Source organism: Panthera uncia, chromosome B4 (assembly GCF_023721935.1).
Source record: "Panthera uncia isolate 11264 chromosome B4, Puncia_PCG_1.0, whole genome shotgun sequence".
Lineage (NCBI taxonomy): Eukaryota > Metazoa > Chordata > Mammalia > Carnivora > Felidae > Panthera > Panthera uncia.
In genome coordinates, this window is record NC_064809.1 from 46,921,187 (window position 1) to 46,992,860 (window position 71,674).

General features: G+C 38.7%; 4 protein-coding genes across 21 annotated transcripts; 1 reads left to right on the top strand and 3 right to left on the bottom strand.

Moving 5' to 3' along the window:
* Nucleotides 1-4,411: 4,411 nt before the first annotated feature.
* WBP11 (WW domain binding protein 11) lies at nt 4,412-21,216 on the bottom strand. 5 transcript variants are annotated; one of them, XM_049625105.1, is made up of 14 exons: nt 21,126-21,216; nt 20,531-20,565; nt 20,271-20,427; nt 19,103-19,222; nt 18,586-18,617; nt 17,653-17,746; nt 14,526-14,722; nt 13,116-13,249; nt 12,705-12,904; nt 11,855-12,046; nt 8,931-9,032; nt 8,224-8,517; nt 7,078-7,260; nt 4,412-5,428 (listed from the first exon to the last, which is right to left on the bottom strand). In XM_049625105.1, exons 4-14 carry the CDS (start codon nt 19,164-19,166, stop codon nt 4,995-4,997), a joined length of 1,926 nt encoding a protein of 641 aa, XP_049481062.1. In that variant the 5' UTR covers nt 19,167-19,222; nt 20,271-20,427; nt 20,531-20,565; nt 21,126-21,216; the 3' UTR covers nt 4,412-4,994. The 5 variants fall into 5 exon arrangements, with proteins under 5 accessions (XP_049481062.1, XP_049481059.1, XP_049481060.1 ...); XM_049625102.1 differs by having other exon boundaries at nt 21,064-21,155; XM_049625103.1 differs by lacking the exon at nt 20,531-20,565 and having other exon boundaries at nt 21,064-21,139.
* A 32-nt stretch (nt 21,217-21,248) lies between these two features.
* Nucleotides 21,249-36,683, top strand: CB4H12orf60 (chromosome B4 C12orf60 homolog). 14 transcript variants are annotated; one of them, XM_049625118.1, is made up of 4 exons: nt 21,249-21,337; nt 22,245-22,302; nt 26,634-26,720; nt 35,753-36,683. In XM_049625118.1, exon 4 carries the CDS (start codon nt 35,777-35,779, stop codon nt 36,509-36,511), a length of 735 nt encoding a protein of 244 aa, XP_049481075.1. In that variant the 5' UTR covers nt 21,249-21,337; nt 22,245-22,302; nt 26,634-26,720; nt 35,753-35,776; the 3' UTR covers nt 36,512-36,683. The 14 variants fall into 14 exon arrangements, with proteins under 14 accessions (XP_049481075.1, XP_049481078.1, XP_049481079.1 ...); XM_049625121.1 differs by having other exon boundaries at nt 26,641-26,720; XM_049625111.1 differs by lacking the exon at nt 21,249-21,337 and adding an exon at nt 21,469-22,024.
* On the bottom strand, nt 23,611-24,288 carry SMCO3 (single-pass membrane protein with coiled-coil domains 3). The gene has a single exon (XM_049625124.1). The coding sequence runs from the start codon at nt 24,286-24,288 to the stop codon at nt 23,611-23,613; it is 678 nt and encodes a 225-aa protein (XP_049481081.1).
* A 2,916-nt stretch (nt 36,684-39,599) lies between the features above and the next one.
* On the bottom strand, nt 39,600-53,909 carry ART4 (ADP-ribosyltransferase 4 (inactive) (Dombrock blood group)). The gene is made up of 3 exons (XM_049625107.1): nt 53,116-53,909; nt 50,625-51,333; nt 39,600-42,792 (listed from the first exon to the last, which is right to left on the bottom strand). Exons 1-3 carry the CDS (start codon nt 53,299-53,301, stop codon nt 42,701-42,703), a joined length of 987 nt encoding a protein of 328 aa, XP_049481064.1. The 5' UTR covers nt 53,302-53,909; the 3' UTR covers nt 39,600-42,700.
* Between the last annotated feature and the right edge of the window lie 17,765 nt (nt 53,910-71,674).

Sequence of the window (71,674 nt, forward strand, 5' to 3'; positions counted from 1 at the left end):
CTAGTCTAATAGTGGAAACGAACAAATAAAAATACAAAATAAAAAAACCAAATAAACGCAAAGCATCTATTTAAATAACTGGGTTGCTCTAATAAATGTGGTATGTTATTCTTTGCTTTTTTTATGTTAACCATAAGGTTTTTCATGAACATGTATTTTATGAATAAACTCTCAGTACAAATTATGGATTTTAAAATAGCTCCTCCTATGATCTGTGTTACGAAGCAATAAGAATGGCCGTAGATGTTGGGTTTGTACTCTGTCTGCATTTTGATTCCCTTATCACTCAAAAAAGCCAACAAGTATTATTTGAAGGTATGGAGTTTTTTGTCTGTACGTTTTATTTTTTGTTTTGCAGTTAAGTCCCTAACTATGGCAACCTTTATCAACTCCCAGAAAAAAGTCCAGCTTTCATAAAGATAGAATGACCTTTTCGTTTGTGGGTAGTGTATTTTATAAAATCAGACAGGATTTCAGAGCTATTTTAGTATCTGTTTTTCCCTTCTCCCTGCCTGAACTTTGGTTGTTACCTTCTTTCTTTACTCTCATTCCCCATTTTATTGGAGTCAAGGTTGCTGGGTGAAGTGATAATAATGGAGTTAATTCTGTTTTTCCCTGGACTCTAATTTTTCTTGAGATTCTATGGATATAAACACTATCGCATTCTAAGTTTCCTCCCAAAACATTGGTATACAAATCTCCAAAACAAAATTTTTTTTAACGTTTATTTTTGAGAGAGAGAGAGAGACAGAGAGCGAGCGGTGGAGGGGCAGAGAGAGAGGGAGATACAGAATCCAAAGCAGGCTCCAGGTTCTGAGCACAGAGCCCGACGCAGGGCTGGAACCCACTAACTGTGAGATCATGACCTGAGCCCAAATCGGATGGAACCACCCAGGTGCCCCGACACATTTTTTTTTTTTTTTTTTTTTTTTGCATCTCACAGCATTATTCAAATGTTAATTCTCCTAGTTATCAGTTATTTATCTCTTGTAAATGTGGTACAATTCTTACTAAATAGGGATTCATTATGGTAAATTGCAATACAAGACAACTTTTAGGCTTCAGAAGCCTAATGAGGGGAAATAGCCTGTTTGAATATGGTAACAGATCAAGGAAAAACATGTATGTGGGAATCCATGGTCTTTTCTTTGCAAACTTATTATTTTTTTTTAAACAAAATGTTTTTCCTATTAGGGTCGCAGCACTATTAAGGTAATCAGTTGATATTTAGTATTTTTAACCTTTCAGAGAAAACATTTCCATTTTTAAAAAACTCATTTAAAAGATTTTTAAGATTTTTAAAAAGATTATAAAGATGATGAAAAGGTCTTTCACCGCTACATGGCATGCAATAGCCGTCAGATTATTTTTTTCCAAATTGTTTATTAGCACAGGTTAAATAAAATTCTTTTAAAAATTAGTATTGGTAAGTACCGTATTCAAGGTATGGGACAGAAGTGATATAGACACATGTTTATTTCTTGAAATTTCCCTAAGGACCTTGAAGGTAGGAACCTCATCTGATTTTGCTTTACACTGTTTTCCTAGCACCTAGCTCACAGCAGGCGCTCAGTAACTATCTACAGAATGAGTAGTTTATTTCTCATGTCTCCTTAAGCCAGGAGATACCTCATTCCATCAACTACCCTTTCATTCTCCAACCTCTCCCTCTCTACTGTCTATTGACCCTCACCAAAATTGAGCATGCTGATCAAGCAAAACCCTTCTGCTCAGCCAGTCTTCAGCCACCTGCCCTCTGTCCTACCTACTTCTCTTCACAGCCAAACTATAAGGCATTCTTAGAAATAAGAGGGGCACCTGGGTGGCTCAGTCGCTTAAACGGCCGACTTTGGCTTGGGTCATGATCTCGTGGTCTGTGAGTTTGAGCCCCGCGTCGGGCTCTGTGTTGACGGCTCGGAGCCTGGAGCCTGCTTTGGATTCTGTGTCTCCCTCTCTCTCTGCCCCTCCCCTGCTCACGCTCTTGTCTCTCTCAAAAATAAATAAACATTAACAACAACAAAAAAAATAATAAAGAAAGAAAAGAAATAAGAGAACTGTGGTAGGGAGACTTATTTTGGTCTCATAGAGGTCCCAGCTCTGACCTTTGCTAAAAGTCCTTCATCCCAGGGATGGAAAGAAAGATTTCCCCGCAGCTCATTTATACCTTCCTGAACCCAGGACTGGGTGTGTAGAAATTATCCATACCTCTGCTCCGTGACAGCTTGAACTCTAGAAGTGCTGCCGTAAAGGCCTGTCCTCCAAACGGATTCTGACTGACGACATTTTCATATAGTAGATGTGCTGCAGTCAGAATTGAGGACACAACCTGAGTGTGCAGTTGTATATGAGGTGGTGATTGTGGCATCTTCTGTGACCTGAAGAATTACTGGATGAAGTAAAAGGAAGTTTAAGAAATATTAAAAAAAAAGTCTCCCAACTCTATATAAAGTGGTATTTTATGAAGAGCACAAACTGGAATACACAAAATGAGAATTGAAACTAAACGGAACTTTGGGTGTCGTCTAGGACTTGACGCTGATTCTACGCCATATTGTTGCGGTGATCCTTCACATCTTAAGCCCAGGAAAAAGAGTGAAAGGAATTTCAAAATGACTTTAAGGGGCAATTAACGTATAACAAAGTGACACTTTGAGAAGGAGACAGTAATATCTATCCATATTATCTGCTTAGAGATTTGTATCAAGCTTAGCAGTGATCGAACCAGTTTTTTGAAAACATGACATAAATTATGATCCTGATGGTTAAGTGTCGACTCAGAACCGACCCAAGTTTTGAACTGCTGATTCCCTTCTCCTGCAGATATGGCTAATATATAAAATGTGTCAGATTGTGCAACTGACTAGTTGCACATACAATTAAACTAGTGATATTAGGAAATGACTTTAAGATAAACTGTCAACAGCTCCCTTAATAAATGTGAAAACACAAATCTCTTGGACAAAAATACAAATTTTAAGCAAGAACATTAAAAATTTGCAGACCAAATACCGAAGAACGATTGTTTACACTTAGATTATAATATTGACTTGATGATGATGTAACTGTGTTTCAATCTTGTATCTAAATGATAAAAGATTCAATTCACTTACTGGCCTGCACTGATTATACCAAAAACAAAAACCTCCAAATGGTCCATAGACTGCTTTGACAGGATTTGCTTTAACCCAAAGAGTAACTTCCAAGAAAAAGTCACATACACAGATCTCAGAACAGAAATGTAAAAATCCATCAAAGAAATCACCCTCAAGAGAATAACAGCCTTATTGTGTTATTGTACTATCTTTTTAGGGTATCACCAATTTTTGATGACTCACATGACAGGTTTTTAAGATCTAGTGGAAAGAATAGGTACACTTAGCCTAAACTCAGTGTATATATGGTCTCCTTGGGCTTATACATGTGTCTTTGTTCATAGAATATTCACACTTTGGGCCACTGGGTAAGTCACACAAACCTTTTGGCTTCAATATTCTCATTTGTAAAATGGGGACAGTATCTACGAACATCATTTCCCAGGATTACTGGCTAGATGAATTAGTTAGAAAATGGTATTGATGCAAATTAATAAAATTAAGCATTCTTATTCATTTTATGTGCTTTTATTTTTTTTAATGCTTAGTAAGTTTTGAGAGTATGCACACACATGAGCAAGGGAGAGGGAGACGGAGGATCTGAAGCGGGCTCTGCATGGACAGTAGAGAGCCCGATGTGGGGCTCGAACTCATGAACCCCAAGATCATGCATGACCTGAGCCAAAGTCAGATACCTGGGCGTCCCTCATTTCATGTGCCTTTTTTAGTATTATTTTTGAGAGGGAGACAGTGCAAGCAGGGGAGGGGCAGAGAGAGAGGGACACAATCTGAAACGGGCTCCGGGCTCCAAGCTGGAGGCGCAGAGCCTGATGTGGGACTCAAACTCACCAACTGTGAGATCATGACTTGAGTCGGCCATATGCTTAACTGACTGAGCCACCCGGCAACCCTTATGTGCTTTTACTAATAAAAGCTTATATAACTGACAATGCAATAAAGTAAAAGAAGTAACCATATCTGGCTATCTAATGATTTAGAAATGGTTTCAAAGCTTTTTATCATCAATTAGTGTCAGCTCACAAAGCTCTGGGAAAGCAAATCATCTTTGAGAAGACTCATCTTCCACACAATTAATAACCTCTCAATTTCTCCAAAGCCAATAAGATAATTCTGAAAGAAAGTAATCCTCTTTTCTTGATCCCTTAAAATTTAAAATGTAGTTTTAACCATATCTTCAATCAGAGTTTCATTGTGTACCAGCTACGGTAGTTCCTTAAAACCCAAGTTTTAAATACTGGTTTCTTTTCTGCCCATAACACAGATATCATATTTATATATTACCAGTAACACAGAGGATGTCTTGGTGTAGAACATTTATTTATTTATTCCATGAAACACTCAAAGTTTAGGTCAGTGGGAAATAGTTTTAATCAAAGAATTGTACAATTTCTTCCCACATATCTTGCTTTGTATTAGGAAATGACATTGCGATCCATTTCACTAAAATATTACAAAATATTTACAAGAAAATATTAAAATAACTCAAACACAAAAGGCCAAGATGGGGTAAAATAAACTGTTTTTCAGAAATCTCTACTCCAGTGCCCACAGCACACAAGAAGAGAATCATAACAAATAAGTAACAAAGATCCCCCGATCACGTTTCCAAAGAACTGGAGAAGGGGAACAAACGGGATGAAAATGGTGGTATGAAGGGAATGGATGTTAGCAGCACGGCTTCAATAACCAATCTATTCTGAATGAAATAACTCTGTCTTATATGCAACAAATTCTGAACAAGGCTAAATTTTAGGATATTCCTTGAACTGAAATTTAAAAATACCCTGACAGTGAAAGCAGCTCTTTCACTAAGTTTAGTAAGAGCCTCTTTCCCCACGAACCACTCATGTGAACAGAAACCTGTTCTGGCATTAAAAGCTGTCACAGTAGCCCTTCCATTTCTTTCATGAAAGCTTCATAAACATCATCCTTAGTTTGCACTGAGACCGGGACAGATGGACCAGATTTGGGGGCTGCTTTGGCAAGAGGCACAGCAGAATCATCCTCTGACTTTCTTTGGGGAGCAGCAGCGGCCCCTTTATTCTCCCGACGTACCCTCAACGCAGTGGGCACGAATCGAGTAATCTCTGCCTTGGGATTGGTGATCTGTGGCTTGGCACTGATGGTTGCGGTGGCTTTCTTCTCAATGGTGGCTGCGCTTGTATCATCCGCCTTGGGTCGCTGAATCAAGTTGGGTGGAGCACTTAGAACCCCCGGGTTCGGCAAGGGAGCTGGTGGGAAAAGCCCAGGTGGGGCAGGTCCAAGTGGAGGCACCAAAGGTGGGCGCATCATGCCAGGACGGGGTGGAGGGATACCTAAACGAAGGCGAAAACGGGCTGATGAATACTACGTGAGGCCATTTTAACCATTAAAGATGTTAAAAACACAGGTTGACAGTTTTTTAAAAATGGGCAATTTAGAAAAAATAAGCTAAAATCATGCTGCTTGCTATTTGAAACTCAGGAATACTTTTTGATAGGAAGGAATATTTTATCATGAAATTGTATTCACTTTCTTTTTTTTTTTTTAACGTTTATTTATTTTTGAGACAGAGAGAGACACAGAGCATGAACGGGGGAGGGTCAGAGAGAGAGGGAGACACAGAATCTGAAACAGGCTCCAGGCTCTGAGACGTCAGCACAGAGCCTGACGCGGGGCTCGAACTCACGGACCGCGAGATCATGACCTGAGCCGAAGTCAGCCGCTTAACCGACTGAGCCACCCAGGCGCCCCAGGAAATTGTATTCACTTTCAGTCTGTGTCCCTGTACTTATGTTTTCTTCCTCTCAGAGTAATGTACTATTTTAATCTATAAAGTTGACAACACCAACTGGTTTCAAGTAGGATGTCACCTTTGTCAAATTTCAAATCTGACAGCCCAAGACACTATACTAGCTGTGTAATGCAGATACTATCAAGGCCAAGGTTGGGGGTTTCATTCTCATGCGTTATTTACTGATTTTCATACCATTCCTCCCCTGAAAAAAGTAGCCCAATGGGCAGGAAATGTAATTCTAACCTTGGAATGAGAGAACGTAACTAATCACAGTATGTCACCACCACTGGAAAAGAATTCGTGTCCTTTTGATGGTTCAGACATACCATTGTCATTTACTCAGAACCTCCAGATTATTTTTCTTCAAACACCACTTTTAAGATTGAATACAAAGTACCAAGTTTCACAGAACCTAAGATACTATTACTTATACAGACTCATAATATTCCGGATACCACTGAGAATCCGGGGAGCTTAAAAGGCGGCTTTCACATTAAACCGGGAGTCAATGTAATAAACTAGAAATACACATACCACACAAACTAAGAGTGCAAGGAAATCTGCATATTTCACACTGATACCGGTTAAGAGAGGAGGGGGAATCTGCCTTATAATTTTAAACTTTAAATTCATACTCATGTAAATAAATGGAATGACTTCAGAATTAGAAGCGTTGCCTGTCCCTGTCTGTGCAAAACACCTTACTCAAATGGAGAATTTAATCCAAGGTGGTCTTTGGCTGGGAAAAATCCTTCATACGATAGACAGAATCCAATGCAAATACCCTTTGGAAAAACTCAACTTCAACCTACGCCAAAAGCGATTTAAAAACATTTTAGAGGGGCGCCTGGGTGGCTCAGTCGGTTAAGCACCCTACTTCGGCTCAGGTCATGATCTCACGGTCCGTGAGTTCGAGCCCCGCGTCAGGCTCTGGGCTGATGGCTCAGAGCCTGGAGCCTGCTTCCGATTCTGTGTCTCCCTCTCTCTCTGCCCCTCCCCAGTTCATGCTCTGTCTCTCTCTGTCCCAAAAATAAATAAACGTTAAAAAAAAAAAAATTAAAAAACAAAAAACAAAAAAACATTTTAGAATACCTCTTGACTTCAGGATATCGAAATGTGACAATATGCCTTAGAGCAGGATGAAGTATGTGGTAGTCAAATTTTTGTAGTATAAATCAAAAGCTTTACCTGGAGGCGCAGGGGGAGGTAGCCTTGGTGGGGGTCCCCGAGGAGGAGGGCCAGGAGGCAGACCTGGAGGTGGACCTGGGGGAGGACCAGGGGGCCGGCCTGGGGGTGGGCCTGGAGGTAAAAGTCGGGGTAAAGGCCCTCGGAGCCCTGGCATTCCAGGTGGTCTCAGGAATGGAGGAGCTCCTGTAAAGAGAAAAACGGCAAATTAGCATAAGACAAATAACATGAAGTAGGTAACTGTGGTATAAAGGTAACTCTGATGTGGTCTGACTTATCATTTTAACTTGAAATCAGGTAACTTCAAAAACTGACCAAAACATTATGGAAACTGAATTCATTCAACAAATATCTGAGCACCAGATAGGGTAGTAATTTTGTTATGGATCATTTCTCTTTATATCCCAGCACTGAAAAAAAACATACTCAATCACAGCTCTGCTGGGCTAGACATTGTACAAAGATGAGAAGAATTCTTAAATGTCCAAAATAAAGCTGAAAATGGAATACAGAGCAGGGTGCTTTAAGAATTCCCCTGAAACACAATAAGATATTGACAAGGACCACTGAAAAGGGCGTAAGATAGGTAATTTGCTTTTGCACCACCAATTGGAAAAGGATAAACTCAAGTGAAAAAACTTAACTGGCCAACTGCAGGATGAACAACTATAAAATCATAAATGGCCAAGAAGTTTGCATTTTAAATAAACTTCTTATACTGGTATGCCAAACTACATTAATACTGATCACTTTTATCTCTGAAGACTGACATCCAACAATTCCCAACCAAAGAAGGATATGTGATAGTATTTACTGTGCCCTAGTCTCACTAGCTATCAATTTAGAATTCGGCCAACCTGTCATATTAAAAAGCAGTACTAAAGAAACCCCCAGTTTCGTATTCAGTTTCTGCCTGCGAACGTCAGAAGTAAAGAACCCTGAAAAAAGAAGACCTTTGGAGAAAAAGACGGCTGTCGTAAGTACTATGAATTGCAAACAGTGCTGTAGGAATAAATCGCACTTATCCTTTCTCTCTTAGGGTATCAGGAGAAAACATCAGCACTAATGATGTATATTTTTGAAATGACTTCATCATTCTAATCACAGAGAGATGTAATTATTTTTCACAATACCGAAGTGCTAATTTACCTGGAGGTGGTCCAGGAGGAAGGCCAGTAGGTGGTCCAGGTGGCCGTAAAGGTGGAGCAGGGGGTGGTCCAAGAGGAGGTGGTCCTGGCATGGGAGGTGCTTGTATCTGAGAAGGAGGAACAGACTGTGGGGGAGCTTGCTGCTGTGAAGAGGCAGCAGATGTGCCATCAGAAAGAGATTCCTCTTTATGCTGTTTCTGTGATTGCTTTTCCGCTTCAGAATCATCAGAATCATCTTCATCATCATCCTCTGAAAATTCTTCTACTTCTCGTCCCTCCTCTGGGATTTCCTGACCTAAAGGAAATTTTAAACCAGGTAAATGGGACTGATTCATTTTTTACAGTCTGCAAAAAAGTGATGCCTGAAGACACATGCTCAATTCAGTGCTTTCTTACAATTATCTCAATAGTCTTCTTCAGTAAAATACTTAGATGTGGAAGAATCAAACAGTATTCCACTCATCTATGTTAGTGGAGCAGAGGGAAATAAGCCCAGGCTTTTGAACAAGACCGACCTGGATCTAAATGCCAGTGTAACAACTTACTAGCTGGGTAACTCTGGACAGCTTACCTTAATGTCTCCAAACCTAAAACAGGATTTATTATTTACTTTAGGGTTGCTGAGACACTAAATGGGAAACCATATGTAAAGGAACTAGCAGGAGGAAATATCCAAAAGGTGATTTCACGCCTCTTTCCCAGTTTTACCTGCCATTCGAAGCATCATGGCTTGAAGAGGAGTCAGCTCCTTCATGTTCTTCTTTTTCTTCCTTGATTTTCCAGGCATATCTGCAAATCTTACACTCAGACCTTAGGGGCCAGGGGAGGGAGAGAATGGGGTAGATCAGGAACAACAAAATTCAGTAAATGCTTACTATATAATGCTATAAAGCACCAGATATGATGGCTGCCCACTATTTGGCAGAAGTTAAGTGCTGAAAGAGCCATATAAAAGGTAATAGAAGAAGTGCCCACTGGTGGTAAACATATGCAATTGTGATTTCAAATCCATCAATTTTAAAAACTTGAAGAATACCATCAATATCTTTATGCCTGTAAAACTGAAAACCCTGATAAGAGACAGTTCTCTCTCAAAATATAAATTACAAAAATTGGCCAGAGATAAGACCAGAATTTATAGAATTGAAGTGGTAGTTAAAAATCTTTTTTTAACCTGGCCCAAATAATTTTTACAAGGAACTTCAGGCAAATGTGGGAGTTACAGAAATTTCCTGTAAAAGGGCACAGGAAAAGATAGAATGCAATCCAGAACTCATGAAGCCAGCACAACCCTGATACCAAAACTAACCTACTATAAAATACAGTTGACCCTCGAACAACATGGGTTTGAATTGAGTGGGTCCACTTATGCATGGATTTTTTTTGTGATACAGTACAGTACTGTAACTGTACTTTCCTTATGGATTATTCACACTATTTTCTTTCCTCTAGCCTACTTTATTGCATGACTGTAGTATATAATACACGCAACAGACAAAATGTGTGTTCATCAATGGTTTGTGTTATCGGTAAAACTTCTGGTCAGCACTAGGCTATTAAGTTTTGGGGGAACTAGAAGTTATGCACGGATGTTCTGATTGCACACAGGGTCGGAGCTCCTAACCCCGGTGCTGTTATACCCACCTGTATAACCAAACAGAATCTAACAGTGTTTTAAAAGAAAAATACATCATAAACATGTAGGGTTGGCCCCAGAAACACAAGGTGAGGTTTAACATTAGAAAAGCCATGAATTTCTCTCCTTCTCTCTCTCTCCCCCCACCTCCCCCATCTCTCTTCCCCTCTAGTGCACACACACACACACGCTCTTTCTCTCAAAATAAATAATCTTAAAAATATAAAAAATAAATGAAGTAAAAAAATATACCTGGATTTTAATTATAGTAAGAGAAATATAGTTGATAAACTCTATATAGATGTATTTCTTCTGGACTGAATTTACATACTATTCAAGTTCTAATTGCTTTTTTAAAGCCAATTGTATGCAAATATATATTTACAGCAATTGTATAAATGTTTAAATACATTTTTCAGAATATTTGGAAAGTGCCTAAGCCACAATCACTAATTAATAATTAGAAAGCAAAATCAAAATTGTTTGATATTTTCATATTACATCTTAAGAGAAAGAACTCTTTAAAATGATATTGTCTTATTTTTCAGTTCTTATAATAAATTCAAAATCATTAGACCAATATAAAATGTGTTATCCTATTCTCTGTATTTCCTGCATACCTTAATAGTTTGTAATTATCATTAAAACATCTTTGAGTTGGATGAGTAAAAAAAAAAAAAGAAAAGCCATGAATATAGTTCATTACATTAAACAACTTAAAAACCATAACAACATCCCAACAGATGCTTAAAAATATTTATTACAAAAACTCTTAGCAAAGTAGGACTAGAAGGGACCTTTTTAACCTGATAAATCAAGCTATCTACTAGACGCTATTAAACATGTTGCCAAAGGGTACAACATTGGAAGCAATCTTTGTTGGTAAACATTTACAAAGTTCCATGTGGGCAGGGCTTTAGTTGTGTTCACTTTGTATCCTTTGTCTAGGAAAATTCCTTGCATACAGTACAAAATGAACAAATATTAGGTGAATGTCAAATCATAGTTAGGATAGCCACTTTCAGCACATGTACACTGATGAGTATGTATGAGTAACAAAAGGTGGCAGGAAAAGGGAAAAATGAGGCAAAGGATCACACAATGCCAGAGAAAAATGGAGCTGCTGTGGCTCTAAGGACTTGCTGTTTTTGAGTGCTAGCTCCTATGTAAGTCCTCCATAACTTTTCGTTACCAGCTCTATACACCCCTTTAACCAAGTTTTTTGGTTTGCAACCATGATTTTTAAGAAATATCAGAGGAAAGATCTGTCATCATTATAAATACATCAGTAGTATTACTAACACATAAATATGGTATTGTAGGTTACAAAAACAATTTTAAAAGAAACTGCAAGACTACAGAGGTGTGAGAGATTATTATACATTTTGCACTGCTCAGTTTCTATCGTGATGCTTAACATTTTCTTGATGAATATCATAACTACTTTTTAAAAGTACACGTAACTCAGTCCGATTTTGTAATAATCAAATGGACACATAACCTACATTTTGGATGTTTACATTACATCATGACTCACTTGCAAGTGTACCTGAATTATAATTGTGGTCTGGTTCATGTGAAGACACAATGAACACAGAAAATTTAAGTTATTTAAACAGACTTATTAACAAACAAACAAACCAACAATGTGAATACGGCTTTCTCAGTATGGTTGTGTGCTTATTCTCCTTTTTTCCTACACATCCCCATAAAAGTACATCCTCATGCTGTTGAAATAGTTATTTTTCTCCCCAAGTGGACTTTATTACATAGGCTTCTTTATTACATACACTGCTTAATTTATTTTTCCATCACAAACATCCACCGAGTACTTAGTATGTGTCAAGAACTTTTAAGATTGAGATATAAAGATGAATGGAGCTATGATCCTTCCTTTCAAGATATTCACAATTATTTTTACAGATGTATTAATAAATCAAGACCTTTGCCTTGTGTATTTATTGATCAATACCATGGACCTTTCATCAGCACATACCTGACTTTTTTTCTTCATTGTTGTCTCTTTCATTATCATCACGGTGCACAAATTCGTCCCCTTCACTTTCTCCATCTGATCTGTCAGTGTCGCTGTCATCAGTACTGTCATCATGCTTATCTTGATCCATGTCCTCAGGATACCCATCATCTTCACTGGTGCTGGAAACATCGTCGTCATGACCCCGTTGAGCTGACAAAGTAGGAGGGAGCAGGAAACAAGTATTACTATTGGATCCTCCACATACACACGGGGTCTCAGAGCACAGAAAACTATTATTTAACTCAGAATGACCTACCTGTTTCTGTAGGTTCTGTATATGAACCTAGATTCTGGTTCTGTATATGAACCAGAAAGATTCTGTATATGATATGAGCTGTTCATACCGTCTAACAACATTTCCATATGGTAACAGTTTTAAAATCTTTTTGATAACGTTAAGGTATTTTTTAAAAGGTTTAAATTTGAAAACAAATTCTATATGTGGAAACTTGGATGCACACACATATACAAGATATTTGTTTATATAGAGAACATATAAAACTATGTTCTAGTCTGATGGCAATAAAACTGAAAAGGAAACAAGTATCTGAATCTTAAGGGATTGTTAGTAAGAAGGTGACATCTCTTAATAGAGCCTATTTTAAAACACAATAAACATTTCTATACTTCCTTATGTACGATGCTTTTACTTAAGTAAATTCTATGACTTATCCATCTGTTAGTATGTACATGTAATCCCCATTCACTTTCCAAGTTCTGAGGATGGTAAACAAGATGTTAAACAGGGCCAGCTTAAAAAATGACGGTAGAAAGGTTGTTAAAAGCAAAAGAAACAGTCACTCCTTACCAAGTTCCGGACTATATAACATGTCTTCATCCCGCCTACGAGGGGGAAGATCTAGAGCAAAGCCCACTTTACGGCCATACATTTGCAAGACTTGAGGAGGTGGTGGGCCAGGGGGAGGACCAGGAGGTTTTCTGCCAGGGGGCAAACGTGGAACACCATGACCGAGAAGAGGAAGTATAGAAACTGCCCGCGTTGGAGGTCTATGAAGAAAATTTTACAGTTACCACGTTAATAATGAGAAGATATTTATTTCCTCTTTTCAAACATTTTTAAGGGACTTCTTCATATTTAATCAGGCGGGGCACCACTTACATTCACATTGTCTTTCATTTCCACTACAATAATTTTGGCACTGGATAGTCAAAAGGTACTTTTAATAAATGCTATCTGATTATGCTACCGCTTCCTTACCCATAGGCTGAGGTCTTTTTAAGGATGGAGGGTGGCTGGGCACCAGGAAGTGGAATGTCCTGGATCAGAATGTTGGAAGGAGCATGCGGCATATCTGGCAAGGGAATACTCTCCACTTCCACGTGCTGAGCATTCTGAAACAAAATTTTTCAATGGTATGATAAGAGCAAGCCACAAACTCAACACTAAAAATTCACCACCTGCTGCTTCATAAACTGGATTTGCTTTCCACTTAACATAAGTATCAGGAAAAAATATCAATACCAATATTTGTCAATATTTCCAAAACCTGTCAATGAATGGAAAAAAAATCCTTATCACCTCTAAAAGAGACAAACTCTGCTGCTCTTCTCCCTCCTATCATCAGCTTATCCTTTTGGGTTATGGTTTGAAATAGCTGTTTATGGAAATCCAACTATTAAAAGTATCTAGCACCAAAGCCACCCTTTTAAATGTTCTGGATGATAAACAGCACTTACCAATTAACTTAGAAATAGCATATAACCCGTGGAAGAGCTTGGGTTTCTACAGTTAGTCTGCCTTCGTTGAATTTCTGCCACACACTAGCTGTGTGACTAAGCAAAGTTACTTTAGTTTCCTTATCTATAAAGCGGGACCGATACTACCTACTTTATAACAACTATATCACTTTTTTTTTTTTTTACATTTTTGAAACAAAATTCACAGTGAAATGTATAAATTCTGTTTTGACAAATGCATATAGTTCATATTCCTGTCGATCCCTAACAATATCCCATAGCAACCACTGTTATAAATTTTTTCATCCAGATTGGTTTTTCCTATTCTAGAATGTCATACAAATGGAATAACTATGAAAGAAGTTCAACATGTTTTGACACATATCCATGGAAAAATTTTTTTATCCCATGTGGTTTTGAGTATCAGTAGGTCATTCTTTATTGCTGAGTACATTCAATTTTATAAATATACTAGTTTGTTTATCCATTCTCCTATTAATGGACATGTGGGCTATTTCCAGTTTTTGGCTATTACTGTGTTGGCAGATGGATTAATTTCTCTTGTGTAAATATGTAGCATTAGATTTGCTGGCTCATGGAGAAGGTGTATGTTTAGTTTGACAAGAAATTGCCAAGGGGCACCTGGGCGATTCAGTCGGTTAAGTGCCTGACTTCAGCTCAGGTCATGATCTCATGGTTCGTGAGTTCGAGTCCCACACCCGGCTCCGTGCTGACAGCTCAGAACCTGGAGCCTGCTTTGGATTGTTTGTCTCCCTCTCTCTCTCTGCCCCTCCCTGGCTTGTGCTCTCTCTCCCAAGAATAAATAAACATTAAAAAAAAAATTGTCAAGAGGAGGAATATGACCAATTCTCACACTGTCAATTTTAAGAGCAAATCTAAAAACATTTTAGTTTCTCTAAAACTTGATTACCTTGACAGCATCAAAATATTGGCTAAGTTGAGCCCTCTTCTGTTCGTATTCTACTTCTAGCTTTCTCAATTCTTTGTAAATATCCGGATTCTCTTTTTCATAGAGTCGTAGAATACGTTCAAAGGTTTCACGCAGCTTTTTACGCTTGTCTTTCAGCACCTTCTCATTTAACTGTGGTTGCTGCACTGGGTTAAACTCTGAGAGAAAAGAGTAGATACTCAAATTAAACACAAAAACTTGTTTCATTTAGGTTATCAACTAACTATATAATTTAATATAATCTCCCTATATGCTAAAACTTTTAAAAGGGACCTAGACCAGGTATATACTTCTAAAATTTATTATAAAGTACAACAGACATTTGTTGAAATTCCACCCTTTTAAGATAGCCATTAATTTTACTTTCTTTTATAAAAACAGCATCTAATTGATTTCATCATCACTGTAATAAAAATCGATTTTCATTCCCTTACGCTAACAACTTGCTATATAGTGAGGCTTCAGTCAGACCTGACTCTGTCCTTTAATTCGGAGATCCTGGGCACTTTACTTGAATTCTATGATCTTTAACTTCTTCATCTGGAAAATGGGGACATCAACTACTTTACAACAAAGTCTGATGACTTAATGGGATCACAAATAAAATATCCAGTGGTGTCTACCTCACCACTTAATTATTTTTATAGTGGACTGGTGTCTAGTTACCATACAATCCTTTCTCTTTCCATGTATTCAACATAGGGCTTCATTTCAAGTCTTCTGCCCCAAGAGGGATTATCAGCACAAGACTCCCAGGCTTGCCTGGTCAATTATACCTGCCTCCCTCCACTCCCCCTGCCAGTGACTGACTCAGAGATCAAATGGCACATGATCCAAACTGAAACTAGATACTTCTCTGAGATTTTAAATGTGGATGTGGAGATTTTAAGTGTGGATCCCTCACGGGAGGGATAAAATAAACCTAAAGCTGAGACCTTGTGTCCCACTAATTCCACACACACATATTTCACCTTCCATCCCAAGAAGTTCATTAGCAATATACTGAATGAGGCTAACAAGAGAGTAGACCAGACAGATACATGAGAGCTTCCCTCTGGGATTTACCAACTATGGGAGTCAATGTACATATTTTTTCTGCCTAAACTAGTTTATACTGAGTTTTATAAACTGTGTTAAGTTTTATAAATTGTAATTAGAGCCCTGATCAACAGTGTTCCCTTCTTTTTTTACAGATAGCAAGTTTAATTATCTTCTTCCCTAAATCCTATTAACCTTGGTGATTTATTTGGAAGATACAGTCTTACATCACACACTATTCTTAGTGTGATTAATACAAGTGTTGAATGCCTGAGTTTTAATCCCAGCTTGCTGCTTCCTAACAGCACAACCTTGAGTAAAGTATGTGCCTGAGTTTCCTCACTCATAAAACAGGTGGAACACACCTACCCAAAAGCTGTTGCAAGGGTTAAATAACATCTGGAAAAAAATTGGTAAATAGCAAGATAAGAGCTCAATAAACCTCAATTGTGACTATTATCTCCTTTAAAACCACAAAAATCATTGAAGTCATGTTAATAGGTAATGTCTTGACATCTCAGGGACAGCAACTGTCCATAGTAATATTTAACGCAGAGGCAACAAGTGGGATCAGTTACACATGAACTGGGAAACATCTGGGATCACGCAATCTGACCCAGAACTCTTGCCCCAGCTAAATGCACAAGATTTGCCACATTATTTAACAAAACTTCTAATACCATAATCCCACATAACTGGATTTTAAAAATTCATTTAATGTATTGTTGAGACCCACTGTACCTCTTTTGCTTACTATCTGATTTTTGGCAAACCACTAAAACTGGGAACCTTTGCTAACAAAACTTGGAAAAATCATTTCATTATGCAATTAAAAAAAAAAGGTAGAAGCAAATGTCCATGAACAAATAAATGGATAAAGATGTGGTATATACATACAATGGAGTATTACTCGGCAATCAAAAAGAATGAAACCTTGCCATTTGCAATAACATGGATGGAAGCAGAGTGTATTATGCTATGTGAAATCAGAGAAAGACAAATATCCTATGACTTCACTCACATGTGGAATTTATGATACAAAACAGATGAAGGGAAGCAAAAATAATACAAAAATAGGGAGGGGGACAAAACATAAGAGACTCTTAAATACTGAGAACAAACGGAGGGTTGCTGGATGGGGTGTAGGTGGGGGGATGGGCTAAATGGGCAAGGGGCATAAAGGAGGACACTTGTTGGGATGAGCACTGGGTGTTATACAGAGGGATGAATCACTGGCTTCTATTCCTAAACTCACTATATGCTAACTTGGATGTAAATTTAAAAAAAAAAAAATTAAAAAAAATAAAAATTAGATTAAAAAAAGGTAAAGGAGGCAGAAAAATAAAAAATCCCATGTTCTGAATGGATCTTTGTGGGTTGGGATAAAATTTCCAGTGGTAGCATCACAGAGACAATTCTCAAGCAACTTTGATTCAAGGAAAGATAATAAGTTATTTGTATGATTCCAGTTATAAAAAAACTTGTGACACTGAAGATGCATATGAAGAAACTGGGTAAAATTACTCAAAGAAATGTGAAAAAAGGGAGAAATCCTAACACGATATTCTATAAAATTAGATTTTAAGTATTTGATGACTTCTACCACCTTACTAAGTGGGTCAAGTGTCTGATCTTCTCATTGGGAAAAATGGGAAACTGATAAATTCATGGTGGGGTAATACTTAGATGTACGTTGTAGTTGCCAAAATTAAAAACCAAAACAAACAAAAACCTCCAGAATTCATTCTTGTCTGGAAAAAACAGGCTTTCATTTTTGAACTGGTCAAAACAGGCTTTCATTACTTCAATAACAATTAGTTCCAGCTAAATAAATGGGATTCATCTTACACTAGGTAAGATCTTCATGTGCAAATCGCTCCCTACCCCTCCATTTTATTCCTCCTGATACTAAAACTAAGCCTAACTGTCAAATGTCATCATGCTTTTGTTTTACTCATGCCTGTGCTGCTCTCCTCATTACCTGCTTGCCTGCCTCCATGTATAAGACTGTTATACCTGCTATGAAATCTAGCCTTTTATAAATTCTTACCCATTTCATCCAATTTCTCCATGTCTCGGATAATCTGTTTGGGATCCTTCATCTTTAAAACTGCAGCTCGTACCATCATGCGCTGTTTTTTGTTCTTAGAGAAACAAAAGAGCACTATGTCAAGAAACTGGACACCCATATGAGTTTTTATTTCCATTTGCATCAAGAATCTGAATCTATGTGAAATGAAGCCAAACTTCTCCTCGGTTTCTAATCTCGTTTCAACCACCACAACCAAAGCTATGTAATTTTTTGCTCTCAAATATTTCAACTTTAGACAAAAAGATAAATGACCATTACTATGTGTGCTTTCTTAGGCAAGTATTTCCTTCAATTTTGTGAGGTCTTTAGCAATTACTTAAAAAAATCTTAGTATTTTTAAGCTTAATTCTAAAACTATATATTAGAGAAAAGTTTTGCAGATATGATACTGAACAATGAACTAAGAAAACCCCATTAAAAGCTATTAAAAATCTGCATTCTCTCAATGTGTTAAGGCATGATACTAAAAAGTAAATACTTTTTTATTCTGGGAAAACACTTTGCCACAAACTCGACAGCTACAAAATGAAAAAAAGGAACCCACAAAACTATTTAGAACCATATTTATTTCCATTCACTAATTCAGTAGCTTTTAACAGAGCAATATGCCTTAATAGCAAAAAGAAATTCCTTTCAAAGATATTTAACTCACTGGGAAAGATAATCAAACAGACAATGTTACAATAGCTCCTCATGAGCTTAACTGCAAAGTTTTTTCAGTTCTGTTTCCAAATATGGTATTTTGGCTTAGTAATTTTATGGTTTGTTAGAAGCAGTATGAAGTATCTTTCCTGACAAATAATTGTAAATATTGTTTTGAAATCCACTAATCCCAAACAGTAAGATGTGCCAAACACCACTACGGCTCATAGGATGCTTCTGAAATCGTACCTTCTTTAATTCTCTCTTCCGGGCTTCTTTTCCTTTAGAGACAGAGAAAACATAAAACTTTCAAATCTTGAACACTAACATTTTCTCCAACTTAATACAGATTAATTCTTATTGTGGGAGGTTGTCCTATGCACTCCAGAATATTTAGGAGCATTTGTGGGCTCTACCCATCAGATGCCAACAGCACCCTTTAATTATGTCAACCAAAGATATCCTGAGAAGTTTTTAAGCTTCTTAAAAAGTAACTATGAATCTGAAAGAAAAAGATGTCACTCTCTCTGCCCTTTCCCCCGATCATGCACACACTCTCTCAAAATAAATAAATAAACTTAAAAAAAATGGGTACTATTTTTTTTGCATGTTTAAAGTTTTCATCATGTACTCCCAAGAACACTGGATAACTTCCTACAACTGACTCCTAGCACAGCTGGTTTTATAATTAAGGCATAATAGATTCTCTAATGTTTGCAATTTTATCACTCCTCTTCTTTATCATTCCATACTAATGGACACTTACGGGCTTGGTCTGTAGGGTTCATAAATTTTCCACTCTTGGTGGATGATGTAGATCTCCGTCCCATGTTGACAACTTGTATGATTTACTTGTTCATAAAAACAAAAAACAAAAAACAAAAACCTGCAAAGACAAAGAAATAGCTTATTTTTCCTCTATTTACAACGTGCCTTCCATTTTATGTTACAAAATTTCTACCAATCTCTTGAAAAGAAACACTCCTTTGATTATTAACTTTTTAAAATGGATCACAACAGACCGACTCTGTCAACTGAAAAGAATCAGAATATGCTTTGACAATATGGGGACAAATCATGCCTATGAAAAACCATTAGATCTTTTCCTACACCCTTGGTTTCTATTTAGGGTGAAAGGGGAATCAAAAGAGAATGGTGGTAATAACGTGAGTTCAAAAAAACAGACAGCTCACTCTTGTCTCTCTCCATGGTTTTTCTTGTCATGTATTCCCAACATCTTTAAGATAGTAAAAACTCATTAATTTAAGGCTATTTAATTCAGATTTCATTCTAATTCAGATAGAATTCTTGACTCTCAAGAGCTTAAAACATAACTAAAGGTGCAAATATTAAAAATGAAAAGTATTATATGCAGGAGTGTCCAAGAATGTCAAGACACACATTTTTACTAGTACCCACTTGATTCCTGATTTGTGCTTTTTAAGATAACTGAAAGGGATGATCGTGCTTGAGAGAAAATATTTTGCAAGTCAAGATTTTTACTAATCTGAGACATTATTATATTACTTCTTTCTCTTGTTCCAATTAAGGTTTAACTTTTTAATGCTTACCCTTCCCAATAATAAAGTTGACAAATTTACTTTCTTTTGAAAGTAGACTTTTATTTATCTTTTTAAATTTTTTTTTACACATTTCTTTCTTTTTGAGAGAGAGAGAGAGCAAGAAGGGGAGGGGCAGAGAGAGGGAGACACAGAACCTGAAGCAGGCTCCAGGCTCCGAGCTGTCAGCACAGAGCCCGACGCGGGGTTCGTACCCCGGGGTTCGTACCCTCAAACCGTGAGATGGTGACCTGAGCCGAAGTCGGACTCTTAACCGACTGAGCCACCCAGGCACCCCTGAAAGTAGACTTTTAAAGGGTGGGAAAGGGAAGATCATGAGATAAAATTTTTAGTAGCCTATATAAGTAATTATACCTCCCCTTCTTCCTCGTATGAAGATTGTGTCAAGAAAAGTTCACTAGTTAATGCCTCTTTCAGCAAGTGTTCAAATGCCTTGATTTCTGCTAAATGCTTCAAAGCTTTTCCAGTGGCAACTAATTCACCCTGCGCAGGATTTCCTTCACGGAAAAAACTGGGAGTCGGGGAGAAAGGAGGTGGGAACAAGCAACATTAGTAGAAATATAGGCTCCCGTAATCTTTGATGACTTGTATCTTTTTGCTGTTTTCTCAATTACCCTCAGGCTCCTGTTTTGACCTTCCTCTCCCGCAACTGTAACAAAGAACAGATACTAATTAAAGAGGATTTCTACAGAAGACCATGGAGCCTTAGTCTGCACGAACTACTTTTGGTTTAAAAGCAGAAACGACAGGGAAACAGGGCCACAAAACCGTGGGGAAACTAAATTTAACCGAAGAGGCAGCAGTGGGACGGAGCCCAGTTTACCAAAGGAAGCAACAGCAGCAGCAACTGCCGAAACCATAGCGACGGTTGACCCTGACTCGAGGTACAAGAAGACGTCAAATCTAAAGCAGCCGGTCAACGAGCACAGGCAGGAGGTGGCGCTAACTGACTCGGGTGAACAGCTGCTGAAACGCTGGAAGCCGCACCGCCTTTGGCTCGAAGATCCCCCGGTCCGCGACCCGGGAGACCCAACCGCGGAGAGGAAGAGCGGAGCTGACGGGCCTGGTGTCCCCGAGGCAAACGCGCGGGCCCGGAGAAGGGTCGGGAGAGATGATGGAACGGAGTGGAACAATCCTGCACACTCACACTTCTGCTGGGTTCCTGGGACTGCAGGAAGCGGGGATGGGACGATTCTTGGCTTCTTTTACCTCGTAGGGGCCTTCACCTCTGCCTCCCGGTCAGCAACCCTGCCACCGCCATCTTGAAACCTCGCGCCCCTCCGCCATCCTTACGTCACTTCCTATCCCTATTGCCGGAGATCTTAGCGTTTCTCCGCCCTGGTACCATAGAGAGGAACCAAGAACTCCCGGACCAGAGTCTTCTTCCGCTCCGAATTAACACCGAATTGGTTGACTGTCTGGTAAGAGCCCGCCCCCGTTGCGCAGAACCACGTTAATTGACACTTCTTTAGACCAATAGAAATAAGGAAAGCGAAGCCAGTGGGCTAGGTGATTGGCTGATGAGAAGACTACTTTCCCTCTAGGACCGAGACATTCTGACTTAATTTCCGGGGTCTCCGTCACGTTGGGTTGAACGGGACGATTCCAGTTAGCTGTTTTGCGGTGTTTCTTTTGGCCAGAATTGTATTAGTTTTTGGATTTTGGATTTTTTCGTGATGTAAGCGCGTGCTGTCTCTTTTGGTTGTGTCTGTTTGAGAGCGGGCCCCCAAATTGCACTTGGTACTGTGTTTGTTGCTCTTTGCTAGCGTCATGTCGGTCTGGAAATTTTATAGGCACACAGAGCATTTTGTAGATTTGAGCAAGTTAGTGCCCGTTTTAGAGTTCCAGATTGTTCACCTACGATAAATTAATCTACAGTAATCTACAATAAGTTTCTGAGGAGGAAATGTGGAGATACGTCTGCAATTTTAAATCTAGAAGTGGCGAGGTTGATTTATGTTGGCTCCTTTCCCTTTTGGTCTTTTCACCAGCTAGAAGTCCTTTATGATGTCACTATACCTATATACGGATTTTCACTTAGGTCTAGTCTTTCATCCTTCCCTGCTGTCTGCGGTTTGTCTGAGACTCCTCCCCCTTTCCCCTTAAAGGTAAGCTCAAATATTTAAAAATTTTACTTTTAAAAGACTCCCTTGGTTATTTCTGATTTTAATATCCCTTAATAGGAAAATATTTTAGATACAGTTCTTACTGTCAATTATTGTAAATACTCCAACATTGAAGGAGATACATACTAATTTTAGCAGAATATTTAAATGTGCACTTAAGCATTTAAGATCGGTTCCTTACCTAAACTACCCTTTGTTTTAGAAAATTTCCCGATTTGGTTTTGGACCGAATTTTGAGTCCCAGAAAGAGCATTAATAAGGTATTGTAGTTTAGAACTTGTAAGTTAGGTAATAAAAAAATAAGCTTTAATTTTGAATGTGAACAAATTTAGTTTGCAACTAAGTTTAAGAAGCAGTGACAGAAGAGAAAATGAGTACATTTTGAAACATAAAATTATTTCATCTAGCTTTTTAATTTTGGGGACATGATGAGATTTTAAAATCTCAAGACATTTCTTGTACTTTTATGCAAAAAATAAACTGTAACAAACACATTCTTGCATCAACAACTTATTAATAATTTTGTGAATAGAACCTAAGAGTCTCGATGGGTAGTTATTGGTGAAAAAACACTTGTGTCTGTAGAAATTAACTGAACCATTAGGCCTCATTAACCTCTGGATTTTTCTGAAATCAGGTAATTAATGAAATGGGCCACCTAACGTTTTATGTAGCAGAGGCAGCTTCCATTCTGATAGTATTGAAAATGAAATTTCATTTTTCTGAAAACTCAGGGTAATAAAAATTATGACTCTCCTTTAAATGACAAAGCGACAAATTCTTAAGAGAGTAACAGCTTCCTCCCCTGCATCCTAAGTGCATGTTATGTAAGTGTAGCTGGGGTTTGCATGTTTTCTTTTTAAATGTTCCAGAGGGTTCACACGTTCACATGAGGGATATTCAGTCATTACACCACAGTTGGTCAGGGTTGATTGCCATTATAGAAACAGAGCCTTTATCTTTTTAGTTTTAACTTTTATCTTTTAAAAAATCCATCCAGGTTATAGCGTGTGATTAGTAGAAGGTAAAGAACCATTGTGTTCTTTCATGATTGAATTGTTGCAAAACCATATTTCAGTCTCTTCCAGTTTATAGAAAATTGGATTTAAACTGATGAACAAAATTATGGTTGCATTTCTATTTCATTCAAAGGTCACAGTTTGTCTAGGCAGCAGTTACCAAGTACATCGCCTTAGAACTAAATGATGTCTGAAGCTAGTAGTAGAAACAAAAGTCAGTGTAAATTTTAAAGATTTGAGGAATTAGAAAAGGAAAAGGTAACCCTTACATCTGCTCTTCTACAATAGCATTAAACCTAATGTCGATCTGGTAGAGAGCAGTGTAAGAAGGTATCCTGGGATATAATTTTACCTCACAGGGTCTAGCACCAGCTGATTTAGGCATTCATTGTTGACACAAAACTCTAGAGGCATCTAGTTTCAACATCTCTAAACCATCTTGCCACGTTGTTAACTGTATTTATGTCCATGTTGGAAACTTACAGAAAATGAACCTAATCAAAGAAGCAGAACACTGTTGTTGAGAAGCAGAAGTGGCACAGTGGCTGTTTATTTCATTTGGTGTTTCACTATGTTGGTGACTTCGGTAATGGCATGATGATATTTTTCTGAAGCTGACTTGAATTCCACCAGATGCTTCTCATAACTTTTAATGGCTGCTTGAAGCTGTGTTTTCTCCACTGCTCCCAGGATAGCACGGAAAATCATATCTATGCCAAGGCCAAGAACAGCAACCCCTATACTACCAAGGAGAGAAGCACCAATTTGAGCTAACACGGTGACCAACTTGTTAATTATGCCAGTTGTGACATTTGAGCCCACAAGTTTGACAGCCACTGCACTGGCTGCAGAAGTAGCTTCTCCCAGGATGACTGAAATGACCTTTTGTACTATTGCAATTTTCTCTGTTTCCCTTTCTTTAATATCCTGAAGTTTTCTGTAAAGGGTTGGCTCTAGTTTATCTTTCAGTGCTTCATCAACCTTTTGCAATTCTTTTTGGATTTCCATCATGGCTTGGATGATGATATCACAGTTTTCCTTGATGGTCCCATCTCTTTTCATCTCAATGGAGGCCAGGCTGCACCGCAAGTGCATGTTTAAAACCCCAATGAGCTTATTGGTGGCGTTGAAGCTATCAGATAAGCAGTCAAGAAGCTGCTGGTGAAGACGGTTGACTTCTTGCCTTCTCCTTGGGTTATCTGGGTAGAGGAAGTCACTGTGAGCCATATTTCAAGTATAACTTCTGAAAAATAAAGTAGTAAATATTTACTAAAACTTTTGAAAAATAGCTGTTGTCTGCATACATTTGACCAGGAAATCTTATACTTTATGAATAGAAAAATAGCACTGTGCTGTCTAAGGAATTCCTCAGAAAATTCAACAGGTTCTTCAAAACAATTATTTTTATGAAACTTAGAGTCAGTGGATGGAAATGTGGGTAACAGAATGCAACCTGTTGGTGCATTAATTAGGGCACTAGCTTTTTGTGGTGGAGAGAAATCCTAGATAGGAAACATTTGGGTTTATCAAGTATCTTATTTGACAAATGTGATTATTTCCAAGTAATATTTAATAGCATTTGACATACTGTGTAGTTAGCCCTTGGTTTCCAGTGCTGCTTAATTTTCCCAAACCCTAGTCACCTACCAGATTGTTTTCTTTAATATTTGGAGTTAAGTTACTAGGGCCAGGAGAATAGTAAGATCTGAGTTTACAGGGCTATTAATATTTGATTTTGTTTGTATACTGTTACTTTAATTTATACTATTCAAGTCACTCTGTATGTCCTTACAGGCAATTATTTGGTCTCTAAACACAGGGGCCATCCAAAAGCAACACAGATATAACATTAGAATCTTTACACAAAATTTTCACGGTAAGAGCACATATTCAAAATTCTTTAGATTAAAATCTCCCTTGGGGAGAAAGTGTTCATGGTGCCGGACACAGTGTAGTTATGACTACCTCTGTAGTGTCCGTTTGCAAATCTCATAAGTTATTTAGACTGGTCTGTAGTGCACTTGTGCACTATTAAGTTTAGCTAGAGGGAGGGGCGCCTGGGTGGCTCAGTTGGTTGGGTAACCGATTTCGGCTCAGGTCATGATCTCACAGTTTGTGAGTTCGAGCCCCGCGTCAGGCTCTGTGCTGACAGCTCAGATCCTGAAGCCTATTTCAGATTCTGTGTCTCCCCCTCTCTCTACCCCTCCCCTGCTCACGCTCTGTGTCTCTCTGTCTTTCAATAATAAATGTTAAAAAAAACTAAAAAAAAAAAAAGATTAGCTAGAGGGATGCCTGGGTGCCTGGGTGCCTCAGCCGGTTAAACATCTTACTCTTCATTTCAGCGCAGGTCATGATCTCTGTGATATTGAGCCCTGTGTGGCCTCCACGCTGACAGCATGGGGCCTGCTTGGAATTCTCGCTCTCCTCTCTGCCTTTTCCCTGCTTTCTCGCTCTCTTTCTCTCTCTCTCTCTCTCTCAAAAAAAAAAAAAAAAAAAAAAAAAAAGCTAGCCTCAGTAAGAAGACAATACCATTTCGTGAAAGTAGTAAGGAATGAGTAGCAAGAACGCACCATCGAATAAATAAAATGAATCTGGTAGGAGCCTCCTTGTGTTTATACTTCTGGCTCAGGGTACTATGTAGAGAAAAAAGGAACAAGCATGTTCTGAGTTTATTTGGGTGAAAAAGTTTGAGTCCTGTAAGAACAATGTTACTCCATATGCATTTGAATAGGCTTAGTATGTGCTTGGCCAGTCTATTTTTAGTTTAAAATTCTCTTGGGAGAAAAGAGAAAATGAAATCTGTATGGGGTCTGGCACATTCTGTCTTGAGTAAACAACATCCTGAGGAATTCAGGCCCTATCTATTCTGGGACCATGGGTCTTGGCCTAGATATGAGGAACCTCACAAGCATAGAATGAAGGAATGAAGATACTTTTTTCTCAAGAAAATAAATATGAAAATAACCTACTCTCCAAGTCCTAAAGATATCATTTGAAAATGGAAAGGGGTACACTTTTTAAAAAACGGATAGGGAACATAATTATTTATGCTGTTAAATTTAGAAAAAAAATGTCTCAGTACCCCTGATAGCATAAATTATCATGGCAAAAAATTCATTTTTTAAAAAAGTCCATTGATTTATTTTGAGAGAGTAAGAGTGCAAGCGGGGGAGGAGCAGAGAGAAAGGAAGAGAAAGAATCCCAAGCAGACTCCATGCTGCCAGTACAGAGCTGGACGCAGGACTCGAACCCACAATTCTTGAGATCACGACCTGGGCCTAAATCAAGAGTTAGACCCTCAACCAATGGAGCCATCCAGGTGCCCTAGTCAGAAGTTCATGTTTATATTTGATTCAGATCCGGCACACCCATGTGTTACACAAATTGCCACAAAACTGTACTTAGAAAATGTCTCAAGTTCAATTAAAGAAATGGCTGAGGGTTTATTAAATACTCCCCAAACACACCATTGGGTTGCAAACTGCACTTCAATAACCACGAATCTGGACTTTGATTTCTCTTTTATCTTTTTGAAATTTTCCATTAAACTTGTTTCTTTTTTTGGCTCTGAGTTTTCAGATATTATCATGAAGTGAAAACTCCAGTTTCTGACTTTGAATTCAGAAGATCATCAACTACATTGCTATTCAGATATTTAGGTGAGAGGAGTCGTTCTTACCCTGAAAAAGCATAAAATATCTCTAGCATCTATCCTATGCCATTATCTGAAGGCATAGCTTCCAGAAAAGGTGTGTGGTCCTATGTATGTAAAGATAAACAAATGGAGAGATGAGTCTTCCTTCTGGGTGGGAGGGTGAATGCTTCCAAGTGGTCAGTTTCTTCCCAGTTAATTCACTGTGTTAGCACAACTTGATGAATGAATCATAAAGTAACAATCAGGATGTTGTTTACCTGAGGAGAATATGTACCAGATCCCACACAGATACAGAGGACTCCATTTTCTCTTTATTTTCTCCCAAGGGTTTAAACAAAACTAAATAGGTGAGGTTTCCTATTTTTCCAGGAAAAGTAATGATGGGAATTTTTCCTCCCTCAGTATTAAAACATTATGAAAACAATCAGTATTGTACGGGTATAAGAATAGATGAACTCCTAGAACAAAACAGTTCTGAAAACAGACCCTTTTATATATTTGATAAGTAATAAACATAGAATCTCAAGTTGATAGTAATTGAAATTATTATTCTATAAATGTTCCTGGCATAATAGACTAGTTTGGGGGGTTAAAAATTAATTTTAAAAAGTTAATGTAATATATGTAAAAAATTATAAAGTAGCTAGAAGAAAATGGATAATTTTCAGATGTTTATATGGAGGAGGACTTTATACACTTAAAGCCAAAGTAAAAAGTTACACAAAAATTTGATTAACAAGGATGACCATGTAAAAAGAACTAAAAGCAAACTGGGAAATGTGCAAGAAAAATGAAGTATGAATTTTCAAAGAGTGTTGTAATAAATAAGAAAAACAGTAGTAATCTAATAGCTAAATGAGCAAACAACTTTAAACAGGACAGTAAAAGAATAGTAGCTAATTAATTGATGAAAAAACTTAAATCTTACCTGAAAGACAGAGTATTTCAATTATATTTTCTTTCTTTTGTATACCCAAGGCGTTACACCTGCACTTTTATACCCTTCTTCCCAGTTTCCAGATATCAAGCTATAATTTTGTGCCAGTAAGAAGTTTGAATAAGAGACACCATGACTTGCTCAGAATTGTTTTTCAAATCTAATCAAAAATGACTTTTATTTTTTCTGAGTTGGGCTTACCTTTCTAGCTCCTTTTCTCTTGGGGAAGGGTGTTGAAAAGGTTCCTCTGGTACTGAATAAGTTCAAGATTATTTTTATCCCAACAGTGAGGTAAACACTAGAGAATTAGGTGGAGGAGAGGTAGGGTTTTAAGGTGAAACTAATGAATTATTTTTGGACACGTGAAATTTGAAGAAGCTGGTGAAGGAAGCAGTTTAATAATTCAGTGACAATTTATCTAATGGACTAGTACCTTACTATGTATACGAAAGCATGCTAGGCTCTATAAAGCACACAAAAATGAAAAGTACATGGTCCCTGCTTTTATGGCATTTCCAATCTAGTTAGGTAGTTAAGACATTTAAAAATACACGTGGAGTTGAAAGTAATGTGTCATTTGAAATTATAGGCTTGGCGCTTGACTTGTGCACATTCAAATTTTATTTTATTTTAATTTTTTTTTGCCAGTTTCTACAAATTATTTATTATATTTTTTTATTTCTATTTTGTTCTAAATATTTATTGTCAAGTTAGCTAACATACAGTGTGCTCTTATTTCAGGAGTAGGTTCCCATGATTCATCACTTACATGCAACCAGTGCTCATCCCAACAAGCGCCCTCCTCAATGCCCATCACCATTTTCCCCTCCCCTCCCCCCCCCCCCCCCCCATGGACCCTCAGTTTGTTCTCTGTATTTAAGAGTCTCCTATGGTTTGCCTCCCTCTCTGTTTGAAACTATTTTTTCCCCTTCCCTTCCCCCATGGTCTTCTGTTAAGTTTCTCAAGTTCCACATATGAGTGAAAACATATATCTGTCTTTCTCTGACTGACTTATTTCACTTAGCATAATACCTTCCAGTTCCATCCACGTTGCTGCAAATGGCAGGATTTCATTCTTTCTCACTGCCAAGTAGTATTCCATTGTGTATATAAACCACATCTTTATCACATTCAAATTTTGAACAACCGACAGGTTAATATATATTAACACTAGGGCCATATGGAAATATTCAGTCATCTAGGGAAGGTTAACAATTTGTACACTTTCAAACTTACTCTTAAATAAGTGTTTGATATTTAGAGGAGAGGTTGTAAACCACATGGAAAAACAGCTGGCAATATGCAGCATTTCTACTATTGCCCATGACAATTTAGCTTCGACTCTCAAATTGCTTACTTCACTCAGCAAAACAAAAGCCTTGCAATTACTTGGAGCCACTCTTCTTCTTCTTTTTTAAATCTTTATTTATTTTTGAGAGAGACAGAGTGAGACCGGGGGAGGGTCAGAGAGAGAGAGGGAGACACAGAATCTGAAGCAGGCCCCAGGCTCTGAGCTGTCAGCACAGAGCCTGATGCAGGGTTCGAACTCACAGACCATGAGATCATGACCTGAGATGAGGTCAGACACTTAACCGACAGAGCCATCCGGGTGCCTCCGAGCCACCCTTCTTGAAGATCATAGTGTTACTTAGGCATGCCTCAAGTGATGTCTTACCAACAATACACTTCACTTACCTAAGAAGAGTTCTGGGTCGTACACTTCTTCCTGTCTTTATTACAATTTCAGGGATAACCATTTATTTATTTATTTATTTATTTTTAGTTGTTTTTTTTTTTTAGTTTTTTTTTTTTTGTTTTTAACGTTTATTTTTGAGATGGAGAGAGAGCGCGCAAGTGGGGGAGAGACAGAGAAGAGAGCAAGACAGAAGATCTGAAACGCCTCTGCACTGGCAGCACAGAGCCCGATGTGGGGCTCAAACTCACGAATCATGCATGAGATGATGATCTGAGCCACACTCAACCGTCTTAGCCACCCGGGCGCCCCAGGGGTGACCTTTTAAATATTGACTTTAAAATTCAATCTTTTAAAAATCATTTCAAAGTCATTTTATAAAAGACATTTAAAGATTGGCACCTACAGGGAGCTAAGTGGTATACACTTCATCCAATTCTTACTTATTACCTGCACCTTTTGTGTGGTAAATGTGATTTTTACATTATTTGTTATCACATGATAGTGTTCCCTGTCAATGAAAAAAATTCACTTTATGCAGTTAACATCCACTTCTTAGCAGCAGAGTTTGTACTGTTATTTGAGTTATTTTATTGCTGTGGTTCATGAAATAGGTTCCAAAGATTCTGGGGCAGCCTGATAGAGAATTGCTGGCCAGCAGGCGGAGCTCGTGGTCTCGGGCATGCCTATTTTTCCAGAGCCTTTGCTGAAGCAGCTATGATTTCTTGTTGCTATATATGGACTGTGGGTGCATAAAATTTTATTTGATGACAGAGTTCTGTTGCTAAAAGGAAGTTTGGAAATCACAGGTATTTTTGTCTTGGGAAATTGGAATGTGAACAAAGACCAGCTTCAGTGGATTCTTACTGAAATTAACCTTGTCAATTTTGTTGAAATGAGAAGTCAACATTCAAGACAGAAGAGTGTATAAATGGTAGAAATATATTGATTGTATCTAAAAGTTAAGATTTATTTAGTGATACTATACAATTGTTTTAGTTTTTTTCAGGGAAGGAACCACCTTACAAAGTGAAAATGTATTGATTATCACATGTTCAAATAAAAAATTCTCAGGATACTTTTGTGAATAATAGTAGTTAAATGTCAAGTGTCACAGAAATTTAAAGAGGGAAATTATATTGAGGTGTTCAGAGGAAGCGTCACGGAGAAACACGTGATATGTGTTTTGACAGATGGTAGAATTATAATATGAAGAAATTAAAAGATTTGATAAAAAAGTATTTTAAAATATAAAGTCAATAGCATTGATATATAAACACTTTAAAATAGAAGAAGAAAAACATCCATTAACCTATCTTAATTTTTTTTTTTTTTGGTTATTCCTTTCTAAAGTTTGTTTAAAGGTGCAAGTAGTTTACAAAGTTGCAATAACAGTGTAAATAAAATTTTCATCTTATATTAATTTACCTAAACACTTCCCTTTATTTCTAGTTTTATAATCATTATATAAAATATTCCATAAGATATCTATCATAATTTAATAAATATCCAATTGTTTCCCTATCATAATATTCTTTAAAAAATTTTTTTAATGTTTATTTATTTTTGAGGCAGAGAGAGACAGCATGAACAGGGGAGGAGCAGAGAGAGAGGGAGACACAGAATCTGAAGCAGGCTTCAGGCTCTGAGCTGTCAGCACAGAGCCCAACGTGGGGCTTGAACTCACGGACCATGAGATCATGACCTGAGCCGAAGTCGGATGCTTAACCGACTGAGCCACCCAGGCACCCCCCCATCATAATATTCTAATGGACATTTTAATACACAGTTTTTCCCCTTTTCAATTACCTGGATTATTTCCTCAGGATAATTTCCAGAAGAATTCTATAATCCATGGGAAATAAAGTTTTTATTGCTTTTGATAAGTATTGCCAATTGCATTCCAAAAACTTTTACACTACCATCAAAAATAAATTTTTACAGCAGGACACTGTATGTTTCAAAGTCAAAGATGGTTCTGTTAAACATTGTTAATTTGGGGAGCATGCAGTTAAATTTCAAAAAGAGTTTTTGCTTTTGTAGAAATACATAGTGAATATGTTAATGATAAAATGATATGCTTGATCTCTGAGATTTGCTTCAAAATAATCTGGAAGGGAGAGTGGAGTAGGGTTACAGAGGATATAAAATCAACCTTGTTTTGATAATTTTTGAAGCTACATTATGGGTAAATGGGAGTTTATTTTTTTATTATCTCCACTTCTGTGTATGTTTGAACTTTTTCCATAATAACAATTAAAGAAAAAGATAACTTCTCAGCCTCTAATGTTTAGTCATTTGTGCTCTCTGAGGTTTTACATTTCTCCAGGCTGTTACTTTCTCACTATCCATTTTGGGTCCAGCGATCATGCAAGTTTCACTTATTTGGGAACATGGGAAGAGGGTATAGGTGAAGCCCGAAGCTTTTCGGAAGAAAATAACAGCTATTAACTCGTTCTGGGCCTCCTTCTGTACATCAAAACCATGGCCTTTAATTGAAAAAACAAAATCAGGGGTGCCTGGGTGTGTCGGTTAAGAGTACAACTTTGGCTTAGGTCATGATCTCACAGTTCGTGAGTTCAAGCCCTGCATCGGGCTCTGTGCTGACCACTCAGAGCCTGGAGCCTGCTTCAGATTCTGTGTCTTCCTCTCTCTCTGCCCCTCCCCGGCTCACGCTCTGTCTCTCAAAGATAAACAAACATTAAAAACAACAACAACAACAAAAACAAGAAGCTGATCATGGTGTGATGACACTGTTTTCCATGTGAGTTCTTCTAAAAAATATTTCTGACTAGGGAGAGGAGTATCAAGGAGTTATCAAATGCTCAGGTGAGACTCCTCTACTTATGTGCCTTAAGGAATTAAAAAAATTAGTAGACAATGTTTCTTGCCCTCAAGAAGATGACAGTCAATTTGGAGATAACACAGCAAATGCCAATGATATTTAAATGTAACATGAAGGAGCAGAAGCAGTATAAATTAAGTAGTAGTAGATTATATGTTTCTTCTTTTACAGATACTGAGTTGCTTATATTGGTGTTAAAGACAAGAGGAAATGTTACAATCCATGTAAACAGTACACATTCACATAGGTATCATTTCTTCTTTAATCCTAATAGTGATGTCTTTACTGCTTTATCTTCCCCTCTGATTTAATCAGTCATATGAGCTGTTACTTTTTTTTTTTTTTTTTTAATCTGGTGTCTTCAGAGAAATAATCACAAGGAAGCTGACATCAGATCCTCTTAAAACGAAGTTGTTTTGTGACTATATTATATTTATGGCTAGGATTCAAGACTGACATGTTGTTTCAGGAACCCTTTAATCCGGAGAAGCAGAATATTATATCAATACTAGTAGAAATATCCATATTGCTTACCTTGCTGTGTTCCTGAGTTCAGTAGCCCCAGCTTGTTTAGGAGTATTGCTGAAGGGCTTTTTCATCTGGTTTCATCCGGATGTTTCCGTGGAATGTGATGACTTGTAGCCTTTGCTAGTCTCTGCTGGGTCCCTCTGCCTGTCTGGTTTATAGACAATTTCTGCATTCTTTGTTCTCAGAATTCTTCTATTTCCTGTATAATATAAAGTCAGTGTATGTTAAGTAACATAATTAGAAAGACTAGTAAAGTAGTGAGCCAGTTAATTTTCTGTTCTTGAATGGACTTCATTGTTGAAGGGCTGTACAACTGAACTAATTCTATTCAGCAGAGAAGATGACTCTGATCGCAGCTCTCAGATTCTGAGATTCTGTCCTGTCCGCTATTCCAGACATCAAGCTTCCTTTAGCTTCTGTTGCATTTATACTTCCATCTGTTGCTGGTGGCTTTGTGTTCTCAAGAGATGTAAATCCAGATACCTGCAGCCAAATGTGATTTGTGTGTAGAAGTTCTGCTCTTTATCACTGTCTCTCATTGCGTTGGTGAATGTCTTGACAACAGAAAAGCCCAAAAGACCAACCTGACTCCTTTCCCTTAAAGCTTAGATCATGGGGTGCCTGGGTAACTCAGGCCATTAAGCATCTGACTTTAAAAAAATGCTTATTTATATTTGAGAGAGAGAGACAGACAGACAGATGGAGTGTGAGTGGGGCAGAAAGAGACAGAGACAGAATCTGAAGCAGGCTCCAGGCTCTGTGCGAGCTCTGAGCTGTCAGCACAGAGCCTTACACAGGGCTTGGACTCATGAGTGGTGAGATCATGACCTGAAGTCAGGTGCTTAACCGACTGAGCTACCCATGCACCCCAGTGTCTGACTATTGATTTCAGCTCAGGTCATGATCTCATGGTGACAAGAGATTGAGCTCTGCACGGGGCTCTGAGCTGAGTGTGGAGTCTCCCTAAGATTCTCTCTTTCCCTCTCCCTATGCCCCTCCCCCACTCATGTGTGCTCTCTCTCTCTCTCTCATTAAAAAAAAAAAAAAATGCTTTGATCAGAGTCTTCTATGCTTCTTCATCTAGATTCTGCCCTAATACCCACTGGTTCCTCTACAGCCAGCAGGGACACCTCAGATGCAGGAAAATCACTCAGTCCCCATATAACTTAATGGAAAAAACACAGGCTTAGAATTGGACCGTCCTGATTTTGTGTACCCCAAGTATCACTTCCTAGCTATGTAGCCCTGGGAAAGTTACTTAAGATTATTTTTTTTTTCATCAGTGTGATTTGAGTATTAGTTTGTAATTTATGGATTGTCATTATGTATTGAGTGAGATAATGCATGTATAATATGGCAAAAACTTATTAAATGGTGGCTATTCTTATTATATTAACAACACTAATTTCTGTTGCTATTGAGTGGGTAGAGGATATAGAACCAAATCCAACTAGAAAATGTGTAAAATGTAAAGATGCTGCTCTATAGTTTTAAAGAAGGATTAAGTGGGGTGTTATTTTACTTTTGTCCCAGTGGGTCATTTTGCACTTGACATATCCTAGGGCTTACCATGTACAGGCATGGGGGGAAAAAAGAGAAGAAAGATGTGTAGACAGTGTATTGAAAGTAAGTATGGATGGATAAGTACGATTTCAATAGGTGTGGAGGGGGAAGGAGTGGGAAGAGATAATGCAGGTGGAGGGAGTACTGTGAACAAAGGAGCTAACAAAGTATTGTAGAGCATTTCCAGGGAACAAAATTAATCCACTAGGCTGGTGGCACAGGATCTATATGAGAGCAGTGAAAGGAAGGCAAGTAGTGAAAAATTGAAGACAGTTTGTAGATGACCTCAAATGCCATTCCGGGAAACTATTTTATTCTCTAGGCAATACTGAATTATTGAAGGTTTTTTATTATGAGATAATATGAGGAGGTTTGGATTTCAGGAAGGTTACTTCATATAAAGTGCATTAGTGGGTATAGCCAATAACGTAACTCAGTGCCTACAGTAACTGGACAAAACATATGTACTGAAACACTTAGTGTAAGACAGTAGGGTGTAGAAGGTAAGTGTCTAGTTTAAAAACGACAGCTGTAGCTCCAGACGATTTTTCTAATTTATAACATGGGCTTAGTGCTGCCAGTTAATCTCATTTTTTTTCAATCATCAATAGCAATCCAGATTTCTATCTTTCAGTTTTTGAATTTAGCAATTGATATGCGTTTTGAAACTACTTTATGGTGGGTCAAACAAACCACATCTGCTGGTTGGACTCTGCCTGTGGATTGATGGTTTGTGACTCCGGGGCCAGTGTTCACAATCCTGTCTTTTTGTATCTCCTCTGGAATTCTACTTGTGAACGTTGGTTAGAGACATCAACACTCCTCTCTGAAGCAGAAGAGGAGGAATTGCAGTGAAGGTACAGAAACATTCGGAGGCGAGAGAGACTCTGATGGAGTTTGCATCAGATGGCCTTGATCTTCTTTGGAGTGTGGCACTCTACCTCCTTGGTCTGCTGTTATCCGCCTCTCAGAGCTATCTGAGAGTTACTTTATATGTTCTGTCCAGGATTTTTAGTTGTACTCAGTAGGAAAGATTGGATGGAGCGTGCTTGCTCTATCTTAACTGGAAGCAGAGCCCCTCTATGTAATTTGTAAGCTTTATACCATCTTCTCCACTAGATTAGATAGTTATTGAGGATAATCTCTGAGAATAATGCTACTCCATATATCAGTACATCTAATTGTGGATCTACCACACAATATTCAATACGAGATTTAAGTTCATTGAAGCACTCCTACTTTATATATTTATATATAGAAAATATAAATTTATATATAAAATATATATATTTATTTTAATTATTTTTGCTGTTTTTTAAATTAAAACACAGGATCGTTTCTGCTTTATAGCTTGGGTAGCTTTCCTACCCTTGACAGGAGTTACCTCCACATTTAGATTATACTTTCAGTCTCCCTGTGGTAGACAAATATAATTTTAGTTTTGATTCGGATTACTACTTTGTTTTGCAGTGCTGAAACATTTTTGTTGGAGAAATGTCTTCAGAATCAGAAAAGGATAGAGACAGGCTGGTTCAAGCTGCCCAAAAGTTCTTCTTTCATATGCAAGATCTTGCTTCCTTCACTAACATACTTATTGAATTGTTTAACTGCAGTATGAATACTCAGATCAACCACATGACTGTGAAAGAAGATGATAATGTTAAGGATGTCTTTGAACAAATGTTCAAAATTTTAAAGGAGATGCAATCTGTACTGGAGGCAAAGTATGACCAAATGCAAAAGGAACCTTTATGTTCCCAGATTGCAACAGCTGTTTGTTCCATAGTTGAGAAGAACACCAATGTAAAGGAGTTGCATCAGTCAGCTAAAGAAATGTTCAAAAATGTCCACACACCAGTCATTGTCTCTGTGCTGAATAGTAGTAACATCCTGGGGAGTTTAGAATCTTCTGTCTCACCCTTGATGAAATATCCCATCATGAATCTTCGGTTAAGTGACCTCTATAGAAAAGACACCAAGGAGCAATCAGATGCCATCACATCTGAGAAAAGCACAAGTCCAGGGCCACCCCAAATCAGTACAATAGACACCTTGAAGAAGTTGCAGGGTGCGCCGAAAAGTGAGCAAACCAAGAATACCATCAAGTCCACTGCAGATCAGCTGGAGCAAATTGTCAAAGCTTTGCTACCAATCTTAGAGGTCCTCCAAAAAGTCATAAGCACTATGGAAACCAAGACACCCGTGCCTAAGAAGACCAATGACCAGTAGGAGTGCTCATTTCTGTCAGAGAATCATTTTGAGTCCTGTGAAATTTTGGAGTATGTTCTAAGACCTTTCAGGCTAGAAATGTGTTATGTTGAGACATAAGTGCAAAGAGTAGTCACCCAACAGACCATTTACCTTGAATTTTGCTTTATTCAAATAAAAATAATCAAAGAAAGCCTGCTTGAAGTGGTAGTTACTAAAGATAACACTTTGTTCAGAAAAGCAAGGTAATGTATTATGTTTGAGGATGTTTCTAAACGTTACCTGTCATCTTAAAACAGTTAAAATAACCCCAAACTAATTTCCACCCTTAGTAATTTTTTTTTGAACATTTATTTACCTTTGAGAGACAGAGAGAGACAGAATGTGAACAGGGGAAGGGACAGAGAGAGAGGGAGACGCAGAATCAGAAGCAGGCTCCAGGCTCTCAGCTGTCAGCACAGAGCCTGACACGGGGTTCAAACACATGAACCATGAGATCATGACCTGAGCTGAAGTCGTATACTTAACCAACTGAGCCATCCAAGCACTCGCCACCCTTAGTAATTCTATTTCTAGATACTGCAGTGCGAAATCCAGGTAAATGTCAACGTTATCATTAGATAATCTGGCAGAAACTACTGTTGAGACAGGACACGTATAAAATAAACTTCTGCATTTCTGTCCCTTATATACCCATCTCTGAAACATTAGTGCCTTAACTCTTATATGCCATCACTAAATACTTTTGGTATGATTTATCCAGAAGTGATTGATTGATTGATTGATTTTTTAATGTTTATTTTTTATTTTTGAGAGAGACAGAGACAGAGCACAAGTGGGGGAGGGACAGAGAGGGAGGGAGACACAGAATCCGAAGCAGGCTCCAGGCTCTGAGCTGTTAGTATAGAGCCTGACGCGGAGCTCGAACTCATGAACTATGAGATCATGCTCTCAGCCGAAGATCATGACCTGATCGTGATGCTTAACCTACTGAGCCACCCAGGCGCTCCCAGAAGTAAATAAGAGCAATGAAGGAAGAGTAGTTGTTTTCTTGCTTACTTGACTAAGACCAGAACAAACAATTTATTCTTGTCTGTTTCCTACTGAAGTTTTGTGATTAGGAACTATTGGAGGTTGAAAAATGGAGTTGCTCTAACCTTTCATGAAGACTGAAACACTTGTAGGATTTCTGAGATGTGCTTTTATGGGGGAAGAAAAGTTAGACGAGTCCCTTTGCCTACCAGAAAGTCTTTGATGCTCATTCAGTGGGAAGAAGCATATGCTTTCAACATTGCCATATTCTACATGAACCTAATAAGAACTTCACTGAGAATAAGAAAAGCAATTAGTAACTTGAGTTCTTTAAAAAAATTTTTTTTAATGTTTTATTTATTTTTGAGAGCAAGAGAGAGCATGAGCGGGGGAGGGGCAGAGAGCGAGGGAGACACAGGATCTGAAACAGGCTCTAGGCTCTGGGCTGTCAGTGCAGAGCCCGACGCAGGGCTCGAACTCACAGACCTCGAGATCATGACCTGAGCCGAAGTCAGACGCTTAACCGACTGAGGCACCCAGGCGCCCCAGTAATTTTAGTTCTTTATTGGAACTTTTTTTTCTGAGAATACCTAAGTTTTTTCCTCGTGTAAACATTTTCTCATCTGAAGCTTTAAGTCTCATTTTCTTCTTTAAAGAGAAAACATATTTCCCTATACTTAAAAAAAGTCTGCAGCATGAGAAACTAAAAGGGAAAGAGATGGTAGGCATTGGATGGAGGGGGGAAGATGGCACTCAGTTTGTGTACTTTTTAGCCTGCAATGCAGTCACTTCCACCGAGGTTCCCAGGTCACCTCCTCAGTCATGGCTACTTTGAAGTTGCACTTTTGCTAACCTGAGTCAGGAGCTCAGCTCCAAAGCCAAGGCTGTCATTGGAATCACCACTATAATTTTAAAGTAGGAATCTCTTCCTTGCTCCCTAACAATAAGACCTTCCGAACGTCCTGTGGCAAGGGCCACGGGGATTTTGACCATTTCCAGGGTTTAGAGGGTTTGCAAAAAGGATGAGTTTCATTACATGGAGTCTGCAGTTTCTCTCAGCTCCAACGCTGAAATCTTGTTTGTTTGCAATATCCATTAATAGCTGTCTTATTTTGAGGACATTCTTGAGCTGATCCATTTCTATCCTGACTTCAAAAATACGCATATATAAATGGGAGGAGGGAGACGTGGCTCTCACTTTGTTACTTTTTCTGAAACTGTGTGTATTCAGGTTTTCACCTGCTTTCTCTTGGTCTTAAGATTGTGTCCCAGGATATTACAACAGCAGGGGGAGTCACATGGAAATGAATGGGACAAGGGCCAAGAAAAGTCTTGGGCAGAGTCTTTCTGTGAAATGACTGGAAGAATGACTGGTGGCAGTTCTAGGGAAGTCCTCACCACATGTCAATGGGAACGACAGCTGGTGTCATCCCTTGACCTCAGAGATGGGCAGTGCATCAGTAAGAGTGGTTTTCAGATGCTGGTGGCTCCTGTGAGGCTGGCCATCACTGACAGTGCCTCTCACAGATATTCCCCCACCACCCAGGACCGCTAATCTTCCCACATTGATGACTTCTTGGTGGCCGCTGCTTCCCAGCCTGTGGAGATACTGTGTGTGTGTCGGTGGGGAAACCTCACTCCTTTCCAACCTATTACTCTTGTTTAATGTTTCTCTCAAATTCTTTGTTTTGGGTTCCTCTCATTTTCTATCAGTTCCTCCAGGTTTTGAAAAGCAGCATGGGGAAGACTCACTAGTTTCTACCTCTTATCTAGTCTCAGTCCTCAGGGGCCATGAGCCCAGTGTGAACTAACTGAATGAAGCATAAGTGGGGACAAAAATGTGAACTGCCATAAAGCAAAACAAAATGAAACACACGGGCATTTACTACGAGAAAATAAAGAAAAGAAGGAAGGAAAGAGGAAGGAAGGAAAACAAGGAAGGAAAGTAGGAAGGGAGTCCTGTAATACTTGTAATGCTTTTTTTTTTCTTCACGTTTTCTCACTTGCCAATGTTTGGTACGTGTTGGCATCTCTGAAAGCATCTAGTTCAATGAATGTTTGTTGAATTTTACCAAATCAAGATCTGGTTCATAGAGCATAAGTCAATTTGATTCTGATCATGACACAACTCAGGCCAAGAATCCTGGCTCCCCAGGCAAATCAAACTCTACAGAAATTTTCTTTCACTGGCTTTATTATTTTTCAAAGTAATAGCAAACAGAGAAATTCACGACAATCAGATAGGCATATTAGAACACTAAATTATAAAGATAAAAATAAAATAATAGATGAGGCCAGATAACTTTTTGTGTACACAAAAAGGAGAGAAGCATGTTTTATTTTAATAAAAATTACTATAGGAGGTAAATACTATGCAACTTTATAACACCAGCTCTTTTAACAATTCATGTGAATTTGTGCACAGTCAAGCGTCCATTTTATCTTCAAAGGTATCCCGGAAGAAAAAAAAAGAGCAGAAATTACAGTGAAATTTTTGAAAGTGATGTCCTAAAATTTCATGAACTTAGACTTTAAATTGATTTAAATCAACGGTCCACCTCACGGTTTTCTTGCACAAAAACTGTGGACCATAGAGAGAGATCAAGGGAACGTAAACTATGGACATTCATCCTTAACCTACAAATCTACATAATTCAAGGGAATAACTTCTATCTCTGGAGATTTGTTCTATAAAGCAGCGGCAGGATCATAATCCCATAAGTCACAAGCCTGGAGGGCTTCTTAAACATAGGTTCTAAGTTTCTGATTCCATGGATTGGGATCAGGCCCTAGAGCTCACATTTCTAACAAATTCTTAAGGGACACTGATGCTGCAGGTGCTGGAGGCATGTGTTAAGAGTCACCCATTTAGAATGTCTTACTCAGAAAACTGATTTCTCATGGAGATCCAGTGCGTTAGACTGCCTTTTTAGCTTGACTGGGTGACTCTTTCCTCTCTGGTCCACATTACAGCTTCACTCTACCAGACCTACTTCCTGACCCTTACGTACACTGATCATTCCTATATCCTCCGACTCTCTCCTGCTCAGGTGTCTCCTTTCTATCCATCTGAACCCCTTTCTCAAGCCTCATCTCTGATAGAAAGCTGTATCCAACCATAGGTCAGAAGGATCTCATTTTTCTCTAAACTTCAAGTGCTTATTTGTATGCACGATGACACTAAGCACTTGACACATACCTACACTTACTATCTTCTTCCTCTAACCCCTTGCTCCACTCCCAGTGTTCCAAGGCCTCGTTCAAATCCTGCCTCCTCCCTGAAGCCTTCCTGGCATCTCTTCTTGCCTCAGTTTGAAGGAGTCTCTCTTTTGAACTATCATGAACAGAAGGCTTGATTTCCCCCTTTCTTTTGCTATTTCCTCTGGGACTCGTTTATGTTCTTTTTTTAATTTCTCCCAAGAGATTGTAAACTCATGGAAGATCTGGCCTACGACATTCAACTTTTAATCCCCAAAGTGTTTTGTACATAGTATGGTTCAATAAGTGCATTTATGTGGCACAGAAAAAAAAAAATTATATATGCAAGATGTTGGAAGGCTTTTCTATTGCTTCACTGAGGCTCACAGCAAAGCTTCTTCCCAGAGTCAGGCCTGCGGGACTCTACTCAGTAGCCACTAAACTGCCGAGGTCCCTGGGCAATAAATCAGGAATATTGTGTTTATGGAAATTTTATCCTTGCTTTATTAGGTATAGAGACCAATGTAAGCTAGGTGACAGAGATGCGCTTGGCCCTATTCTCAAAATTCCGTGTAAAGTGTTAGATGCCTGAATTCTCTACCAGCTGATTTTAGGCTAATTCTTCACTGAGTCTCTTCTCTCATGGCACGGTCCTTTTAGAAAGTTCTCCTGGGGTCAGTTAAGCTGATTTTACTTTCGTTGTTTCTTACTCAAATCTCAGAGGGGCTAAGTAGCATGGACTTTCAAAATTCAAAGGTGTAGAGCTAGCCCTCACTTTCACTTCATTTAGCCCAATACTAAGGTCTTTGGAAATCCGCTAAAACAACCCCATTGCCCCACTCGTATTGTATACTACTGAGGTGAGTTGGAGAACATTCCCAGCTGTGAAGTTCGATGATTTATACTCCCTTTCACTTAATTATTGTCACATAGTGGCGACTCAATGTATCTTTGATATGTGCTTGGTTATCAGACTTTTTTTCTCCTACATCTTCTCCTTTATCTCCACACACATCTACATACATCCCTAATAAATGTACTTAAATTTTTGATGCTGACTTAAAATCCAATTTGCCATAAAGTTCTTTCTGAATTAATATATGAATTTAAATTCTCACTTCTGTAATGTTTTAGAAACACGTGCAGCACCCCACTACTGGCAGTGAATGAATGAGATTTCACTAACATCTTGTATTAACTTTCCCTTTTATTTCTCAAGTTTTCATATTTCCTCCTATCTAAGACTATACTGGTTTGGTCCTGAATGCTGATAAAAATCTCACACTTTAGTTAAGTCTCTGGACTTCAAAGCTTTTCCATCTGATGAAGAATTTGGTCTCTGCTTTCGAACTCAAGCTTCTCTGGTTTGTTCCTATTTAGGATTGCTAAAAAAAAAATAATGGAGAATCCTTGTATTCATGATTCCTTTAATTGCTTAAGGTAGTATATTCAATTCAAATTATTTATGCAAATATACTATTTATTGATTTCTGTAATAAAAAAAGCCCAGGAGTCCACTTTCAGGCACAATTGGATCTAAGGGCTCATTTACTCTCATCAAAATGGTTTCTTTTCATTCCTCAATTCTTCCTTCATTGTGTTCACTCCATTCTCAAGGAGATAGAGTCTCCCCTGCTGGTGGCAAGATAGCTGCTTAGTAGCTCCAGGCTCCTACTCACTCTGCTTTCATTAATCTTCACTCAAAAAAAAAAAAGGCTCCCACCCCACTGCCAATCCTGATGCCAAAAAATTACCATGATTGTATCTCACTGGCTCTGGCTGGGTCCTTTTCTATTTCAGTATGAATCTCTGTGTCCACGGAGAAGAAATATACGGAGTTACAGGTCCACTCACAGGCATCAGGCTGGGCCAGCTCTGTGTCAGTTGGTGACTGGGCAGAGTGATTCCCCAAGGGTATTCAGGGTGCCCTGGCTGGCGTCAAGCAAAAGGGCACAGAGAAAGCAAAACCACAAGGTTCCTTTATACTCTACTTTTAGAAGAGATGACGACACTGGTCAAGAAGGAGAGAGAAGCAATAACCATGGGAGCTGGGTTGTACTTTTTGCTGGAAGCTGTAAAAACAAACACAAAGTTAGAGGTGTTTTAGGTGGCAGAGAATTTTTTTTTAAATGACCTCATTTCTCCTTTGATTCACTTTTTTTTTTAAAGTTAGAAAATTCCTAATAAAAGTATTTTAGTTGGCTACTTAAAAAAATATTCTTTTAGATATTTTCTAACAGAACTCAGCTTGTTTATTTTGCAGATGATGAAACAGGCACCAAGAAGTTCAGATATTTACTGCACGTTACCCAGCTAGTAGGTATTTGAGATCTCCTGATTTGCCACCCTTATTATCATCAGCAGCACTCTCCCCATCACCCTTACCCCCATCTAATTACCATCAGCTTCGTCATCATTATGAAAGCTAACATTGATTAAACAACTCATTCTGTGCTATGATCTATTTTAAGCACTTGCTATAGATGAACTCATGTAATCCTCACAGGAAATCTACGCAGTGTTTATTCTCCATTATCCCCATTTTTCAGTTGGTAAAATGGTGACACAAAATGTGGAGACATTTACCAAGCATCACACATCTTTTTAACCACTATATTGTTTCTCCATACTTTGCATGTCCATTTTTTAATTACAAAGTGGGCCAAGGGTATTGACACAATCTTGCTTGGTGTGTGGTGTGTGTGTGTGTGTGTGTGTGTGTGTGTGTGTGTACTGCCTACACATGCATGCTCTTCACAGGAAGTATGGGGAAGGTTAGCAGGCAGTTAGATGTGGCTCATGGAAGCAAGACTGGAATACAAGAAACTATGTCAGGTATCACTACTAATTGGGAATTTAATGGGATGAGGATATAGAATGAGTTGGAAGATGGAAACCTTTAAAAAAGGCTCTAGATAAAGAGTGGAATCGCCTTTTTAACCAGCCTTCACTGATTATTTAGAGTAGAAAAGATGTTTAGGGTAGGAAGACTTTCAGCTCTGTGATTGCCTATTTAAACATCTCATTTGATAGGATGACCCGATGATGGAGAAATATTTTTCCACTACTTTCACATAATAATGTGTAAAATCCTTTGAGTTTCCTGAAATTTCTTGGAATTCTATATATGCAAATGATATTTAAAACCCCAATTTTCACCAATAAGAGTAGACACGGAGAGTTAATAGTGGGTACAGATTTCTAAGCTTTTGCCAAACTTTGTGTAAAACTATATTATCTGAACTCTCACAGGGACCTTGGAACCATTAATACCACTGTCGCAGGTTATCCATTATTCACTTCTTGTTTTGTTTTCTCTTCATTCAGGCTGAGGTCCCAAGGACCTCTGACCCTGCCTTTCCTCACTTTTTAACGGGATGAGATTCTACTGAAGAATTATCAGAAAATATTGATTGACAGCAAACCAATATAGCTGGTTTAAACTATGGTTATTGGAAGGAATTAGCTTTGGTCTTGAAGCTTTGCCCCTAGCCTACCTTTACCATGGTAGTCACTTTCACTGGGCCCCAGTTTTCTCATCTGTAAAATGAGAGCACCTCGAGGTTTTTGGAAATACTCGGATCACTGTCATTCCACTTTGTTTCACAGCTATTACAATGAGGCTCAAAGAAGTGACAGACATACAGATATTACTATTTTGAATCATACTCATCCTTCAAACCACCTATTAAGCCCCTTTCATAATAACCAGGATATTAAAAAAGCTTACTTTAATTTTATTTTCTCAGCTAAAGTAACTTTTCTTTCTTCTTTTGTTCCTTTTTTCTCTACCTTTCTTACAGTCATTAAATTTCTACCTCACACTTTATTATTTTTTTGCACAGACAATATCTTTATTTAGGAGAATAAATGAAAAACATCTGTGAATTAAATTCAATGCAATCTACAAAATCTTTCATTTAAGGATAACTCACATTAAATTGACTTTTGTATTTGTTTTTACTTTTCTTCTAGACTATCTATTTAATACTTTGTGTTCCCTCTGTCCCTAGTAGAGTATTTTTCAAATTGGAGTTTGTGATGCATTAATGCCTTGTCATGACCATCATGCTTTAATAATGTCATAAAATGGGTTAGAATAAAAAACACTCTAGTTAAACGGCATGCAAAATGGTAACTGATTGTTGTGTGTGTGTGTGTGTGTGTGTGTGTGTGTGTGTGTGTGTGTGTTTGTAATTTATGTGTATGCAAAGTGAGTTATAATCTAGTCACAGTCACAGAGCATTAAGACTAATGGTCGGTTCTTAGTAATATTTTTGAACAGCAAATAAATCTCCTGAAAATACTCTATAGAGAAAACTGTCATGGGCTTTTTGTCATAAGGCATGGGAAAAAGTTGTACTTTTGTCATTTGTAAGCTGAATGATCTCACATAAGCCATTTAACCTCTCTAAACCTCAGTATTCACATCAGTACAGTGGGGTCAGTAACCCAATGTACAGGGTGGTGGTAAGAATTAAACAGATAATGTGTGTGAAAACCTTTTGTAAATGAAATTGCTACATAAATATCATTTTACTAGTGACTTATAACCTCAATTTGGTCATCTATACCTTAGGGTATACAGCCTGGGGACAACATATGATTATTATACCTTTTATTTAATGAATTCTGAATCTGCGAATTATACCAGATTGTTCAGAAAGAGTCAATCCCTTGAAAAAAAACAGAAAAAGCTAAAACTGACATACAGCATATCTAGGTAATCTGGTATTTGGAGCCGAATGCTATCTATAGCTCGTTTCTGTCAAAATGCAGAGATTAATGAGTGTCATTATTTTAGAGTTAGCTAGGAAAAAGTTGGCACTCAAACAATGGTAAGCATTGTTTCTTCCGCCTCTTCTTTTGTTTTATTTTTAACTCTCAATGTCACTGAAGCACACATTTGTGCCATTAAACTATTATTCCACTTCCATGTGCAAAGTACTTTGCAGAGTTTTTCAATTGTGTTTGAGAGAGTGGATACCAAGTACTACCACAACGTTCCCTCTTGCCCCATTTTATGAATAAAGAAACAGGCTGATAGGCTGTCATTTGCACAAGGCCACGAAGCTATTAACATATGTCCAGCCCATCCTGGCTCCAAAGTCTTCTCTTTCCACCATGCTGTGGTGGTTTCCACCATCCCAGGTTCATTCAGTTACTCATTCTTTCATGCATTCGGGTGAGATAGACACTATCCTTCGAGAGTAATGTGATATCACAAATTGGGAAAACTTGTTTGAGATAAAGCCCAGAGTCAAAGAACACAGGAAACAGGAAGTTAATAAAATAAATAGTATGTAACAGTAATAGTAGCTGAAAGTTTGGAGTACTTACTAGCATCAGGTATTGTGCTAAGAGCTTTTACATGCATAAGTCATTTTATACTCACTAGAATCTTATAAGGTAGGTTTTTATTAAAATTTTCCCCTGTGCTACATATAAAGAAATGGAAGCACGGAAGAACTAAGCCATTTGTCCATGTCCTTACTGCTAGTAACTGGCAAAGTTAACATGTAAAACCAGGCTTGCTACAAACAATTGACTGTATTTTTTTCTAGAAACATGCTTAAGAATGTTGATTATGTGAAACATTTTAACAAATAAATCCTTCCTTGTGAATCCAATGATATAGAACAGAGCATGTATTTGTGTGTGTACAGATTTTTGGCACGGATTATTTTCTTGAACAAAGCAACATTTAAGGACAAATAACTGACATATTTCGAATGTTTCAGTGAGCATGAAAACATCTGTTCCTATGGTAACCAGTATAGGTCATATGAGGGGTGAGAGAAGAATTAGAAGGGAGAGCTGTTAGTTTAGAATGTCTTAAATGATTTGTCTTTTTCAAATTGACTCGCTTAAATATATTATGCTACCAATTTGACCTGTTGACTCTCTGAAGGCGACAGATTCCTGGGTGCTCTTTGAACTTGGGAATTGTAGTTACAAGTTAACAGAACCAATTTTGAAATAAATTGAAGGACTGAAGAAGCTATGCTCTCTAATCTACTGTCTTTTCATTGGGAGAATTATGGTGTCCTGGCTGACCAATTTAAATTTTTTTTTTTTTTACATTTATTTATTTTGGGACAGAGAGAGACAGAGCAGGAACGGGTGAAGGGCAGAGAGAGAGGGAGACACAGATTCGGAAGCAGGCTCCAGGCTCTGAGCCATCAGCCCAGAGCCCGACGGGGGGCTCGAACCCACGGACCGCGAGATCGTGACCTGAGCTGAAGTCGGACGCTTAAGCGGCTTAAGTGGACGCCGAGCCACCCAGGCGCCCCCTGGCTGACCAATTTTAAAGGTCTTCGTGTTGTCTTTCAAATATGTTGTCTGTCAGATTAAGAGGGAACAGGAGAGGAAACAAGTCACTGGCTGAGAGGGAATTGTTGAGACATAAGATAGTTTGTGGCTTCTGCTCAGGAAAAAAATTGAAGGGATAAGAAACAGTTGAGAGGACTCCGGTTTCATGAGGAATTAGATATCAATAGAATACCATCTGTGCATCCCTAGACTGAGGTTGATGGTGAACAATATCAGTTACCTAGAAAAACAGGTCTGGAGAGAGTCCACTGATCTTACTCCCTTCCAGTGAAGGACTCCCAGAAAAGAAAAACACACTGCCACCTTCCTTCTTCCGTTGTTCATGTATGGATCAATCCAATACAATCCATTGATATGGATCAATCCAATCAATCCAAGATGTTGGGATAAGTGGAGTGTTACTTGTTAGTTAACAGAAATGACTTCAGGAAAGTTTCAGAAATAGCTTACTCATTGAGAAAACAAATACCACTGCAGTGAATGGCTGCAAGCATCGTGAAATTAATCAAACTTTTTTTGTAGTGAGTAGAGATAGGTGGATATTGGTTGTGTTTGTCTCAAGATTAGTCTTTTTGTCCTCAACTAAAGTGTCTGTGCTAACCACCAGCCAATGGCAGCCTTGAGGCTTCCCTCAGTTGGCTTCCCTAAGGGGTTTAGGGAAGGCAGAGCCAGAGGATGGAGGAGCCTTCTCTGCAACTTTCAGCCAGAGCCAAAGGAGTCAAAGGAAGAATGGCATCACAGCAGTTTGGGCTTGTTCCTCTCCCTCTTTCAATCTCCCAAATAGTTTTGTAGTTGTGCTGGCTGGGAAGACACTCCAACTCCAGCTCTTGGCCTACCATGTAATGCCTCTGACCAAAACATCACCTTCTATGACCAGTGGTAGTTTCATTCCACCATTTACAATTTCTTCCCAAGACTGCACAGTTGGGGAATTTCTGGGAAAGATTTAGATATAATAACTCACATTGCAAGTGCCCACATTCCAGATCATTTATATTATGGCTACAGCTCCTTAGTTTTTGATTAGGGGTTGAGCTTTCTAGAATATTTTCTCATTCTAGTAAGTATTGAAACTGTTTTTAGTCAATTGCGTTATCTGGTTATCTGACCCAAGGCCCAGGTCATGTAGAGGCATTGAAAGAGAACGCTTCATTTATTCACTTACTTATTCAACAAATACAGATTAAGTACCTCTATGTTCCAGGAGACTAAAATTAATATTGGTTAAGGCTTATTTACCATATACTATATGCTAGGGAATGTAGAAATTCTTTAGTGTTTTATTTTATTTTCCCAAGAGCCCTGTGGGGCTCTGTTATGATGCTCCTTACATAGCTGAAGAAACATAGGGAGTTTAAGCAACTGGATTGAGAACACAGCTAAAACATAGTACCAGTTGGACAGGAATTTAGACAGAGTGGATCTGGGGTCCAAGCGCCTGGATTCCATGCCAAGCTCTTAAATACTATGTAGTCATATCCTGGCTCACAAAAAGCTTACAGAGCAGTACAAGATTATTGATTCCCTTAAGTATGATTTGTGATTCCAAAGATCCAGTCAAGACCAACCAAGCTTCCAGAATCTAGTGATATGCATGGCTACTCCAGCTAAGCCTTAACTCAAAGTTGTGCTTGAGTTGTTTCCTGACAGGAAAGCAAGGGTCATTAATTTGGTGTGGAGGGTCTTGAAACACCTTTTCTTTGAGACTTAGAGAGAAGAGAGTATGGGTAATTGTTTCTATTACATTCTCCTTTTTCTCAGTTTCCTGAAAGCTACAAACATCATGAAATTAATACATTTTTTGGTAATAAGTAGAGATAGGTGGATATTGGTTGTGTCAATGCCCTACAACTTTTTACTTAATATATTTTATTGTGCTCATCAACCTTGTAGAAAAATTTTTCTGTCTCAACTTCATCATGATGAGGATGAAGCAACCGTGTCATAGTCAAGTATAGTTCCAAAGAATCCTGGAAACTGGCTATGAATGTTCTCATTTATTATCAAAATCTCACTGTTTTCTTCATACTCTAGTGTTTCATATTCTCCTCTGCAAACACTAATCTCTTGGTTCTGTGGAACAGATACTCATTTCACGCATAGTACTGCCTACCACACTTCCAAGGAGAGGCAGGAGGAGATTAAAGTATTGATAGGTCACCTCTCCCCTGGTCTGTGTTTGCAGATAGCACCAGAGTGAGCAGGCCCAAGACTTCAGCGTGGATGATAGTTTCAAGATCTTTGTAACACTGTAGCCCCAAAATTTTGAGAAACGCTGACAGCCTGAATTACTAACAGTACCGATAGTGATGGAGTAGAGAAAGATTCAGGGATATTTCAAAGGTAGACACTGCAGTTGTGTGAGTGGGAATGAGTGCACAGGTGGATAAGGACGGTCTCCCTTCTGAATCAAACAGGGCACAGCACTTGCTACAGAAGTACCCTTTTGTGCAGTGACTGTGGCTGGCAACATACAGGGATGGAAAGGAGTCAGCCATGTATTTTTCTAAAAAAGGCCTTAACATATATTTTTGTTTCATGATGTCTCCAATTCCTCCTGCTTCAGTTCATTTTTTTTCATGGTATCATCAGAGCTCTTGCTCAAATACTGCTCTAATCGATGTTCCATTCCTTAAAAACTTCCAATGACTTCCCATTATCTATAGCATGAAATTTAAAAAGTCCTCAGCATAGAATACAAGAGTTTTAATGGTCTAGCTCATCTGAATCTTCCCACTCCACTCCCGTATTCCCTTTCTACTCTTCCTATGTCCTACACCTCCTACATTCCAACCATCCAGAATCGTGGAGATTCCCTAAAGACACCAGCTATTTGAAATCTGTGATTCAGCATATGCTGTTTTCTGCTTGCAATGGCTTTTCCTCTCTTCTTTCACTGAAAACCCCCATTCCTACTTCAAGTCCCATGTGGTCCTCTATTCTGAAGCCTTTCTTACTTTCTCCAGAGACAATGAATAGCTTCCTGCATAGGGAAGCCACAGCCGTTGCTTAAACATCTGGTGTGTTGCTTAGTGCTTTTGAGTGTGGACAGTTGTTCATATTTCCATTTCTCATTAGACTAAAAATCTCCCTAGGATAATGATCTTGCTTGATTCATTTCACATTGCCTGGGGTCTCCCATCCCAGTTCCTGGAACATAGAAGATAGTTAATAGATAAGAGTGAATGAATAAATCATGCTTCCTGCTTTACTTTCAAAACTCCTTATTCCTGTAATGGCCATGACAAAAAAAATGAGTTAGAGGGAGAAGGTAAAAATACTATATTTTATGTGCTATTTTTTTCAGTAGAGGTTTACTCTCTGTGTCTAGAATGCCCCACTGCAGAAATACATTTTTTTTTCTAGAGGTAGTTTAGCAGAAAGAAGAGAAGGGAAACCAAGAAAGAAGGCAGGTTATCTCTAATCTGTCAGTTCCACCATCCCTGAAGGCCAGTTTCCATGGTTTTGGCCTTTCCCTCAACAAGCTTACCCAGAAAAATAACTTTTGTAAAAGAACAGTGGTCTGTGATCCTGATTAGAGTGGATTCAATTTAGATCAATAATATAATACCTTTTAGTAGCTGACAGTTATATGTGCTCTGGTTCCCAGCTGACTGCAATTGCAACCAATTTCCTCTTGGGTTGTAGCTCATATTTACAACTTTGAACAACTCATAGGGAGGGACCAGGACCTCCTTCTTGACAGAGACTTCTTCTACAGGTGCACCCAGACAGGTGAATATGGTAAATAGAGTTTGGTTTTCAGACTTCTGTGTGTCTTCTTTTCGGAGGGAGGTGGAGAGGAATTGGCCAAATCGGATGGTGGCACCTCTGTAGGCTTCCAGATTGATACCCTTCATCTCATGATGCACCTCATAACACAATGAGTTATTCTTCCCGACTATCTCTTTCCTTAGCAGCTGGATTGCTGAGGTCAGGTAGTAGTGTAGGTATTTGAAATGGAATGAATGTTTATACTGCCGTGGAGTCCTAGTAGCACTGGCCATGGCTCTGATGAAGTCTGTGCGAATGCTATTGTTTGATGTATAAACTGAGATGGCCACAGCATGCGTAATATTAATGTTCTTGGGGAGATCTTTTGCTTGGTTGAACCAGGTTAAATAGGCATTACTCCAGACCCTGTAGTAATTTCTACGTGTTTCTATTTCTTTTGTGAAATAATCCCCTTGACTTAGCTTCTCCATGACCTGCTGGCTGCATCCTTGGTACTGATCATCAAAGGAATTTGGTGCCAAGTCAAAGTTGATGTTAATGGCAACCTATAAGAAAAGAAAAATATTGATTTTAACCATTCATATCAGATGGTAGGTGTGGTGGCTGACTTGCTATACTCCATAAAGCTAAGTCTTTGCTTCAAAACTTATTTGCTGAAGTAAGTTTCACTCATATTCATTACACACTGCCCCAGTACGCCCTGCATCAGTGACCTGTGTTAGAGATTGAATTTGGGTTGATAAATATTACTAAAAGCTCAAAAAACCCTCATCTCCTCAGGGAGGAAGTGACCCTTCTCGTGTAACCAAAAACAGTATTTTTGCACAGGGAGTACTTTGAAGAAAAAAATTGTAATCTTAAAGTTTATGTGTACCTTCTGTTTCCCCTGTCGATTCCCTCCACATTTTCTCATGGGTGTTAAGAAATATCTCTGTAGGTGAATACTTAAAACCTATATTAAGTCTTTGAACTTTATTTAAGAAAAACCTTCAGTGATGAGTAATGTTGGGTTCTCCCAAGGGGGCCCCAGTATATAACAGCCCTCTTTTCTGACCAATTGAAAAAATTGAGGGGAGTGGGAAAGCATATATGAAGGTTAAAATAACATCTTTACTACTGAACTGTTGGGGCACACATCTTTAGGTCTGATGGAAAGTAGATTTGCTAAAAGTAAACCTCAGAATGAGGCAGACTTGCCTACTTAGCTGTAGACAGTGTTGGACTGTGGTCCTGCCCAAAATAAGATTCTGGTCATGGAGGTACACGGAGCTCATGCCCTTTGCCATCAGGCTAACTCCCAGGAAGAAGAGCAGACTCAAACTCAGAATACCCAGTTATTAACCCTAATGTTACCAATCAAGTAAATTTGCCCAGCTCCAGAGGAGTAGTACAGTGGTCAGGAGTGTGCCGAAGATAGTTCCTCCTCTTAGGAGACAGGAGTGGGAAAAAGACATTTTCTCATTGGTAGTCAATAGAATGTTACTTATTAATATCTAGTCCATATTAAACTGAGGTTAGAGATTTGAATACAAATTCATTAAGCATCATCAGTCCATATTTTTTAGAGCCCTATTTTCAATTATCCAAATTCCAAGATGTTTTCTTCTTGGCAAAGAAACTGTGCTTTTCTAATAGACAGTACTCATTATATTAGGAGATAGGATTCCATCCAGTCAATGTCAAAGATGTTGCAGCTAACACTCAAAAACATACCATTTGGTGTTTTTACTGTTATTTATGATGAAAAGATGTTTAGTTGTATGTAAAATGGAACAGACTTTTAAGACTGCTTAATGATTTTAACCAATAGCTCTTTACGGAAGATTTACAAATAGTTCTACAGAATCTATTTACGCCAAAGAAGCCAAAATCAATAATATCATGTTCTGTTCAATCTTGTAAGCTCTAAAAACTTTACTATATTACTCGATCTCAAATATGTACTTTGTTATCTCTTAACAGTAGGTTATTTTTCCTTATGCAGAACTTTATAATACTTCTTGTGACTTGATCCATATGACACAGTCTAAAGTCAAATAGGCTATTTTGCACCACTTGTCCTACAGAAGCAGTGTTTCACTTAAGTTTTATGGAGAATCAAGAAAATAACACTATGCCCCTAGCTTCCATAATGCCAAATTTATAAACTCTAAAGAATTCCACAATTGTTGATCATTGTTTTCAACCCCCTTCACTAAGCATTATTTGTTAAAATGTCTGAAAGAACTCAGAACCAAGTGACTAAAGGTCATTTAAAGGTTGTCACCAGGAAAGTGCCCCACCGGAGCACTCACCATAAAGAAATCTCCTCTTCAATTGTGCCCTACCTCAGAACTCCAGGAGGGTGTCTGCAAGGCAGAGAACAGCATCAGGAGAGGAAGCTGCTTTGGAAGGAGCCAGATTCTCAGCACAGGGGCTGTAGGAGTAGTTGGGAAAAGAGTCCTCCTGCATCTGTTGGTCAATGGATGGTATTTGTTTGTGTTAAAAGTACTTCTTTGCTGTTGCGGCTTCATCCTGAAACGAGTGTTCAGTGTTCTCCTTTGGGAACCTTCCTTGTTCACATCTTGTTGATGACTACCAGCCAGCAGTTTTCTGAGGGAAGAGATCAACTCCAACTTACTTGCAGAGCTGATATTTCTGTGAAAAAGCCAGATCTGTGCACCAAAAAAGGGATTCTAAAGTGAACTTGTTAAGTTTCCCATTAAAAAAAAAAAATCCCTTATCTAGTCTGTGTGGGGGGAATTCCAAAGGCCTGTTAAAGGTCAGGCTCAGCAGCTCAACCTTAACTTTCTCAGGAAGACAGGAAAAGGCACAAGCTGTACAGTGTCTGGGGCCAAGCGACATTATCTTGAGCTGCAGGGTTTCATCGCGAGTGATATGATTGGCTCCCACAGGTTGCTGGAAAGATGCCACCTCAAGGTGGGTCTATGTCAGGTACATTTGGTGCCGCTGATAGGCCGCCCCTGCCCAGAAGGGGCTGATAAGAAGCAGCACACCTTTTAGGGTGAGTGTCAAAAAGAAGGCTCTCATTGCTGCTTTCCCACGATAGCCTTGAAACTCTCTAATCCAGAAACTATTCCTGTGGGGGTCACAGCTCTTCTGTTTTTCTCTTCTGAAGGCATCAGATCCTCTATCCACACTATTTCAGTCTATAGTGAATCCTACTGACTACTGTCAGAAGACAGCCTCTGAACAGCTGACATCAATCAAAAGCAGGGTCCAGTGTGCTAAGTTAATGCAGCACAAGTGTTCTGTTAGACACTCTCTCTCAGGCACTTCCCTTTCTAGTTTGAACATCTTTCTTTTTTTTTTTTTTTTTTAATTTTTTTTTTTTAAACGTTTTTTATTTATTTTTGGGACAGAGAGAGACAGAGCATGAACGGGGGAGGGGCAGAGAGAGAGGGAGACACAGAATCGGAAACAGGCTCCAGGCTCCGAGCCATCAGCCCAGAGCCTGACGCGGGGCTCGAACTCACGGACTGCGAGATCGTGACCTGGCTGAAGTCGGACGCTTAACCGACTACGCCACCCAGGCGCCCCTGAACATCTTTCATCTGTTCCCAATCATTGGGATAATTGTTTTTCTTGCAAATCTTTCCCATTAACACTTCCCATTTCACTATTTAACTGTGAAGAGAGACTAAATCTTGTTCTTAGAAATTCTGGTATTTTGGGGGGTGACTGTGTGGCCCAGTCTGTTAAGTGTCTGACTTTGGATCAGGTTATGATCTCACAGTTCATGAGTTTGAGCCCCGCATTGGGCTGTGTGCTGACAGCTCAGAGCCTGGAACCTGCTTTGGATTCTGTGTCTCCCTTTCTCTCTGCCCTTCTCCCACGCACGCTCTGTCTCTCTCTCTCTCAAAAATAAATAAACACTAAAAAACCCGTGAAATTATGGTATTCTTTTCAGCATCCTAAAATAGTTTGTAATCTAAATTTTCTGATGATCACAGCAGTTCTGTCTCATGACAGAAGTTCAGAGTATTCACACAAGTATAAAAGGAGATACAAAATTACCCATAACCTATCACCTGGACAAGGGTACTATTTAGATTTAGATTTTGGTATTACACAACACACACACACACACACACACACACACACACACACACATTTAGGACTAAATTAATATAGTATGCAATTTTCATACTGTTTTTTCCCTTAACATTTTTTTTTTTTTTTGAGACAGAGAGAGACAGAGCATGAACGGGGGAGGGGCAGAGAGAGAGGGAGACACAGAATCGGAAACAGGCTCCAGGCTCCGAGCCATCAGCCCAGAGCCCGACGCGGGGCTCGAACTCACGGACCGTGAGATCGTGACCTGGCTGAAGTCAGACGCCTAACCGACTGCGCCACCCAGGCGCCCCCTTTAACATTTTTAATGTAAGCACATCTCCCTATAGTTTAATAACTATTGAAAACATGACTTTTTTTTTTTTTTATAGCTGCACAGTATTCCACCATAGGTGCTACAATGCAATGAAATATGGAATGGATCCATGCATCCATCTCAGAAACAGACTGATCAATGAATAGAACATAATAGTACCTCCCTTATCCAACGCTTTGACCTGTTTTTAATTCTTACAACATCTTCTGGCCCTGAGAAATCAATCAATTAAATAAATAAATAAATAAATAAATACAATTATCATTATTTGTGCCAAGGTTTATTGAATAAATATCTTATATTTAGCTTGCGTTCAACTTTGTGCTATTATAAGCAATGATTTGTGAGCCTGTTTGGCACATAAATCTTTGTGTGTTTCTCTTCTTGCAACTTTAAGATGCAAATCTGGAGATGTGACCACAGATCGTTGAAATGGATATTTTTTGGACTTAAAGGAAAACACGATAAAATAAATATCCCTTTAAGACTTTTAAATTCTTAAGATTCCTCATTATCAACCATCAATTTGGGAGACTGAGGTGTGGTGAAGAGCCCTGGAGTCTGAAAACTTGAACTACGGGCTTAATTCTACAGCTTGCTGGCTGGATCAAGAAGAATAAGCAGGCTGGCTTAGTGGGTTAAGCGTCAGGATCTTGATTCTGGCTCAGGTCATCATTTCCAGGTTCATGAGATCAAGCACTGCATTGGGCTCTGCACTGACAAGCTCTGTGCTGACAGCGTAGAGCCTGTTTGGGATTCTCTTTCTTCATCTCTCTCTGCCCCTGCTCCCACCCCCCAAATAAATAAACAAAAAAAAAAAAAAAAAAAAAGAAGAAGAAGAAGAAGAAGAAGAAACAGCAAGTTGTGCTGAGCTTCAGTTTCCTAACCTTATAGGGTTGTCAAAAGTAAATAACAGTTACCTTTTATTGGGAGTGTACTGTGTTTCAAGACCCTTTTTTTAGTATCTCAACCTACAAGACCACTGTGAGGAGATTAACTTCCACGTCACAGGTGCATTTCCTGAGGCTGTGTGAGGTTAAAGAGACTGTCAGTGATCACAGGTTCATTCCTCTCCTCCCATTGGCTCCCTGTCTCCAAAAACTCTAAAGGAGTCTGTCATTTTATTTCTATTGTCTGTACACATTTGCTAATTTTCCTTAAGTGTGACTTCCACTTCCAGAATAATACCACTAGGGGGAAGTAGGAAACCTTGTAACCTTTTTATACAGTTCCTTTGTCCAGAATTTAAAGGAGCTGGAAGAAAGAAAGGGAAAAAAGGGAGGGAAGGAGAGACAGAGACAGAACAGAGAGTGGGTCTAAGAACAGTAGTGAGAAGTTGAGACTATTGTCCTTGAGCTGATTAAAGAGAGAGGGAGGGAGGGATGGAGGAAAGGAAGAGAGAACTCTGACAATAAAATGGAATAGGGAAAGACAAGGGGTCTGATGTGTGTGTGTACGTTTTTGTATTAAAATGAAAACAATATTTTCTGATAATGTTTTTTAAAAAATATTTATTTTGAGAGAGAGAGAGAATGAGCGAGGGAGGGACAGAGAAAGAGGGAGAGAGAATCCCAAGCAGGCTCTGTGCTGTCAGTTCAGAGTCCAATGAGGGGCTTGATCTCATGGACCATTGTTGCAGGATTCTTTACCTCAATACCCCGGGCTTCGTTGTCTCCCCGGCTTGAAAAAAAGAAGTTGAATGTAAAAATGTGAGAAGTGAAAATGTGCAGCAGGCAAAAGTTTATTACAGTATAAGATTAGAAAGTAAGAACAGTATGAAAGCTCTCTTTGCAGAGAAGGAGCATGTGAAAGTGAACGCCCCCGACTATAGGCAAGGCTCTTTGCTTTAGAAGGTTCCGGTCAGTCCCCCCGTACTTTCCCCCCTTGTTTCTTCTCAGTTTTCATCCTTATTGGCTTGATAACTCTAGGTGCTGGGTTGTCCATTCCTGGTTGGCTCGATTCCATTGTGTTAGGAGTCCGACTATGGTCATACTATCCCTTGTATAACATTAAGTTTTATGTTTACTTCTTTTAGTTAGGTATTTTGACTGTCAAACTCCTGAGGAGAACCTGAGGGGGAGGAGGTGGTGTCTGTTAACATTCTTAAGAGGAACCTTAGGCCTGAGGGAGCTTTCTGTGGTCAGATGCTCCCAGCATTGTTCCAAAATATGTGTTGTTTTTCACCCTGGGACCTCAGGTTCTAACCTTTCCCTCCCTGCCTATTTTATCCTACCTTTCCCTTATCATACCCAGAGATCATGACCTGAGCCGAAACCAGGAGTCAGATGCTTAACCGACTGAGCCACCCAGGTGCCCCTTTCTGACAATATGTAGACTCATTAAAAAATCATCTTTTGCCTTGGGGGCTATTTTATGAAACTTCCCATGTGATAATTTAATATTAGTTCATTTAGAGCTGGGAGTTCACTCCATTATCATTTTCTTGATACCCAGTTCCTTAAAATGCAATCTATTTCTGCTGTCTTGATGGGTAAAAGGGATGTGGGCTTTGAAATTGCACAGAACTGTGTTGGTATTTTGCCTTTATGTCTTCCTTGTTTTTGTGAATTTGAACAAGTTATGTTGGTTCTTAGTCTCATTTTCTTCGCGTGTAAAACTGGAGGTGGTATCACTCTTATAGGTCTGTGATGGCAGTGAAATTGAGATAGTCTATAAAATATCATGGAATGGATCCATGAACCATACTGCCTCAGGAACAGATTGATTAGTGAATAGAGAGGCACTTTGATTCAATTCCTAGTTCTATTATGACCTTAATGTCTGACCACGGGCACAGTATTTTACCTCTCTGCTCCTCAGTTTCCTGTTTCTTAGTGCCACTGACACCAGCGTCTCAAGGCATGTCGGCTCAGCTTATGCTCTACTCAGATTTGTGAAGACCAACAACTCACAGGGTGTCCAACAAAGTAAAAGTTAATTTTTATTATTTTTTTCCCAAATAAATAGCTGTTTAAGAAAAGGTTTTCAAAAAAAAAGAAAGAAAGAAAGAAAAGGTTTTCTAGAATAAATTCTAAACATTCTAGACCAGTTTTGTAAAGCTACTAAAGCTACTTTTGGAGCATAGGTTGAAGTAGTCCTAGAGGGTCTTGTCCCAGGGGAACTGTGTCCTTTGCCACCAACCTAAAGGTTTTGTAATGGCCCTGAGTACTTCCTGTTTGGATCTTATTAAACTCATTTGGAACTGTGTCAATTTAAGGCCAGAAATCCTTGTTATCTGCCAGAAATCCTTTGTTATCCACAGGAAGGTAGTTTGATAGAGACCCCCAAATTTGGTAATTTGGGATGGTTTTAACATCTTGTTAGTTCTCTTTTACCCTCAATACCCTTACAGAAGTGAGCAAAACTTCCTTAATCATTTTATTTTTATAACTTTTATTTAGATAAAAATTTTAACTCACAGAAACATTTCAAGTCTGTACAAGGAACATGCATATATCCAAGGAATTCCTCCATACCCTATCCATAATAGATAGCACACATGTTTACATTTCTAGATTTTCCCCCACTTGATCTATCATTCTCTTACTTTTTTTTTAAACCACCTGAGAATTAATCATAGACATCATCCCCTGTGAAAAGATAAACTGAAGCATATTAAAAATGTTAAGAACTTATTTGTGCAAAAATAGATTCAAATCAGGCAGCACCAGACCAGAAGTGATTAGGAGAGCTCCACCAATAGGGTCCAGAGGCAAGATTTTTATGGAGAAAGGTGGAAACAAAGCAAGGACATTATTTGATTGGCTGTAGCGTAAGCATTTGCCTCATTTGGGAAAGCTTAGTTGGCTGTTTGTGACTGGTTGTCTTTAGGTTCTGATTTCTTAACCTTGAGGTCTTTACATGCTTAGGTTTTGGTTTGCTTACATAGGCTATTAAGGTACTAGAACCTTCTCAGTCAAATGACTTCCTTGTTTAATTAATTTAATGTACTTCACGCTTAAGTACCTCAGAATTTATTTTCTAAAGACAAAGATTTTTTTTTTACATAACCACAGTACAATTACCAATGATGATGTTTTTTTGGGGTGATAGTGGGGTTCGTGGGGTCCAGAGCCAACGACAAAGAAAGAATTCTTAAAGACGTCTTTGTTGCAAAAAGGTGATTTATTGAAGCACGGGGACAGGACCTGTGGCCAAGAAGAGCTACTCTGGACCACAGGAGAGACTGGTTATACACTATGGGGTCGGGGGAAGTAAAGTTGAGGGGAAGTTTCCTGTGAGATTTTCATATGCTAAGACTTACAGGATACTGGAGGCCTAGCTATTGTCAAGCTAAGGTTGTTTTTCCCTCTAGCAAAGCATTGACATTAAGATAATAAGGAGTTTCTGGAGAAACTTTGCTCTGCCAGCCTCCAGTATTTGTCAAAGGGCTGCAGGTTATAAGGAAATTGTGTTCTATTTGCCATTGCCTTCTGCCTTTGTTTCTCACATCACTATGGAGGGGTGATGTTGGGGCTCCAGGAAACGGAGTCTATTGGTTTCTGGAGATTAGGCTATTGATAAGATTGCCTTTTTCTTGTGATTTACTAAGATATTTGTCAATAGATGGAGACTCAAATCCTGCAGGACTATGATCTCTATTAGTTATCCCTTTGTTTTTCTCCTTTCCTTCGTTCTTGGGCAGCCAGGAGTGCCCAAGGAATATCACAAGTATGGCACCTGGGGGATGGGGGAGCATTTGCGGCCTGTCAGCTTGGCTTATGCTCCCTTATCAACCAATATCAAGAAATTTAACATTTATACAATACTATTATCTTACACATAGTCCAGAAATGATTTCATCAACTCTTCCTATAATTTCCTTTCTGGCTATTTTCCAGGATCACCCTTTGCATTTAGTTGTCAAGTTTCTTTAGTATCTTGAAACTGAAACATTTTCCTCAGTATTTATATTGCTTTTTGACCTTGACGTTTTTGAAAATTATGGGCCAGTTATTCTGTAGATGTCTCTCATTTGGGGCTTCTCTATTATTTCCTGATGATTAGTTTCAGGTCATAGAGTTTTGGCAGGGAAATCACAGAAGAGATGTGCTATCCCAGGAGGCACTTGCCTCCATTATTTCAATATATTTGTAATAATAGTTGTTAGATCAATAGCTTCATTATGAAACATATTATCTAACCTTTCATATTTCCACTTTTTTTTTAAGTATAGGACCTTAGTGTTGGGAATCGTCTTCTACCCACGGTGAATTTCCCCCTCAACATTCTTACAGAATAACTTCTGTTGTGTGTGTTCTTGTAATATTGAGATTTATAGTAAATAAATATTTGCTCTTGTCCAAGGTTTGTGGTACACACCTCCTAGAACCTTTGTAATTTCTTAAGCACTAAGAGCTATAGGGACATCTTTTCCAGTTCCTCCAGAGCCAAAAGGGTGAAATTGGTGTCTTTGTTATTCCAAACAATTCCACTGAGGTTATGTTAATGAAGTGGTGTTTTAAAGGCCCTAAGGAGGTTCTAGTTCAAGATGGCCACTTTAGGAAGACTCTGAACTCACCTCCTTCAGGGAACACACCAAATTAAACTTATTAATAGAACAATTCCTCCTGAAGAACTGAGGGCTGACTAAACACCTACCGAGCAACCAAAGATAGAGAGAATGGCATTAGAACTGCAAGAGAGACAGAGACACAGTAACAAATGGAACCCCCGCCATTGAGGCTGCAAACATAGTGGGGAGGGATAGTACTGAGGTTCTGGGAATAGATCCCTGGGTCCTTGAGCACAGGACAAAAGCCATGGTTTAAAAGGGCAACTAGCATATAAAAGAGACAATGCTAGAACCCTGGCAAGTGGTGGAGGAGCTTTGGGAAACCTTTCCAGGTCAGAGGGACATGGTTTACCTTTTCACCCACTTAGACCGGGGCAGGGTCTGGACACCGAAACAGACAGGTGCGGTTGTCTCAGTGAGACTGGGACTTAAGTGAGCCCAGGAGTCACAAGCCCACATCAGCGCTAGTCATGCTGGGGCACAGAAAAAGGAGCTGAGTTTTAAAAAGTCCCAGGAAGGGGCACCCGGGTGGCTCAGTCAGTTAAACAGTCTACTCTTGATCTCAGCTCAGGGTCATGAGTTCAAGCCCCACATTAGACTCCATGCTGGGCGTGAAGTGTACTTTTAAAAAAAAAAGGGCCACGGAGATGTGGAAATGCTCTCCCCATGCCACCTTAAAATCCCACACTGGGGGCGCCTGGGTGGCGCAGTCGGTTAAGCGTCCGACTTCAGCCAGGTCACGATCTCGTGGTCCGGTCCGTGAGTTCGAGCCCCGCGTCAGGCTCTGGGCTGATGGCTCGGAGCCTGGAGCCTGTTTCCGATTCTGTGTCTCCCTCTCTCTCTGCCCCTCCCCCGTTCATGCTCTGTCTCTTTCTGTCCCAAAAATAAATAAAAAACGTTGAAAAAAAAATTAAAAAAAAAAAAAATCCCACACTGGATCAGGGTCTGGACATCATAAGGTATGGGTTGGGATGGCATAATTGGTGCGTCCAGATGCCATAACTGGTGAGTTGGATTGGCACAGAAAGCTAATGACCTCAGCAAGTCCAGGGTCGACAAACCCCCACCAGCCCTAGCCATGCTGGGACACAGGACTGCAGGAACATTCTCTCCCCCTCCACTTTAAAAGCACAGACCGTAGGAAGGTCAGAATACCATAAGGTAAAGTTTTCGTTGCCATAAAGGGCAGGTTCAGAATGCATCCTTGGAGGGTCCTGATGCCCCAATGAGCAGGTCTAGAAACCATAACTGGTGGATCCATTCATCACAGGGAACTTGTAACCTCAACAAGTGCAGGAACCTAAAGCCCACATTACCCACCCCCACATCACACTGAGGCACAGAAAAAAAAAAAAAAAGACGAGGTTTAAAAGGTCTGAGAAACTATGGGAAAGTTCTCTCCCCATCTACCTAAAAAGGCCAGACTAGAGCAGAGTCCAGCTCACAGAGAACTTGTGACTTCAGTGAGACCAGGGTCCATAAGCCCACACCAGTCAATGTTTGGTGTTGGGGTATAGAAAACACGTCGTGATTTTGTGGATTTTTAAAATTTTTTAAATATTTTTTAATTCAACATATATATTTTTTATTTTAAAAATTTGTCTTGTTTTGTTTTTATTTTTATTTTTATTTGTTGGTTTTGTTATTTTCTTTCTGCTTTTTTCTTTTCTATAATTTTTTCTTTTCTTTTTTCTATTATTATTAATTATTATTATTATTTTCTTTATTCTTTCTGTAAAAAGTCATAGTTTAAAGGAGGCTGCACACTGAAAACCATAAAACATTGATGAAAGAAATTAAAGATGATACAAGCAAGTGGAACGGTATCCCATGCTCATGAATTGGAAAAATTAATGTTGTCAAAATGTCCATATTACTTAAAGCAATCTACAGATTCAGTGCAATCCCTATCAGAATATCAACAGCATTTTCCACAAAACTAGAACAAATAATACTAAAATTTTTATGGAATCACAGAAGACCCCAAACAGCCAAAGCAATCTGGAGAAAGGAGAACAAAGCTGGAGGTATCACAATTATGGATTTCAAGATATACTACAAAGCTGCAGTAGTCAAAACAACGGGTACTGGGGAAAAAAGACACATGGATCAATAGAACAGAATAGACACCCCAGAAATAAACCCACCTTATATGGCCAATTAGCCTATGACAAAAGAGGCAAGAATATACAGTGGGGAAAAGACAATTTTTTCAATAAATGGTACTGGGAAAACCTGACAGCTACATTTGAAAGAATAAAACTAAACTACTTTCTAATATTATGCACAAAAATAAACTCAAAGTGGATTGAAGACCCAACTATGATACCTGAAACCATAAAATTCCTCGAAGAAAACAGAGACAGCAATTTCTCTGACATCAGCCGTCACAACATTTTTCTAGCTATATCTCCTAAGAGAAGGGAAACAATAAAATAAACTATTGGGACTACATCAAAATAAAAAGCTTTTGCACAGCAAAACAAAACAAAAGGATAGCCTACTAAATGGGAGAATATATTTGAAAATGATATATCTGATAAGGGGTTGATATCCAAAATACATAAAGAATTACATAGCTCAACACCAAAAAACAAAAAACAAAAACAAAAACAAAAAAACCCCAAATAATCCAAATAAAAATGGCCAGAGGACCTGAATAGACATTTTTCCAAAGGATACATCCAGATGTCCGAGATACATGAAAAAATGCTTGGCATCAGTGATCATCAGGGAAATGCAAATCAGAACCACAATGAGATATCACCTCACACCTGTCAGAATAGCTAAAATCAAGAAGACAAGAAACAAATGTTGGCAAGCATGTGGAGAAGAAAGAACCCTTGTGCACTATTGGTCAGAACGTAAATTTTTACCACCACTGTGGAAAATAGTATGGAGGTTCCTCAAAAAATTAAAAATAGAAATTCTATATGATCCAATAATTCCACTACTGGGTATTTACCCAGGAAAAATGAAAACACTAACTTGAAAAAATACATGCACCCCTCTGTTTATTGCAGCATTGTTTATAATAGCCAAGACACGGAAGCAACCTAAGTGTCCATCAATAGATGAATGGATACAGGAAATGTTTTACATACATAATGGAATATTACACAGCCATAAAAAGGATGAGAATTGTGCCATTTGAGACAACAGGGATGAACTAGAAGGCATTGTGCTAAGTGAAATGAGTCAGACTGAGAAAGACAAATATTATATGACTCCACTCATAAATGGAGTCTTAAAAAATAAGTGAAAGCAAAATCAGAACTATAAATACAGAGAACAAACTGATGGTTGCCAGAAGAGAGGGGCAAAATGGGTGAAGGGCAGGTGGGCAAAATGGGTGAAGGAGAGAGGAAGATACAGGTCTCTGGTTATGGAATGAGTAAGTCACAAGAATAAAAAGCAGGGCATAAGGAATACAGTTAATGATATTGTAAAAGCAGTGTAATAGCACAGATAGTAGCTATACTAGTGGTGAACATAATATAATGTAATAACTTGTCAGATCATTAACTTGTACATTTGAAACTAATATAACATTGTGTGTCAACCATACTCAAAAACATAAATAAAATACAATAAATAAATACAATAAAGTTGAAAAAAAGCCTTCTAGGTCCAAGTATCTCTTTTATGTAACTGGCATTTGGGGAAATTAATATGTCAAGGAATCTTAAACATAGACTTACTGCAAGTGTGTAAAATAATGTATGTTCTTGCATTTTTCAGAGGAGATAGTCCATAACTTATATTAGAGTCTCAAGCTATTAGTAGCCATAAAAATTAAAGACAATAATTTTAAATATGTTATTTTTAGATAAAAATTACTTATATGTCATTTTTAAAAAGCCCCTAAAGATGGTTGCCAGGGGAACCAAACCAATGTTAGAGGGTTGGAACTTTCCGTCCCACTATCTCTAGGGAGGGGAGGTGGCTGAAAGTTGAATAATCACCAATGGCCAATGATATATCGATCATGCCTATGTAAAGAAGCCTCCACAAAAATCCATCAGGCTGGAATTTGGAGAGCTTCCAGGTTGGCGCACACACCCACATTCCAGGATGGTGGCACACCCCACTTCCGATGGGCCAGAAGCTCTTGCACTTAGGACCCTTCTGGATCTTGCTTTATGTATCTCTTCATCTTGCTTATCTGTATCCTTTATAATAAACTGGCAAATGTAAGGAAATGTTTTTCTGAGTTCTGTGAGCTGTTCTAGCACAGTAATTGAACCCAAGGAGGGGATCTTGAGAATCTCTGATTTATAGCAATTTGGTTAGAAGCACAGGTTGATAAACTGGACTTGTGATTGGCATCTAAAGTGGGGGCAGCAGTCTAGAAGGACTGAATGATATTATCTCTGAGTAGATTGTAAGACTTAGGTGGATTGAATTAATTATAGGACACCCAGCCACTGTTGCAGAATTGCTTAATGTGTGAAAATCCCATCCCACACATCTGGTGTCAGAAGTGAAGTGGCATTGTAGCTGAGTATTGAGAGTAAGGAGACATATAGGAGTGTTTGCCTTGATAGCCCCCACACAACAGTTGGCACTCAGTAAGTGTTTGCTGAATGAATGAATGAGTGAATAAATGAGCACTTGCAAACTTTCAGTAACTGGACAGTTTCCACCACCCTAGGAAGTTGACATTTGCATTAGAAATGAGAAATGGAAGAGCTGACATTTCCAATAATCTTCTAGCCATTTGTTCAAGTTCATTTCTCTCAAGAAACATGGGAGAATAAACAATGAATAAATAAAAAGAAAGTAAACAAGGAAGGAAGGAAGGCAGAAGGAATCAAGAACTAAATGAAAGAAAAAGTGGCTGAAGGAAAGCAGAAAGACAAGGAACGAAAGGAAGAAAAGAAAAAAGATAACTTCAAAAATTATGAAGACATTTTATTAAGTTGCTGTAATCTTACCCACTTTTTTCTTTGCTGGTACATGTGCATACCCTGACTGGGGCAATATTGTCTTCGAGGATGAAGCGATGAATGGAAGGAGACAGGAAGACTAGGAAACTTAAAGCTGGAAGAGAAGGTAGAAAGGACTAGGGGTTAGACAGACAAGACAAGATTCCTTTAAGATGCTCTGAGGCCCAGGCTCACAGGCAAGACAAAGGTCCAAGGACTATGGTTGGGTCTGTCTGTAGCTCTGGGTGCATAACTGGCAGCAGAAGATCCATCATAACTCTGGGACCATCCCAACACTTGGGAAGAACAGAGTGAGAATACCAGGCAAGGGAGTAGCCATCCATTATGCATTTGCTTATAATATATTTGCTGAGCTCTGTCTGAGGTCCTGGAGATTCAGCAAAAACAACCAGAAAGGTCCTGACTCTCAAGGAACTTAGATTTATGCAATTTTGAGGGTCAGCTCATAGGTAACAGGGGCTTAACACTTGGAAGAAAATTCAGGCAAAAACCTCCATCTTTCAAAAGGGTCCTATCTATCTATCTAGCATCGCCATCTATCATCTGTCATTTTTTCTTTCTGTCATATTATATATATACGTTATATATACATAATATATATATAATATATATATATATATTATACTAGTCAGATTAATTAATTAATCCTATGCCTCAGGAGATTAGAACTGAAGCATAGCCTCCAAATGAGCAATTTTTATTAGAGAATGAAAGCTATAAAATTTTGAAGATATAGTTAGGATTGAGGGTAGTAGAAGCTAATTACATTTCTAGGGAGAGGTCTGTAATCCCAGATAAATCCTGAGAGCAAGTTCTTGTATGGGAGAATTGCAAATGAGAAGACCTGCTTCCAACACCCAGGCCCTGGGTCTCTCTGAGATGCGCATATGAGGCTGGGTGTATGGCAATCTGGAAATGAACAGGATTGAGTTTTTCAGAGATGGAATGAGTGGGACCCTCTGTGGGAAACTGAGGCTGGTAGAAATGGGAGGAAACAAGGAAGGAGCAGTATTATGGCATGAGCAGCCCTGCAGGCACTCTAGTGAGCAGTCACTCTAGTGAGATTGCTGACATCTCTATTTGAGGGGTTTAATTTTTTTTCTTCAATATATGAAATTTATTGTCAAATTGGTTTCCATACAACACCCAGTGCTCATCCCAAAAGATTCCCTCTTCAATACCCACCCTCCCCTTCCTCCCACCCCCCATCAACCCTCAGTTTGTTCTCAGTTTTTAAGAGTCTCTTATGCTTTGGCTCTCTCCCACTGTAACCTCTTTTTTTTTTTTTTTTCCTTCCCCTCCCCCATGGGTTTCTGTTAAGTTTCTCAGGATCCACATAAGAGTGAAAACATATGGTATCTGTCTTTCTCTGTATGGCTTACTTCACTTAGCATAACACTCTCCAGTTCCATCCACGTTGCTACAAAGGGCCATATTTCATTCTTTCTCATTGCCACGTAGTACTCCATTGTGTACATAAACCACAATTTCTTTATCCATTCATCAGTTGATGGACATTTAGGCTCTTTCCATAATTTGGCTATTGTTGAGAGTGCTGCTATAAACATTGGGGTACAAGTGCCCCTATGCATCAGTACTCCTGTATCCCTTGGCTAAATTCCTAGCAGTGCTATTGCTGGGTCATAGGGTGGGTCTATTTTTAATTTTTTGAGGAACCTCCACACTGTTTTCCAGAGTGGCTGCACCAGTTTGCATTCCCACCAACAGTGCAAAAGGGTTCCCGTTTCTCCACATCCTCTCCAGCATCTAGTCTCCTGATTTGTTCATTTTGGCCACTCTGACTGGCGTGAGGTGATATCTGAGTGTGGTTTTGATTTGTATTTCCCTGATGAGGAGTGACGTTGAGCATCTTTTCATGTGCCTGTTGGCCATCCAGATGTCTTCTTTAGAGAAGTGTCTATTCATGTTTTCTGCCCATTTCTTCACTAGATTATTTGTTTTTCGGGTGTGGAGTTTGGTGAGCTCTTTATAGATTTTGTATGTGAGTGTGTGTGTGTGTGTGTGTGTGTGTATGTGTGTGTGTGTGTGTGTGTATGATAATATAATGTTTTGTATGCAAGTATTCTTCATGATAAAGAGTTTTCTATTGAGCCATGTTCCTTCACTTTCTGCCCTTTCCTCACTTTGGTACATGTTTTGATTGATGCCCTTGTTCTTTCTCATGTACAGGGAGGAGCTTGCTAGGTATTGACCAAAGTTTCCAACCAACAGATGCAAATCTGTGCTCCATGGCTTAGTAGTTGTAAATTCAGTTCCATGCTTATGTTGACTGCTAGACGCTGGTGAAATTAAGGTACTTCTGTTTTGGTATAATAGTTTTTTTTCAATAATATTTTATTTGCACATTTTCATTTTGTTCATTAAAGGGCAAGGGACTGGAAGGGTTTATACCAGGTTAACATCTGTATCCTGTGTGTATGATCGGTCCCTTTCTTGCATTTCCTGTATGATGTATCTCTACCACTGATCAGAAAACAATCATTCAGGGAGTATGAACCTTACTCTTCTCCTGATGCTCATAGTGAATAAATACTTTTGTGACTCAGAAGTCTGCCTCTGGAATCATTCTTTTAACCCATTACTCCTCCTGCTTCTCTGGGTTCATAAACCACTCCCTCGAAATATAATTAACTTTTAGTACCTTCAGTCCTGACTGTGTCTTAAAAACTTCGTAGTTTCTGTCTTCTAGTAAAAATTGATGGCCTTTCTTCTCCACCCAGGTATTGTCTCTCTGAGAAGAGAGGTGAATTCTGGGTTCACTGCTCATTGATGTTTCTTGAGAGTTGGGCAAAGTGACTATCTTTTAATGGATGGTGGTGAAAATAGAGAATAATCTATGCTGCAGCCATTTTTTTTCTCCTAGGTTCTATGAATATCTGAAATCAAAATGATTTATCAATTTAAAGATTAAATGATTTATCAATTTAATTTTCTTTTAAAAACTCTTATCTTCTACTTGAAAAATTTATGTTTGAGTCATAAATATAATATTAGTCTTATTCTATAAAATTAATTACCCTGGACTTATGCTAACAGAACTTTTGCTCTCCTCTTACTCTGAGGCATGTCACAAATCTTACATTAATTAACAATGACTGGTACAAACAAATCACATTTCTTTAATCATTAGCTTTTTTCCCCCCTACTAACTAGAGGAGAAAACGTTTCAGTCTACCTTATCCCAAATGTAATAATGTATCAAATAGCACATAGTATTACATCAGTTTCGTCTAATCCCAATGTATTCACTGTTGTTGTGAATAATCTCTGATAGTGGTGGCCAAATCCCTCTTCCCTCTTTCTTTTCTAAACTTGAAGATCCTATTTTGTTCTTCCAAGTTTTCTTTTTCCAGACTCAACATTCTGACTCCACCCTGCCTTAGACTCTATCATCCTGGCCATCTTCCTCTTTCAATTCCAGTAACTCAATGACCCTTGTGAAACATGGCAACAGGACACCACACATGTGTCTAATTAATGGGACTGAAACTGCTTTTGTTCTGAACACCCTCCACTGTTGCAACCTAAGGTGAAGCAGCTTTTGGGGGACTATATCATTTTTTTGAATCACTGAATTCACACCTATTAGAAATTATGTTATTTGCACATGAACTTCGACTGTTAAGTCAGATATCACCAATAATATGCACCTGTAAATTTGAAGTAGATTTAGCAAGCTGACTTTTAGGACCTGACATTTATGCATACTTAACCTCTTTATTTTAACCTGTCAATGACTTCATGAATCCTGATTCTGATATGTAGTGTTACAGCAATAACTCATTGTTTAATTTCATGCAAAAATCAGAATACTATTCTTTTTTTATATCTTCATCAAAACATTAATTAAAATATTAAAAACAGCACAAGACTAAGTAGAGATTCCTGGGTATGATAATAGGTGTTTCTTTTAGGTTGAAATTATGCATTTAATTAATTAATTAATTAATTAATTTGAAATTATGCATTTTAAGGTTCTCTTTAGTTATACATCAATCAGTTAGTCAGCTCCACTAGGTTTGAACACATCTAATTCTGCTAACATCTTAACCAGGTTCACAATTTATCAGGTGAAATCAAAAGATAGTTTAACATGCAAAATGTTTAAAAACTTTTCTAAAAATGCTGTTAGACACATGAAAAGATGCTCAACATCGCTCATCATCAGGGAAATACAAATCAAAACCACACAGAGATAACACCTCACACCAGTCAGAGTGGCTAAAATTAACAACTCAGGAAACAACAGATGTTGGTGAGGATGTGAAGAAAGGAGAACCCTCTTGCACTGGTGGTGGGAATGCAAACTGGTGCAGCCACTCTGGAAGACAGTGTGGAGGTTCCTCAAAAAATTAAAAATAGAACTACCCTATGACCCAGCAATAGCACTACTAGAAATTTATCCAAAGGATAAAGGAGTGCTGATTCATAGGGGTACATGTACCCCAATGTTTATAGCAGCAGTTTCAACAATAGCTAAATTATGGAAAGAGCCCAAATGTCCATCAACTGATGAGTGGATAAAAAAGATGTGGTATACACACACACGCGCGCGCGCGCGCGCGCGCACACTCACACACACAGACACACACACAATATGGAATACTACTTGGCAATGAAAAAGAATGAAATCTTGCCATTTTCATCAATGTGGATGGAACTGGGTATTATGCTAAGTGAAATAAGTCAGTCAGAGAAAGACAGATATCATATGTTCTCACTCATATGTGGAATTTGAGAAACTTAACAGAAGACCATGTGGGAAGGGAAGGAAAAAAATAGTTACAAACTGAGAGGGAGTCAAACCATAAGAGACTCTTAAATACAGAGAACAAACTGAGGGTTGATGGAGGTGGGGGGTTAAGGGGGCAGGCAAAATGGGTGATGGGCATTGAGGAGGGCACTTGTGGGGATGAGCACTGGGTGTTGTATGTAAGTGATGAATCATGGGAATCTACGCCTGAAGCCAAGAGCACAGTGCATAGTCTGTATGCTAGCTAACTTGACAATAAATTATATTACAAAAAATGCTGTTAGGTGGGTTTGTACTCTCCATTTAGCCATAATTCACACTTTTTACTCTTAGACCAGTTTAATAGCATATGCTATCTACCCACCTGGACTCTTTAGACATTTGAATATCCCAACCTTATCTGAGTCATTCCACTTAGGATGTAGAAACCTTAATAGACTATCACTCTCACTCTGAAAATGAGAAAAAAAACCCCAGATAATCTACAAAATCATAAATTTCCTGGAATCCATGAAAGAACCAAGGTCACATGACAAACAGGTCAACTGAATTTCAAAGGGTAACAGACCCCCTGAGGAGATATGGGACACGTAAGTTGCTTCATCTTTGTTGAAATAGAAGAGAAAGATGCAACTGCCATAAAAGTAGGGAAAAAGTAAGCAGCCAAAATTTTAACACATTCTTAAAGGTCAGGTGTGGGCTAGCAAAACAATTTAGAATCTTCTGAATCTCCAGACTGAAAGAGAATAGACACTAACTCTCAAGATCAGAGATTCCTCCTTGGTGATGAAAACAGGTTCACAACTTCTCTCATTTAAAGCAAAGGCCATTTGCCTTTGAGGGAGAGACAGGGAAACCCATCTGGCTCAGGAGCCTGACATGATAGAAAGCAAAGGTCTACTTCCATTGGGAAGGGGCGGGAAACTGTCCTTGCAAGATCCCTCATAGATACAAGGCAGAGTTTGGCTGTCATGATAAGGGGTAAAGGGGAAATTAGGGTAGATAAAGGGAGTGCTGAGATAGTTCAATCCCAGAGGCCAGGCCAAGAGTCCTTCTTAAGGTTGAGGCTCTAGAAGGAGGACAGAGAACCCCTTTCCCTGCTCCACAAGGAGCCTAGCAGCAAGCAGTGAGAAACAGCCAACTACTGCAGGGGGAGGAGCAAGATCACACAGAGAGATGATCTCCTACCCCTGGTAGTGCAAGTGCACAGGACCTGCTGAAAACTGAGAGTAGAACAGAAACATGGAGAAAATCCATT

What these genes read in the sequence shown, in the direction of transcription:
- WBP11 (XM_049625105.1), bottom strand. Translation starts at nt 19,166, where the DNA reads ATGGGACGGAGATCTACATCATCCACCAAGAGTGGAAAATTTATGAAC. An exon ending in GTTATATAGTCCGGAACTTG is followed by an intron (nt 12,047 to 12,704) that starts GTAAGGAGTGAC and finishes CTACTTTGTCAG; the next exon opens with CTCAACGGGGTCATGACGAC. An exon ending in ACCTCCCCCTGCGCCTCCAG is followed by an intron (nt 5,429 to 7,077) that starts GTAAAGCTTTTG and finishes GCCTTCGTTTAG; the next exon opens with GTATCCCTCCACCCCGTCCT.
- SMCO3 (XM_049625124.1), bottom strand. Translation starts at nt 24,288, where the DNA reads ATGGCTCACAGTGACTTCCTCTACCCAGATAACCCAAGGAGAAGGCAA.
- CB4H12orf60 (XM_049625118.1), top strand. Translation starts at nt 35,777, where the DNA reads ATGTCTTCAGAATCAGAAAAGGATAGAGACAGGCTGGTTCAAGCTGCC.
- ART4 (XM_049625107.1), bottom strand. Translation starts at nt 53,301, where the DNA reads ATGAAGCCGCAACAGCAAAGAAGTACTTTTAACACAAACAAATACCAT. An exon ending in CACCCTCCTGGAGTTCTGAG is followed by an intron (nt 51,334 to 53,115) that starts GTAGGGCACAAT and finishes CTTTTCTTATAG; the next exon opens with GTTGCCATTAACATCAACTT. An exon ending in TAACTGTCAGCTACTAAAAG is followed by an intron (nt 42,793 to 50,624) that starts GTATTATATTAT and finishes TTGTTTTTACAG; the next exon opens with CTTCCAGCAAAAAGTACAAC.